This window comes from Gigantopelta aegis, chromosome 15 (genome assembly GCF_016097555.1).
Source record: "Gigantopelta aegis isolate Gae_Host chromosome 15, Gae_host_genome, whole genome shotgun sequence".
Taxonomy (NCBI): Eukaryota; Metazoa; Mollusca; class Gastropoda; order Neomphalida; family Peltospiridae; genus Gigantopelta; species Gigantopelta aegis.
Window position 1 is genome coordinate 8706709 of NC_054713.1, and position 60958 is coordinate 8767666.

General features: G+C 39.0%; 2 protein-coding genes across 2 annotated transcripts; one reads left to right on the top strand and one right to left on the bottom strand.

The window, feature by feature from the left end:
• The first annotated feature begins 10065 nt into the window (after window positions 1–10065).
• Window positions 10066–17498, top strand: LOC121390407 (m7GpppX diphosphatase-like). Its single transcript, XM_041522211.1, has 4 exons — window positions 10066–10425; window positions 14185–14330; window positions 15938–16162; window positions 17215–17498. The coding sequence occupies exons 1-4, from the start codon at window positions 10089–10091 to the stop codon at window positions 17482–17484; spliced, it is 978 nt and encodes a 325-aa protein (XP_041378145.1). The 5' UTR covers window positions 10066–10088; the 3' UTR covers window positions 17485–17498.
• A 2573-nt stretch (window positions 17499–20071) lies between these two features.
• On the bottom strand, window positions 20072–60655 carry LOC121390321 (neurogenic locus notch homolog protein 1-like). Its single transcript, XM_041522107.1, has 19 exons — window positions 60549–60655; window positions 59648–59708; window positions 57377–57529; window positions 56860–56950; window positions 56103–56248; window positions 54118–54215; window positions 53154–53184; window positions 53085–53121; window positions 51534–51632; window positions 36713–36753; window positions 34879–35031; window positions 32287–32377; window positions 26681–26779; window positions 26005–26130; window positions 25063–25161; window positions 23660–23917; window positions 22720–22830; window positions 21149–21262; window positions 20072–20173 (listed from the first exon to the last, which is right to left on the bottom strand). Coding segments are annotated over exons 1-19 (1917 nt in total). The 3' UTR covers window positions 20072–20171.
• Between the last annotated feature and the right edge of the window lie 303 nt (window positions 60656–60958).

Below are 60958 nucleotides of genomic sequence, written 5' to 3' on the forward strand. Positions count from 1 at the left end.
CTTCAACGTCTATTGACTGTCAATCTATGGGTTTTCTTGACGGGATGCAACCCATCTCGTCCCTACAAGCTGTGCACCCTAAAGGCCTTAACGAGGCCACTCACGTGGATATATAGATCGGACTTTAAACTTTTAGACCTTCGTTCAAAATTTTATGTCGAAATTACTTCTTTTTTAAAAAAATATTATTAAATAGTCCGATCCTCTCTTCTTTCTCTTATTTATTTTTTGACTGTCCTTCTAAAATGCTCCAAATTTTATAAATATTCGACCGAGCAGTCAATTCTTTTCTTTTTTTTTTTGGGGGGGGGGGGGGGGGGGCTTGTAACTTCTTCTTTTTTTATTATTAACTTTTTTACTAATTGCTATTTTCAAAATTCTGCCCATTTTCAACTCTACCCCCCCCATGTTATCTAATTTCTTTTTGACCACCCGATCTAATCTAGCGACCAAATTTAATGAGTAGAATTTTCTTTATTAATTATATTAGAGATGCGCAACAAAATTTTAAAGGCCTATTATTTAATTTTTTAATGTAAATTTCAAAATTGTCCGCTTAATTTTTTTTCTCTCCCGGGACAAGCCCCTGGCTATCCAGAGACAGACCCCGGGACGGACATGCTTGAAACTCTAGTGGTATATGAGCATGTAAAAATTATTCGCACTCGCACACTTGCTTCAACAATTATTATTATAGGCACCAATCGTGACGTTACAAACAAGCGGGATGTCATATCTCTGATAATATGTTTAATGGCGTCACTCGACGCTTTTCTAATTTCTAGTGCCGCCGTCACGAGAAACCCTCATGATATTAATTTAGTCAAAAAAAAAAAAAAAAAAAAAAAAATGAATCTCGACTAATTCGAGATTTAAACGAGAGTTCTTACGAACTCGTCAGCAAATAAATTAATTATCGCCTTTCTGCAAGCATGTCTCGATAAGTACCATATCCATTGATGAACACTTTAGTTTTCCTATTATCAATATTATTACAATAAAGCTGGCATCAAGAAGCACTTCTTGGTGTTTGCTCTACGTCTTCACCGACGTGTTGCCTAAAGCAACTACTCCATTCAAGTGCTAAAGAAAAATCATGAACTAGTGCTTGATACAAACCATTGTTATTGGCAATTGACTCGATCGTTGGAACGCTACGGGTAATCTACTTCTAAAGAGTAGGGATGAAATGATACGGTCAACATCGTATTGGAATACATTGTCATACAGTAAACACGTATTGCAATATGTATAGTGTTTTTGCTAGGCTGTTTTAGCATGGCGCGGCGCCATGCCTCCATAGTCTAGCACCTTCTTACCCCATTCGTGTCTCGTCCCCTGCCATGCTGCCATGAAATTAAACAAAATTAAAGTTTATTTTGTTTAACCACACCACTAGATCACATTGAGTATTAATCGTCAGCTATTGGATGTCAAACATTTGGTATTTTTTTTACATATAGTCTTAGAGAAAAACCCAGCTATATTTTTGCCATTAATATCAAGATACTTTTTATGTGCACCATCCTACAGACAGAAAAGCATATACCATGGCCTTTGACCAGTTGTAGTACACTGGTTGGAACGAGAGAAAAAAAACATTCAGTTGAATGGATCCACCGTCAGGAGCCATGCTGCCCTGAGATTTAAATAAAATTAAAGTTTGATTGCACCACTAGAGCACATTGATTTATTAATTATCTGCTATTGGATGTCAAACATTTGGTATTTTTTTACATATAGTCTTAGAGAGGAAAACTGCTACATTTTCCCATTAATATCAAGGGATCTTTTTTATGCATCTTCCCACATACAGGATAGCACATCCCACGGCATTTGATGTACGTGGTGCACTGTCTGAAACGAGATATAGGCAAATGGTTCCACTGACGGGGATCAATCCCAGATCGACCGTACATCAAGCGAGCACTTTACCACTGGGCTACATCCCGCCCCTTGATATTATTTAATATTTATGTTTCGTTTTCAAATGAAAACAGAAGGAATAAATATTTTAATGAACATTGTTTCTAAGTTACAGTTGACATGCTAAATCATTACTCCATATTTTTCTTCATAAAATGAGTATGTTTACTATTTGTGAATTCAACGCCGCCCTCTGTGCCGTTTTTGCCCGAATCTGCATAACAACATTTACTCATATTAGCATTACTGAAACGGCTATATAGTATACGGTTGCAAACAAACGCTACGCATTTTTACAAGGATTGCAGCTAATACTATGGAAATACATGGTGAAAATATTTCAGGCAAGCTCATTTTGCCCGAATATGTCTTTAAAAAAACAACAAAAAAACACAAATATATATATATATATATTTTTTTTTTAAATCCCGAATTTCAAGATTTGCTCCAGCCCAGACTCCTCTCTCTCTTCCCCGTACCATACGCTTATATGCGTAAGGACACAGCACCGACGTCTCTCCCGTTAACCGCTAACGATTAATCCATGTTCCGGAGACGGCAGACCAGATAGCCGAGTTGTGTGGCCTGGACAGCCCACGTGAATAATCTTCAGGGCTCCGTATTACGAAGCGACCTTAGCGCTAAGATTACCTTAAGTACGATTCATTCATTTCAACGTGTTTCCTGCTTATATCTAATAAAATTTCACAAGCAGACTACACGCGGACTACAAGCACGCTGTCCTGGGCACACACATCGAAGCTATCTTGGCTGTCTGTCCAGGACAGTGGGTTTGTGGTTAGTTGTTAGTGATTAGTGAGAGAGAAGAGGGTGTAGCGGTTTTACACCTACCCATTGAGTCGTTAAAATTCGCTCTGGTTGGAAGCCGGTACCGGGCTGCGAACCCAGTATCTACCAGTCTTACGTCCGATGGCGTAACCACGTCACCACCGAGGCCGGTAGGTAGCTGTAGTGCTAAGATCGATTCGTAATACGGGGCCCAACGTTGGAAACAGGAAGGAAGGAAATGTTTTGTTTAACGACGCACTCAACACATTTTAATTACGGTTATATGGTGTCAGACATATGGTTAAGGACCATACAGACATTGAAGGAGGAAACCCGCTGTCGCCACTTCATGGGCTACTCTTTTCGATTGGCAGCAAGGAATATTTTATATGTACCATCCCATAGACAGGATAGCACATACCACGGCCTTTGATATACCAGTCGTGGTGCAATGGCTGGAGAAGTTGGAAACAGTGCCCCATGCCCCCCCCCCCCCCCCCCCCCCCCACACACACACACCTTGTTTCCGACGCCTATGACACTCTATAATATGATATACCACCATTTTATTTAAAGTCCTAATCTCGTCGACTACAATTTTTTTTGTCGATGAGATTGTAGAATTGGGAAGACGCAACTAAACCTTTAAATTCGAATTTGGGGGTCTGTCGCTCAGAGTCCATTTTAATCAAACAGATTGAGCAGATAAATAAAAAATTCACGGTCACAACTGGAATGTATAACGGTCTGTTAATTTTCGTCTGGATTCTGTATATTTGTCGCAAACTTTACGGGGCAGAAAAATCTAAAACGTTCTGTTTATCGGCCATTGATTCGTCGACTGGTATTTAAGCCCGGAATGGATCGTCAAAAAGCCTGCTACGTAGCCGCCACAACACTCATGGGAAAGCGCAGCTTCCACAAACACCAGTGCCGCGTCGTTTGCCGCGAGAAATAAACTTTTCCCGCCTTTTATTACCGTCCTGAAAATATCAGCTGATGAAGGGTAAATAAAGTGAAGCAATCTCTTAATTTCTGACTAAAATTGCGCTCCAATAAACCCCAAGTTAAGTCCTAAGTGCACCAATGGTCTACTGTACCTTAGATCGAAGTGATTAGTTTGTTGACTATAGTATGGACGATGGAATAGGAGAAGAAACAAGCAAAAGCGGAAACAAGAAAAGTCTTAAGTGCACCAATTGCCTATTGTAGTTTAGATCGAAGTGGTTCGTTTGTTGGCTGGTATGAACAGTGAAATTGGAGAGGAAACCAGCAACGGTGGACCATAAGCACGTTTTTAAAGGAGGAACTAAGGGCAAAGAGCTACATTGAACAATTCTTCAAAACACGTTTGTTTTGTTTAACGACACCACTAAAGCACATTGATTTATTAATCATTGGCTATTGGATGTCCAACATATGGTCATAGAGAGGAAACCCGCTACATTTTTCCATTAGTAGTAAGACATATTTTATATACACCATCCCACAGACAAGATAGCACATACCACGGCCTTTGATATACCAGTCGTGGTGCCTGGCTGGAACGAGAAGTAGCCCAATGGGCCCACCGACGGGGATCGAAACTAAACCGACCAAGCATCAGGCGTACGCTTCACAGGGGCGTAGCGTGATCTGGACCGGGGGGGGGGGGGGGGGGTCGAATATGAAACAAGTGAATCTTTTTCTATTTCGTTTTTGCACAACCAGAAGAAACCTGTATGTTTTAGTTCTGAAAGCGGACCATTTGCTTCAGCGGGCGAGGGGGGGGGGGGGGGGGAGGGTCGTCCGACCTCCCCAGCCTACGCCCCTGCTGCTTCACCACTGGGTTTACGTCCCGCCACAACTCTTAAAAAGGGCACGTTAATAAAAGTGTGACATTCGTGAAATACAAAATTGTAAACATACTGTTAAAAAAAGTGGTTTGTTAAATGGGTGTGGGTGGATGCCGATCATGTAAGCCGTGTGTGAACAAGCTTTCATTTATTTATTTGACGTCGGCAATAAAGGGGGCACGCGCCGTCAGCGCCACCTATAAGTGTGCCCTGATCCCATACACTAGATCCGGCCTCGATGGAAGGTCTTACTACAGAGCTGTAGTGAATAATGCGGGGCCGCTGTTCGTGGAAAGTGAATGTGAGTAAAATATCTATCCCGGATAGCCTCGCAGAATAGAATGGCTAGATGGAAGGATGAAATAATGAAGGAATTAATAAATTAATCGAGGAGTGAACGGGTGAAAGAAGTGTGAATGAGTGAGTGAGTGACAAAACGAATGAAAGAAAGAAAGAAATATTTTATTTAATGGCGCAATCAACACATTTTTATTTACGGTTATGTGGCGTCAGACATATGATTAAGGACCACACAGATATTGAAAGAGGAAACCCGCTGTTGCCACTTCATGGGCTACTCTTTTCGATTTACAGCAAGGGATCTTTCATATGCACCACCCCACAGACAGGATAGTAAATACCACGGCCTTTGTTATGCCAGTCATGGTGCACTGGCTGGAATGAGAAATACCCCAATGGGCCCACTGACTGGAATCGATCCCAGACCGACCGCGCATCGAGCGAGCGCTTTAACACTGGGCTACGTCCAGCTCTGAATGAATGACTGAATAGTTAAAGAAACCTCAGCTCATCAGAACATATATCAACTAATGGGTGGCTGGAAAAAGAAAGAAGTGCTGTATTGAAAGATGCATTCAACACATTTTAGTTACGATTATATGGCGTCAGACATATGGCTAAGAACAGCTAAAATAATTAGAGAGGAAACCCGCTGCCTCCACTGCATGGACTACTCATTTCGATTATTATTATTATTTGTTTGGTTGGTTGGTTAGGTGTTTTTTTTTTTTTTTTTTTTTTTTTGGGGGGGGGGGGTGTTTGTTTGTTTGTTTGTTTGTTTGTTGTTGTTGTTTTTTTGTTTTTTACAATATAGCCGATGACTACTAAATGAATGTACTCTAGTTGTGTCTAGGGTCTTCACGAGTACTCGAGTTTTGGGACACGGGCTGAGTCTAGCAACGCACGGGTACTCGAGTCAACACTCTCACAGGACTCGCGTACCCGTGCAAGGAAGAGCACGCTCATTTAATTATATTTTGTACGTCATTTTGCCATATTATGCTTGCCGCCGATTACATTTTAGAGCTATGAGACATGGAGGGAAAAGAAAAGCCGAATGCCACAGTGTGGAACGCAGTATAATATGGGCCAGTGTATCAATGGCATGATTTGACAGCCATGTTCAGCACTGGAATTAAGATGCATAATGCTATTTTACTTTATTCCTTAGTCTCGTTATTATCTAGGGTCGGGTACTCGGGTCCGGGTCGAGTTTGACCCTTAGGTACTCGAGTCCAATATTTTAGACTCGTGGGGGCCCTAGTTGTGTCGTTAAATAAAACAAACTTTTAACTTTACTTTGTCACGGTTGCTTACACAACAATAGTTGGTGTATAGGTGTATTATCATAGTGTCAGATATCACATTTGGTTATTTTTATATCTATTTAAAACACGTGTACATTGCATAAATTATAATGTATCTTATACTAGTATATAATTTGTGTAAACTTACTTATGCGCTTTTGATCTCTTCCGGATGTGCTACTGCCAACCTGGATTCATATGTTTACATTTTTATTTATGAATATAAATGTATTGTATTACTTACTTCACTTTTTGACCAATGGGCACAAGGCATGGCATACGCTATGCCTCTTTCTGGTGTGGTTTTACTTTCAATAAAATTAAGAACTCCTATGATAATTTCGATTAAAACCCCCATCAAAAACATTTTAACATTAAGTACATAAACTCTGGTGACTTTGGTACCAAAGTAACAGTATATTTCACGCCTGTTTGTTTTTACAAAATGTCATTTTACATGGGTGGATTTTGGTAACCGCAACGAATGTCTTTCGTTTTTTCAATCAGTGCGTCACGACTGCTATATCAAATACTATATTGTGTGTCGGGAAGTATATATTAATTCATAAAAGGAGACAAAAAGAGAGACATTGGGAGGGGAGGGGGGGGGGGGGGGGGATAGCCTATGAGTAATAAATCAATGTGCTCTAGTGGTGTCGTTATACAATATTTTAGTTTGAAATCTTTATTCAAATATTTTTATATATGTATATTAACCAGAGAGAGAGAGAGAGAGAGAGAGAGAGAGAGAGAGAGAGAGAGAGAGAGAGAGAGAAGAGAGAGAGAGAGAGAGAGAGAGAGAGAGAGAGAGAGAGAGAGAGAGAGAGAGAGAGAGCAGAGAGAGAGAGAGAGAGAGAGAGAGAGCAAGAGAGCGAAAGAGCGATGAGGGAGGGAGAGAGCCGTGTAGAGAGCCATCCCTCGTCATTCGAAGCTATATGCACGGCCGCCGTATATATAGCTTTATAGGTGTTACGTAACACATATAGCGACCTCCACTGCGGTTGTATTTACGGAATTCATCTCTGTACACGATATTTTGCACGATGTGTATACTGTAGTCGACTGGACCTAAGCATAAAAATACTCTTACAAAATGCGGCATCGGAAAAACACAAATTAGGCAGTACATGTCAAAAAAGGAGAAGCGGTCAGAACGATGAGAAACTGTTAAAACAGTATTACATATTATATTATGATAAATTGCAAACGTGTTGTTGATTAACTTAGCAAAGAGACAGTAAATTATGTTTGTCAGATGACGATAAACGAAAACACGGAGAACATGATTACGATGAACAATTGAATAAATGTGACATGTAATATTTATGACAGGAAATGTTTAGTTTAAGCGTCAAGCATGGTCGAAACTCTTGCAGGACTTTATTCTTGTCTGTGTCTGTGTCTATATCCGTCTGCCTGTACCCCCACCCCTCTTAAAACGGAAACGCAGCAGGGCGAAAAATGAGAGAGAGAGACAGAGAGGAGAGAGAGAGAGCGAGAGAGAGAGAGAGCGAGGAGAGAGAGAGAAAGAAGAGAAGAGCTCGATCTCGCGATAGCGATCGAGATAGATAGCTATCATCGAGAGCGATAGAGAGATCTATCTCTCATCTGAGGTGTGTGTCTGGGTAGAGTGACGGCTGCCGGTCAAAACCAACCCAAACGGAAGATCGCGTCGAGATACTCCATAAAGAAAGCCTGAAATCGAGCGACCCTTCATCTCTCGAGAACTCATCTCCCATAAGCGCTATGCCCTCTCTCTCCAAGACGAGAGAGAGAGAGAGAGAGAGAGCCTCCCCCATTCTTTCACCGCTTAACTCAAATTAACCCTCTCCCCCTCTCTCACCAAGATCCCATTCCTTATCATACTCTCTCCCCTACCTCCCTCGTTGTATCCCTCGTGTAGAGAGATAGAGATGAGAGAAATAGCGCGAGAGAAAGAGATACATCACTACCCGAAGATCTATTATATCTAGATCATTCTATATATCTCTCTCTCTCTTCTCTCTCTCTGCTCTCTCTCTCTCTTTCTCTCTTCTCGCTTTCTTTTTGATATCGATTTTTATTTGAATAAAATTAAGAACTCCTATGATAATTTTGATCCTAAAACCCCCATCAAAAACATTGTTAACTCTAAGTCCATTAAAACTCTGGTGACTTTTGTACCACGTTTTCGTAACATTTTCACGCCTTGTTTGTTTTCAACAAAATGTCATTTTACATGGGCGGACCTCTTTTGGTAATCGCAACGAATGTCTTTCTTTCATCAGTGCGTCACGGCTGCTACATCAAATACTATCCTTGTGTGTTGGGAGTACATATTAATCATAAAAGGAGACAAAAAGAGAGGACGTTGGGAGGGGATGGGGAGGGGGAAGGGAGAGAGAGAGAGAGAGAGAGTCGATAGAGAGGAGAGAGAGATGAGAGAAGAGGAGAGAGATAGAGAAGAGACTATTTTACCTCTCTTTCTTTTTTTCTTTTTCTTTGTCTCTTTTCCTTTTTCTATCCCTCGTCATTCGAAGCTCTATCCACCAGCCGTTCTGTCTCTATAGCTCTTTCTTTTTCTCATGTTTTTTCTCCCTACATTTTAGAGCGACCTCCCATTAACGGTTGTAATTTACGGAATAACACAATATTTTGGCACGCTTGTGATGGCTGTAGTCGACTGGACCTAAGCATAAAAATACTATTACGAAATGCGGCATCGGAAAAGGAGAAGCGGTCAGAACGATGAGAAACTGTTTAAACAGTCTTACGTATTATATTATTATAGATTGCAAACGTGTTGTTGATTAACTTAGCAAAGAGACAGTCAATAATGTTTGTCAGATGACGATAAACGAAAACACGGAGAATATGATTACGATGAACAATTCCAATAAATTGCACATGTTAATTTTATAACAGTAAATGTTTAATTTAAGAGCGTCAAGCATGGACAAAACTCGTGCAGACTTTTTGTTTCTGTGTGCTATAGCCGTATGCCTGCACCCCAACCGGCACCACCTTCATCTCTCTCTCTCTCTCTCTCTCCTCTCTCACGGCTCGGTCTCTCTCTCCATCGCTCCTCAGCGGCTTAGACTCCTCGCACCTCGGCCACGCCCTTCGCCTGGCTCAGCGGAGTACAAGTCCTCAGGTAATCTCGAATCCTCGCAAGGCATTTGCGCATGCCGAGAGTATTAGCAGGAGATCTCTCTCTCTCTACTCTCGTGCATCGTCCTCTTGTGTCCTCCTCCCGTCCGTCTTAGCTGCGAGGCGTTCCCCCAGTCTCCCGTCTCCTCTCACAAACACCGACCTCATTCTGAGACTCTTCCCTCGGTCCTCGAGATCCTCCTCCGAGGAGAGCTCCTATCTCAGTGTCAAGTTCTCTATCCTCTCGTCCTCTCCTCTCTCGTCTCCTCTCTCTCTCTCTCTCTCTCCAATTCTCGATCCCACTCGATTGCGCAACTGCATTAATATTACTCTTGGAGTCTTTCTTGTTATTTATACTTTTAAATTGCAACACGTTAGCTAATAGGAAAACACTAATATATAATTCTTATATAAAATATACAAAAATTAATGTTTCGCGCAACGAAGATGGGAGAAAATAATAATTTGAGATAGGGGAGACAATCCAAGTTATAATGTTATGTATCCATGAGTTATCTAAATGTTGCCGCTCATAACATAGAAATAGAGGGCCGAATTTACGAAGCTTGTTGTTGTTGTGGGGCGGGGTGTGTGTGTGTGGGTGGGGGGGGGGTATTAATTTTATTATTATTATTATTATTATTAAACACTCATGCGTCTAAGCATTAAAAATACATACAGGTTCATGCATGTAAGACGGACACACGCTTTGTAAATTTGGCCCATACTGGTGTCGTTTATTCGAGCACACTCCGAAGCAACAGTCAAAGGAGGGATTTTCTAAAACAGAAGAAAAACAAAGATGTCAGCGCCCATAGACACGATGTGTGAAAATAATGAAACTTTGACAGGTAAGAAACGGCGATTGGAAAGTGGTGTCCCGTCAGATACTGGTACAGACGAGACATTTTCAGGATTTTCAGTGGACAAAATCCTCCGAGAGGATACGCGACACAAAGTTATCACGTTGCAGGGGAAATTCGAGGGAAGTGAAGACAAAGCCGTTTTGCTTCTTGAAAAACGACCGTTTGATAGGGACAGCGTTAACAAACTGTTGTCGACGGTCACGAGAACGAAACAGACGTTGAAGAATGATATTTACAGCACGTTCGATACAGTTCCAGATCCGGCATTTGCAGGTGGGATTTTTTGTTGTAGAATTGTTTTATTCCCTTACCCCCAAACCCCCCCCCCCCCCCCCCCCCCCCCCCCCCCCCCCCCCCAGTTCGGCATGAGTTCGACCCGTACCTCCCTTTCAGTGGTTAGGGCATTTTTAGGGATAGGGTTAGGGTTAGTCTTTAGAGCCTTTGATATAGAGTGGTACAGGTTGAACTTTTTCTACTATTTCATCAAGATAAACGTCTCCGGCACAACATTTATTATTGTGATGTTTATTGCTGTGCCATCAGAGGTCCAATAAATGTCAAAATGGAAAAAAACGGACCGTAGATGTTTACCTTGGTGAATTAACCCCCCTCCCCCCATACACACACACACACAATCAGTCAATTCATACCATACTGCCAGGTTATTTTGTACTATAATGCCTGGTAGTTTCAATTTTGCAGCTCTAGATAAAGATAATTACATCATCGAAAATATGATCAATATGAAAACAGACCGCAACCATGTTTTCGCCAAAAGATAAGTAAAACTTTAACAAGTATATAATATCAGAGTAAAATGTCTAAATAGAACTTTATAAAATGTTTCTTGGTACATCTTATAAAACACTTTATTTAAAAGGAAAGTAAAAATTTATAAGAAAACATTACAATCATACCAACAATTAAAAAAAAAGAAGAGAAAGGTCGCTCACATGATTAACATCTAGATTGGGTGGGATCTCTATCAGCCTTTTATACACAGCACATAAACACATTGTCGAAAAAAAGTAGAAAAACAGTTACTATCGGCGAATCCCGAACACCCTGATATATTAATACAAAAATTCCCGAATGTACAAGTTTGCGATGTTAATATTGTTATGACTATGAGGCACTTTTTTTTCCCTTTTACATGGAAAATACTAAGTACTTTTTTTTTTTAAATTTGGTTTGTTCCAAATAAAATGTGTCATTAATGCATGAATTAAAAAGCAGAGGAAAATAATTTTCAAACCTGGTATTTCTGCTTATCATATATTTTATAACAGCATACATCAATGAATTTAAATACTGTTTTGAGTTTCATAAGTAGGAACATTGCCTCTCAAGCTTTGAATTTTAGTAAAGTTTTTACATCAGATTATTAGGGGCCATCCATAATTTTCAACATTTTCACAAGTGTACAAAGAATACACTTTTGACCACCCCCTCCCCCCTCCTAAAAGTGTACATCCCCAAATGAAAAAAGTTGATCGACATTTTTCATTTTCAAAAAAGTGTACGCTGGCCCCTTAAAGGTAGGGTCAACTCAAATAAGAGCCTTATGTGTTGGAAAGATGCATACCCGGACCACCAACACATACTGATACTTTAGCAAATGAAAAATGTGTAATTTTAGAGTTAATAAAAAAACCATGATTATTCCTGCTAACTGGGGGCAGCCATTTTTTTTCTTTTTTGTGACGTCCAGTGGAATAGCTTGGGGCGAAGTGACGTCAGCTCCTGACCATCTCCTGTACATGTACAGTGTAAACAAAAGCAGTAATTTTCAACAAGGCGCTTCTCTTTGATAACAGCATAAATGACTTAATAATATAATAAACTATTAAACTAAATATATTTCAAGTTGCATTAATGGAACAAAATGGGGTTATAGTATTTTTCTCTGTTAAATAATCCAAAGGAAAAATGTACACTATTAGGCCTATTGATATGCTACATTGGAGCAAAAACGACAACCCACGATACCCAAGTGATAATTTTCTTTTCTTTGGGACTACGTAATTGGTCAGTTCTGTGGTTTTAGATGGAAAAGTCTACTTAATCAATAGTTTTACAGAACTATTTACAGTAATAAACCATGTCTAGACAGCGTCAATTAATTGGCTCGTCTGGTTACCAGTCAAATACACACCTGCCAATCAAGAATCACAGGTAGAAGCAACTAACAGCATAGACCAATTAACTAAGAAAACACTCCGTGTATCATTTCAGTATGTAGGTTAATGCATGGACAAAACATTGTTAATTATTTTGACTTGTTGTGTAGCCACTTTGACAATGATATTTTATTTTGTATTGAAAAATAATATATATATAGTGCTGGATATACTTACTGCTAGCTTACTGAGATGTGTATTATTACAGAACATTGCAATGTATGACTATTTATCATCCCGCAAAAACCAGGTAGATTGTGTTTCTCTAGTTCTAAGGCTCATTCCTGACATTACATGTTAAGTATTACGTAACCACCAGCTCGCCAGAGGGCGTACTCACTGAGATGGTACAAAATGGCTGCACCCGTTATATATAATAGCTGTCACATTTAACTGTTTTATTAAATAACTATACGATTATACTTGTTGATATTAAGCAATAATGTGCATTGTATACCGTTGAATATGCATACCAGGCCAAATGCCTTAATTGTCCCTTCCTTTAACCCCCTCCCCCTGCGTACGGTTTGTACGCTCGTGAAAATGTTGAAAATTATGGATGGCCCCTTACTATATTAATTAGCATAAAAATTTACTTTCTGATGTAATACTCAACAGGCAATTACAGATACTAATACTATTAATTATTACTAGTCACCCAGATATAAATTGTTTCTCTTATAAACTTGTACACTTCATGCTTTTCAAAGTTCATTACTATTTGTACCAATGGGTAAACCGTTTATACACACACACTTACATTTAGATCAGGGCTTCTAGATTATGGTAGCCCCACTCCCATGGCTAGTGATATTCAATGTTGGGCTAGTAAATAACTACTATTGCCATGCCATACAGGGCTTCTAGATTATGGTAGCCCCACTCCCATGGCTAGTGATATTCAATGTTGGGCTAGTAAATAACTACTATTGCCATGCCAGACAGGGCTTCTAGATTATGGTAGCCCCACTCCCATGGCTAGTGATATTCAATGTTGGGCTAGTAAATAACTACTATTGCCATGCCCGGCGGCTAGTGAAATTGTTTTTGTCAAATGTTGCAGTTAAGTTTATTTTGTAAATATGAATATCCTGCCCTCACCCCACCCCTCCAATGTTAGTGTTTTAAGCTCTACATCTCCCTCTTTAGGTGACATCTGATTATTATTATTATTTAGTAAAATTGTATTAACTAAAGGTAAAGTAGGGCTAGTGAACTTTTAATTGTGGCTAGTACATTTTAAAAATCACTGATCCCATGGCTAGTGGATTTTATAAAAATTCTAGAAGCCCTGATTTAGACATATTAGACATGCACACACATGTATAGACACATTCATGTATACACTATATCGGTATATAAACATGGCTCCTAATTTTGCTATTTGGCATCTAAAAAAAGAGAAGTAGGTGCCATCTGGCTCCTGGACAGAGAAGTTAACGTAGAGAGCTGATGTATGTTCAGACATGGGGTGGGATCAATGTTTCTTATTAAATCAAGCCTATACATGTAGCTCTGTGTAGTAAATTTGGCTAAATTATCTATAAAACATAATTTTTTTATAGAAACATATTTTCTTAAATAATATCAATTATTACATAAGAATAATTTCTCTATGTTAAAAAAACAATTTGGTAATTATTTAAAAAATTAAATAAATATTTTTTCTGAAGAACATAGATACATGTAAAGTCTGCATGCAAAAATCCAAAACATAAAAAAGTTAAGGTTTGTTTTGTTCAACGACACAAATTGGCAAAGCTAGACATTATTATTAATTATTTCCATTAATCTCTTTTATTATAAATTATAGGAACCACTAAATTTGATAATTTTTATTATTCTCTTCTAGGATTCAAGACAACGATGATTTATCCAGCAACCGAGAAACACATTATGAAGTATTCTGACCAAGAGGTGTGGGTGGTCCGAGAGACACCTGAACTCTACAACAGTGTAACGCTGCCGTCCATTGAAGCAAGCAACTTCAGCATTCAGGTAAACACGAATATAAGACACGTTTCTATACAGGCGTTATGTGAGCTATGACATTTAAAAGGACATTCCTGAGTTTGCTTCATTGTAAGATGTTTCCAATTTCTACGATTAAACTTACATATTAAATATATTTTCTTCTTTAGAATATCAGTGTCTATATTATTCTGGTCCAATTAATATTTGTAAGAAGCCCAAACTGCATTTTGTCTTCAAATAATTTCGTATGTACGAAAATGTGTTTTTTTAGGAAATAAAATGAAATTTAACCTAGTACAAATATTAGAACGTTCAGAAACACGTTTAATATACACCCACTAATATTTTAAGCAGAAAAATATATTTGATATGTAATTACAGTCGTCAAAAAATTCTTTTGAGTTGATAACATCTTAAAAATTGCAGCAAACTCAGGAATGTTCCTTTAAAGTTGCAGACCATAGTATCAGCCCATGAAAATTAAAACTGAATTTAGAAATATACAAACCTGCAACACATTTGGATTTAAGGTTAAAACCGAAAAACTATAGTCTGTGATGTTTAAATTTATCCATGTTTCACAGAGTTGTTTCCCTTGAACTTAGGAGACTTGTATGCAGGCAGGGGGTCGGGGGTGGCGGGGGGGATTCTAGCCCCCCCCCTCCTCCAATAATTCTGAATCAAAAATATTACTGGTAGTAAATCTTAAGCCAGAGATGAATTTTTCTTGTAGAATGAATGAATGAATGTTTAACGACACCCCAGCACGAAAAATACATCAGCTATTGGGTGTCAAACTATGCCGGTAATGCAAACAAATAAAGTGATGATCAACATTAGTATAAAAATTCAAGATTTAAATAAAAACAGTGTAAAGAACTGTGCAAAAATACAAATATCAAAGATAGATACTAACTTTTACTCCAAATTTCAATTGTATCTCAAAGAAAACAAGGGGATTTGTGCTGTATTGGCCATTCTCACAGAGAATGTTACACCCCCGCACCACAGTGAGGTTACAGCACGCGCAGGAGTTTTCTTGTAGAATGCAGGAAATTGCGTTTCAGGAAATCTGGTTTTCAAAAGTTTATGTGGGAGCATACCCCCAAAACCCCACTAGAAACTTTGCTTTGCTCCCCTTGATCGGTCAGCCCCCACCCTGCCTCCAATGTCTACTTGCTTCCACCGTGCCTGGTATTGCCTGGTAGGGGACATGTATTGCTTTAGGGGTACTCTCAGAATGCTTGTTAAATCGACTTCTGCATCTGTTAGGAGCAGGACGTAGTCCAGTGGTAAAGCACTTGCTTGAGGCACGGTCGGTTTGGGATCGATCCCCGTCGGTGGGCCCATTGGGCTATTTCTCGCTCCAGCTAGTGCACCATGACTGGTACATCAAAGGCCGTGGTATGTTCTGTCCTGTCTATGGGGTGGTGCATATAAAAGATCCCTTGCTGCTAATCGAAAAGAGTAGGCCATGAAGTGGCGACAGCGGGTTCCCTCCCTCAATATTTGTGTGGTCCTTAACCATGTGTCCGACGCCATATAACCGTAAATAAAATGTGTTGAGTGTGTTGTTAAATAAAATATTTTCCTTTTTAACTGTATCTGTTCTTCTGTCTGTGATGTTGTAGTGGGTGTACAACATCCTGGAGAAGAAGACTGAAGCTGACCGGATTGTGTTTGAGGATTCCGACCCGGAGAACGGGTTTCTCCTCCTTCCCGACATGAAGTGGGACCGGAAGGATCTCGACAGCCTGTATCTGGTTGCCATAGCGAACAGACGCAGAATGAAATCTCTCCGAGACCTGGACGAGTCGAGTCTTCCTCTACTGAGGAACATCTTGAAGAAAGGAAAGGTGAGTGTGACAGAGCGCTAGATCATTATAACTTCTTTTCTTTCTTTTTTCCTTTTCTTTGCTTTTCATTACAGGTACGTGAGAGCTATGCGGAAACACGTAAATGCGCTTTTCCATTTAGTGTAAAACCCCAAAACAAAAAAACTAAAGTAGTATTTGGCGATCGCAAGTAGTATTCACACGTAGTACATTCCCCTTGGCTGGATTTCGTCAGCTTCATTGCGATTGGCCAATTTTGTCCAATTCAGGATATGCTATTTGAAAGACTTTGTTCGACATGGGAAGAAAGAAGGTGAAGAGTAAGCTTTTTAGTTCCAGCCCCTCTCACATCCCTGTGATTATTTTTAGAATAACAAATAATAGTGGTCCTGGAAATTACCATTTTTTATGGTCCTGAGGAAAGAAGGAAGAAAATGTTTTATTTAACAACACACTCAAAAGATTTTAATTACGGTTATATTGCGTCGGACATATGGTGAAGGACCACACAGATATTGAGAGAGGAAGGAAGGAAGGAAATGTTTTATTTAACGACGCACTCGACACATTTCATTTATGGTTATATGGTCAGACATATGGTTAAGGACCACACAAATATTGAGAGAGGAAGGAAGAAAATGTTTTATTTAATGACACACTCAAGACATTTTATTCATGGCTATATGGCGTCGGACATATGGTGAAGGACCACACAGATATTGAGAGAGGAAGCCCACTGTCGCCACTTCATGGACTACTCATATTGATTAGCGGCAAGGGATCTTTTATATGCACCATCCCACAGACAGAATAGTACATACCACAGCCTTTGTTAAACCAGTTGTGGATCGAGAAATAGCCCAATGGGCCCACCAACGGCAATCGATCCTAGAACCACGGTTGAATTTGTGGTTTTGTCCAACTACTTTTACACTACATTACAAAATGTTGGTTACACCAAGAAATGTAGAACAAATTGTCTTGCTTATCTATGCCAACATCATGTCTTCAGCGCTAGTTTGTGTTCTGAATATGATATATTATTATTAAATTTTATTATTTATTTATTTCAGTTGGCCATAAAGGATAAGTACGGTATTCCAGAGAGTAAGCTACGGATCTACGTACACTACCAGCCTTCGTACTATCACTTCCACGTTCACTTCACGCACGTCAAGCTCGACCCCCCGGGATCGGGCGTGTTACACGCCCACCTACTGGACGACATCATTGATAACATTGAACACGATGGCCAGTGTTACAAGAAAAAGACTATGTGTTTCACTGTGAGGGAGAATGATGACTTGAAAAAACATTACGCAGAAGCTGGCTACTTTAAATAAATAGGTTAAATAGATTGACTTGAGCTGTTGTTTCCGACTAACATGAAGGAAGGGAATGTTTTATTTAACGATGCAATCAACACATTTTATTTATGGTTATATGGCATCAGACATATGGTTACGGACCACACATATATTGAGAGAGGAAACCCGCTGTCGGGACGTCAATGGGCTACTCTTTTCAATTAGCAGCAAGGGATCTTTTATATGCACCATCCGACAGACATGGTAGTACATACCATGGCCTTTGATATACCAGTCGTGGTGCACTGGCTGGAACGAGAAATAGCGAGCGAGCGAGCGCTTTACCACTGGGCGACGACCTGTCCCTTGCTGTTAATTAGACAGAGTGGCCCACTGCGTCTTACTTACATCTAGTCAGGGAGTTGTTAAACTCGCTATAGGTGGAAGCCATTACCGGGAGATAAACCCAGTAGCTACTAGTCTTAAATCTCATGGGGCAGGACAGTACGTACTACAGTCTTTGTTACAGCAGATGTGGAGCACTGGCTAGAACGAGAAATGGTCTAATGCTGACACGGCGGAAACGTATACATTATGGGGGCTAACAGATCGAGGTCGCAAAGCAAAGTTTCTAGGTGGCTCGGGGGTATGTTCTCCCGTAAAACAGAAAACTTTAATCTCTGTCATAAGATTTACTACCAATAATATTTTTGATTCAGCATTACAGACGGGAATATAGCTTCCCCCCCCCCCCCCCCCCCCCCCCCCCCCCCGTCCCAACCTGCTCTACCTTGCCTGTAATGGGCCCACCGGAAGGGATCGATCCTAGACCGACTGCGCATTGAGCAATCGCTTTACCGCCCATCCAGAAGGAAATGCACTTCCTTAATTTCCCTTTCTTCTTCAAGAGATTTTTTCCAGTATTTTAAGGTTTCTTTTCAACTTTTACTATGTTAACTTGTCCAACCGAGAGTGGGATGTTGCTCAGTGGTAAGCCTATTGCTTGATGCGCGGACGGTCTGAGATCAGTCGCCGTCAGTGGGCCCAATGGGCTATTTCTTGTTCCAGCCAATGCATCACGACTGGTATATCAATGATATGTGTTGCTAATGGAAAAAAACCCGTAACATAAAATTTTGCATCATGCAACATTTAAAATGTTAAAAGCAGGACTTCTAGATTATTATAGCCCCACTCCCATGGCTAGTGATATTCAATGTTGGGCTAGTAGATAACTACTATTGCCATGCCCGACGGCTAGTAAATGTTTTGGGTCAAATGTTGCAGTCACGTCTATTTTGTAAATATGAATATCCTGCCCACACCCCAACCCCCCCCAATGTTAGTGTTTTAAAGCGCTACCTCCCTCTTTAGGTAACATATTTGATTATTACTAGTATTTAGTAAAATTGTATTAACTTTTAAGTCTAGAAGCCCTGAAAAGATAATTTTTAAGATCGGTTGGTTCTACCTACCGTATGTGGTGATTGTAAAAATCCATAAACGATTGCCAATGAACAGGGTCGTAGCTAGTATGTGTGGGGGGAGGGTGGGGCGGGGTTGGGACAGTCCTCCCCACAAAAAAGAGAAGTAAAAAATCCGGTAAAAATAATAGAAACGTAACTCCTTCTTAACCATTTGAAGAGTTTTAAGTATGCTCATTGTTTCAACAATTCATCAGGCCCCCACTCTCACCTAAACCTCACACACAAATCCTAGCTACAGCCCTGGTGAATATGTTGTAATTGTTCTTATAGTTTAAATGATGTAATTTTTAAGATCGTTTGGGCGCTACCTATATGGTGACTGTTAAAGGGACATACCCTAGTTTTTAAACACTAAGGCATATTTTTTACTATTAGAGCCGTTTTTGATAACTGAAATCATACTTTACTTGGATTGTATTGCTTATGTTATCCATTTCCATACATTCGAAGTGTTTTTGGTCATCCTGGTGTTTTTAATATCACAAAATGCAATTCTCATATTTTTAAAAACGCACGTGCGTCTAAGAAGTAACAGTTATGGAGTCGAGTGTTAGTCTATTTTTAGATGGTATTTCACCATTTCAAAGTCACAGACTCGTGTTTCACTCAATTGTAACTTTATCCAAATGTGTTACAGGTTTGTAGATTAACTAAAGACAGTGTGCATTTTCACTGGCTGAAACTAGGGTCTGTCCCTTTAAAATCCATAATCAATTGCCATTGAATAGTAAGTGTTCCTACAGTTTAAATGATGGAAGTGATATAAATATGTGGATGTTTGTGCTTGTATACATCTACGCATAAAATTCATTTAAAAAAGCTTCTGATACGGAGTAGGTATTAAAGATAAAATTAGCGATTTGTAAAATCTATCCTACCAATCCACAAAACTAATAGCTGCTTTGCTACCCATTTCAGATGTACAAAACAAAATGCTTGAAGGGTTGTGCTCACTAATGCTCGAAACCGTAGTGGTATATGAGCATGTTAAACTATATCCGCTTCGCTCCGCTCTACTAACTAGCAAACAAATAAAACAAGTATATACTAAATATGATCTAAAAGTGACAAATGCACTTTATCATATAAACAGTTAATTTGAACCACAAAAACCCCCCATGAAAAACCAACACATCTGAATTGTTAATTTTATATGATTTTAATACAATGGTGAAATTGAGTCATCTGTCCAGTGATGAGGTCTGCTGACATGATGTCATCAGGAGAAAAGGTTGTTTCTGCAAAGAATGAAATTATAGTTAAAGCTATAATAAGAAAAAGGACTTTTCATACAAATGTTATTCACGATGATTGTCGTTTAAGACACATGTTGGCCATAATCTAGAATGTATTCATGTATCAAACACCCAAACAACTAAAGCATCGATTTTATATTTTAAAACTGGATTTTCTCTTCTCTTGTTTTTTGTTTGTTTGTTTTGTTTTTTCACCTTTAAGTTCAGCGAATGGACCCCATTCTGCATTTTTAAAAATCGTTTTTAGCAAAAAAAATTTGCTTTAAAAATATTATAATAGTCATAAAATGTACTAGTCCATTACAAAACCAAACCATTTAAAATTATGCCCAGAAATATATGAAAAAAAAGTGTTTTAGGGCCAGCTGTGTGTCAGGAGAAAAATAATTAATTATTAAACTTCAAAAATCGCAAAACAATGTGTGCTTTTTGTTACCAAAATACCATTTATTAGTATTACGTGAAATTATTTCGCCAAATAAAATAAAATTCGCCAATTGTTTCTACAATTGGCTAATTTGGCGAATATGAGAGATAGCCCTTGGTTTTGAGGGTGGTGTGTGTGTGTCTGGCTGTGTGTCAATTTGTGTGTGTGTATCTGTCACATTGTGTGTGTGTCCGTTCATGTGTGTGTGTTTGTAAACGGTCGCCTTTTTGTCTATCTGGAAGAGGCCTACAAACACACATACATTGTACGCATACATGCACACACACACACACAGAGAGAGAGAGAGAGAGAGAGAGAGAGAGAGAGAGAGAGAGGAGAGAGAGAGAAAGAGACGAGGAGAGAGAGAGAGAGAGAGAGAGAGAGAGAGAGAGAGAGAGAGAGAGAGACAGAGACAGACACACGCAATCACACACACACACACACACACATTCCAGATATCGCTCCCACAGGCCTGGAAATAAAAATAAAAATACAACATTGTTTACTCAGTATATACGTGTGTTACTTACACTTGTCGCAGTGTCCACATTTCATAGGACAAACTCTATTAAATGAAGGGTATCTGTCGCAGTTGACACTGGAATATATGCTGCAGATTTCCGGTTGTCTGTAGTCGCATCCAACTGAAACAACAAACAGAACAGTGTAAATATACTGTTTCACAACAAGTAACAACAGACAAAACATTGTACATATACTGTTCACAACAAGTAGGGCATATCTAGCGTATTAGACAAGAATACCACATATTCTCGGTCCTCGTATGAGGTGAGCATAGGCGTACGGGCTCCTATTTTTGTAAGGGGGAGGGGGAAGGCTGATTTTTGCCCCAATTAAACAAAAGTGCCCGAATCTAGGCCAAATTTCACAAAACATCGTAAGCCTAGTTTTGCACGTAAATGTAAATCTACGACTAAACCACAATTCGTATTACTATTGTAGTACATCACGTACGAAAAAAACATATTTTAGTAAACAAAATAAAATTTAACCTAATACAAATATTAGAACGATCAGAAACACGTTTAATATACAGCCACTAATATTTTATGCAGAAAATATATTTGATATGTAATTACAATCGTTAAAAAAATCTCTGTTAGTCGATAGCATCTTATAAATTGCAGCAAACTCAGGAATGTCCCTTTAAAGTTGTAATGAGATGAGAAAAAAACCCCAAACAAACAAAAAATAAATCAGAAAATGGCTCCAATAAGGTGGTTCGATCCTATGACACCTGCACCTCGGTTGAGAGCTCTACTGACTGATCTAATTCCCGATCATGAAAGTATTATAGAGAGGTAGGGATTTAAAAACCAAAAAACAACATCAGGATGGAAAAAAATATAAGAGAATGGGTCCAATGACAGGGTTCTTTGAATTTCAGTTTTTGTTTTGATTTTTAGTTCTTTGAAAGACATTGAACTGAAATAAAAGTCATTAATTCTTTTTTTAATTCTCACAAATCATAGCCAAAGCAAAGATGATATTTTTTACAGCTGCATGCAATTGATATTTTCCAGTTACAAGGTTTAATCTGCCATGATGCATATGAAAAAAAGCTCAATTTGTTTGCCATGGACAGCAACGTAAACGGACTGATTTGGTATTTTTATCGCATTCTATTGTCTTTGACCGCTGTGAAAAAGTCTTTGTAAATGGCAGGTAAAAGTGTTTGAAAGTCTTTGAACTTGTTTGGTCTTTACGGCTATGAACCCTGATTGAGGTGTTTCGATCCTATGACAAATTTACCTCTAGCGAGCGCCAGAGTCGGTTTAAGGATCCGGGGCCTGTAGCACAAATAACAGCAAGGCCACTTTCCCTGGATATATGGTTTGCAACCCCCTCGAGGAGAGGGGGGAAATTACCCGGGAAAAATAAATATACACATCACCGCGGGGCCCCCTGAAGCGCGGGGTCCGTAGCACGTGCTACATGTGCTACTAGGATAAACCGGCTTTAGCGAGCGCTCTACCGACTGAGCTAAATGTCGACCATGAAAAGTATTATCGAGAGGTAAAGATTATTAATAATAATAATTGTTTAACGCCCCCAGATAGATGTTGTAAATATATTCTACCTGGACAGGCTCCGCTGATGTGAGGGCAGTTGTAGGCGTTCACGTAAATCCTGTATCCTGGGAAGACGTCGGCAGCGATACACACCAGACTCTCTCCCTTGAAACAGTCGACTAAAAAGAAAACATAACAATCACAGGGGCGGATGCAAGGAGGTGTGTGTGTGTGTGGGGGGGGGGGGGGGGGTCATGAATGGTGTGCGACTTTTAAAAACGGCACCTACAATATTTCAAAATATATTAATAATATAATTATGGCAGATATTTGAAAATATAATCCACAAACATTCAGGTGACAATTTGTTTTACATTTCACTTCCATTAAAAACAAAACAAACAGCCAAACAACCCGCTGATTAGGAGGACTGGACGCCCCAGCACCCATCTCTTGAAACAACAAATGTGTCTGGGTCTTCATTGGCTAAGGGCCATAATCATGTTGATATAGTTTCTGCTCCCTTATGGTGGATATTGGATTGGATTGGATAACACATTAACGTGCCTATATCCAATTAAGGTTCAAGCATGTCTCTCCCGGGCACAATCTCTGACTTAGCCAGTGACTGGGTCTGAGACAGAAGGGTGGGTGGGGTGTGAATTAGAAATGGACAGAATTTTGCAATATCAATTGGTGAAAAAGATATATATATATAGTGTTGGCTCTCGCCAAATCTTTCGTCCATGAAAATTATTATTTTCCATTAGTAACCAGAAATCTGTTATATGCACCATCCCACATACATGATAGCACATACCACGACCTTTAATATACCAGTCGTGGTGCATTGGCTGGAACGAGAAATAGCGCACTGGGCCCTCCGACGGGGATCGACGCTAGACCTACCGCGCATCTGGCAAGCGTTTTACAACTGTGATACGTCCCCCGTCACTTCCCCTGCCCCCCCCCCCCCCCCCCCCCTTACGTCACTTGGTAAAAACGTACCGCCCGGGCGTGGAGTAGCTCGTGTAGTCGTGGTGTCTGGCTCTTCGGGTTCCGTGGTGTCTACTTGATCGGGTTCAGTTGTATCTGGAACATCGGGTTCAGTGGTGTCTACTTGATCGGGTTCAGTTGTGTCTGGCACATCGGGTTCCGTGGTGTCTACTTGATCAGGTTCAGTTGTGTCTGTGTCTTCAGTGGTTGTAGGTTGTGTAGTTTTTTCTTTGGTAGTCGGAGGCGCAGGTGTGGTAGGGTCCGGGTTGTCTGGGTTTTTTGTATGAAGACATTTACATTTATACACATACATAATTATTATACATCTATCTGTTTGTCTGTCTAGCCTTCTGTCAGCTTGTCGATTTATTGATCTACCGAATTATCCATTCGTTCGTTATCCATCCATCCATGAAATATTGTCTGTTTGTTTATCTATCTATCTATCTATCTATCTATCTATCTATCTATATATGTGTGCGTCTGTCTGTGTGTCTGCATGTATGTATGTATGTATGTATGTATGTATGTATGTATGTATATAAGTATGTGTGTGTATGTATGTGTGTGTTGTATAATGGTATATAATATATATATATATATATATATAATATATAATGTCTGTCATATCTGAATCCTGTCTAATCTGTTTATCTGTCTGTCTTTCTCTCTATTTGTGTCTCTGTATGTCTGTTGTTCTGTCTGTCTGTCTGTCTCTCTGTATATAATAATAATAATATAATAACAATAATAATAATAATATAATAATAATAATAATAATAATAATAATAATAATAATAATAATAATATAATAATAATAATAATAATAATAATGTTTGGTGGATTACAAATTTATGAACTCCATTATCTGCTATTTGGCAATATTTGGTGGATTGTAAATGTATGAACCCTATTACCTGATGTTTGGCAATATTTGGTGGATTACAAATGCATGAACCCTATTACACGATATTTGGCAATATTTGGTGGATTACAAATGTATTAACCATATTATCTGATGTGTTGTAATATTTGGTAGATTACAAATGCACGAACTCTATTACCTGATGTTTGGCAATATTTGGTGGATTAAAAATGTATGAACCCTATTACACGATGTTTGGCAACATTTGGTGGATGACAAATGCATGAACCCTATTACCTGATGTTTGGCAATATTTGGTGAATTACAAATACATGCACCCTATTACACGATGTTTGGCAATATGTGGTGGATTACAAATGCATGAACTCTATTACCTGATGTTTGGCAATATTTGGTGGATTACAAATGTATGAACCCTATTACCTGAAGTTTGGCAATATTTGGTGGATTACAAAATGTATGAACCCTATTGTATGATGTTTGGTGATATTTGGTGTATTATAAATGTATGAACCTTAGTAATAATTACCTGATGTTTCGCAACGCTTGCCAGTGAAGCCAGGTGGACAGAGACAGGTGCAAGGCACCGAGTTAACAGATCCTCCGTTCTCGCACTTTATGGAACACGCTGAAAGGACAGAAATATTAATTTTCGAGATCGAGAATGAGAGAGATAGAGAGAGAGAGAGAGAGAGAGAGAGAGAGAGAGAGAGAGAGAGAGAGAGAGAGAGAGAGAGAGAGAGAGTGTGTGAGAGAGAGAGAGACAGAGACAGACAGACAGATATACCACCAGACAGACAGACAGACAGACAGGCAAAGAGATAGACCAACAGACAGACAGAGACATGGAGAGAGAGAGAGAGAGAGAGAGAGAGAGAGAGAGAGAGAGAGAGAGAGAGAGAGAGAGAGAAGGAGAGACAGAGACAGAGACAGAGAAAGAGACAGAGAAAGAGACAGAGAAAGATAGATAGAGATTCAGAGAGAGAGACACACACACACACACAGAGAGAGAGAGAGAGAGAGATTCAGAGAAAGAGAAATAGAGATTCAGAGAGAGAGAGAGAGAGAGAGAGAGAGAGAGAGATGTAATGTAGCATAACATATTTGTTTGTTTTTTGTTTAACGACACCCTAGAGCACATTGATATGTTAAATTAAGTTAATTTAACAGTCTGTTAACCATTGGCTATTGGATGTCAAGCATTTTTGGTCATTTAGACATAGACAAGAAACTCGCTACATTTTTCAGTTAGAAGCAAGGTATCTTTTACATGCACCATCTCACAAACATGACAGCACATACCACAGCCTTTGATATACAAGTTGTGATGCACTGGCAGGAACGAGAAATAGCACAATGGGACAACCCGACGGGAATCAATCCTAGACCGACCGCGCATAAGACATGCGTTTTACCACTGGGCTACGTCCCCCACCCCCATAACCTAAAATAAGACAATAAAATGACCTACAGTCCGGACAGAGTCCACAGAAGAACGGACAGTATTCTGGAGCCCAGTTGCTGTATTTTGTACAAGAGTCGGCGTTCTCGGCGTCTGTGCAGGAGGGATGATCTGTTTTGGTTGCAGGGCATACCTCTGGAAAGAAAAAAGAAAGAAAATAATATATGTGTGTGTAGGTCTCTCTGTCTGTCTGTCTGTCTCTGTCTGTCTGTCTGTCTCTGTCTCTGTCACTCTCTCTCTCTCTCTCTCTCTCTCTCTCTCTCTCTCTCTCTCTCTCTCTCTCTCTCTCTCTCTCTCTCTCTCTCAATATGTCTGTGTGTGCGCGTGTGTGTGTGCACGTGTTTGTGTGCGTACATCCATCCATCGTGAAACAGACAGACAAGGTCAGAAATGGGAGGGATACAGAAAGATACAGACAGAGAGAGAGAGAGAGAGAGAGAGAGAGAGAGAGAGAGAGAGAGAGAGACAGAGACAGAGACAGAGGTAGAGGCAGACAGAGACAGAGGTAGAGGCAGACAGACAGACATGCAGAGAGAGAGAGAGAGAGAGAGAGAGAGAGAGAGAGAGAGAGAGAGAGAGAGAGAGAGAGAGAGAGAGAGAGAGAGAAAGAAAGACGGATTCAAACAAATGCACTGCTATTAACTGTTATAAGTCTCTAAAATATTGATAAAAAGAAGAAACCCACTTGTTTCGCACTGATCCCCTGTGTAGAGTGGCCAGCATGTACACGAGCAGGTCGAGAGGTCGAATGTGCCGCCATTAAAGCACACCTTTCCCTGGCAGTCTACAAAAAAACCCCAAACAAACAATATTTTATCATTGGCAGCATTCAACTCATTGCGTTTTTCTTCTTAATAATAATAATAATAAAAAATAAATAAATAAATAATATATATATATATATATATATGTATATGTGTGTGTGTGTGTGTGTGCGTGCGTGTGTGTGTGTGTGTGTGTATGTGTGTGTGTGTGTGTGTGTGTGTGAAAACAGATGAAGTCAAAAGGTGTAGAAATATTTTTAATAAGTTGAGTATACTAAGGAAAACAGACTAACAGGTATCACTATCTAAAATGATCATTGATTTTGTTTGTTTTGTTTAACGACACCACTAGAGAACAATATCAATATCTGTGTGGTCCTTAACCATATGCCCTACGCCATATAACCGTAAATATAATGTGTTGACTGCGTCGTTAAATAAAATAGTTCCTACCTTCATCTCAAAATATATGTGTGGTCCTTAACCATATGTCCGACGCCATATAACCGTAAATAAAACGTGTTGAGTGCGTCGTTAAATAAAACATTTCCTTCCTGTTTATCACTGACCAAGACATTGAAAGCACTGTCTGCGTGGGGCGATTCATCCGTTTCGCCGTGCGGTAATTTTAGGGGAATCCCAAAAGGCTGTATAAACGCATACTTTGCCGTCAAATGGATTCACTCAAAACGTATTGTAAACGCAACCGCAAACGGAGTCGTAAACGGAGCCGCAAACGCAACCGGACCAAAGGAATCTCAGCTTGTGGTAAGCAAATGAAATCTACGTACATGTCACTTGAGGTTCATATAGACTGGATGCGGCTCGTGCGTGCGGTCCTGCTGTTGCGTCTGACACTTGGGTACATACAACATATACGATTATTTCACTGCGGCTGGCCGCATGCGTTTTGCAGACGCACGCATCGCACGCAGTCTAGACGCTCTCATTAAATCTAATGTATTTTGGTTTTTAGCCAGACCGCACGAACGCGTCGAACCGAAAAAAATGTGAGCCTCAAAACAGCAATCGAGATGGGGTGGGTAAGGAAGGAAGGAAATGTTTTATTTAACGACGCACTCAACACACTTTATTTACGGTTATACGGCGTCAGACATATGGTTAAGGACCACACAGATATTGAGAGAGTAAACTCGTTGTCGCCACTTCATGGGCTACTCTTTTCGATTAGCAGCAAGGGATCTTTTATATGCACCATCCCACAGACAGGATAGTACACACCACGGCCTTTGTTACACCAGTTGTGGAGCACTGGCTGGGACAAGAAATAACCCAATGGGCCCACCGACGGGGACCGACCGCGCATCAAGCGAACGTTTTACCACTGGGCGACATCTCGACCCTGGGGTGGGTAAAGGTTGGGGCACTATAACAGAGGGACTTCTCCAGACATACCAGAATTACCGTTTAAATGAAAAGAAGGAAGAAGAGGAATTTGTTTTGTTTAACAACTCTTAGACTATAAACCCGCTACATTTTTCTATTAGTAGCAAGAGAGCACACATCACGGCTTTTGACCAGTTGTGGTGTACTGGCTGGAACGAGAAAAAAGACCAATCAGTTGAATGGATCCGCCGAGGTAGTTCGATCCTGCGACGCATGCACCTCAAGCCAGCATTTATCTGTTGAGCTAAATCCCCCCCTCCCTCCCCCCCCCCCGAAAAAAAGGGGAAAAAACAAGAAGAAAGGAATATTTTATATATCGACGCACACAATACACTTTAATTTCTGTTATAATACGGCGTTGAACAGATGGTTTTAAAACCACATACATATGTGAGCTTGGTGGTCTAGTGGATAAGCTGCTGGACAATCAAGCTGACGACAGTGGTTCAAATCCCGTCAAAGCTGGCTCACACGTTCATTCATCTTTCTCATCTATCACCCTCTGCCTATCATTCTTATTATCTTAATATTAAACAAAATTCCGATTTCTCCCACGATTTCATTCTGTTTCGACCCTTTCTGTCAGTTTCCTGCGACTCTGTCTTCTGAGCTGTCCACAGCACCTATCTGTCTCAACTTCCTCAACGGGTGCAGTCTCTGTGTATTTCGCTGCACCCACCTGGCATCCTCGTCCTCTGCCGCTAATAAAGCTGGTCTGACCCACGGCACTAACTAAAGACCACATAGATAAATGAGACAGGTAACTCGCTACCGCCATAAAATGGGTTACTTTTTACGATTAGCATACTCACATATGCGTCGTATATTTGTGGGTTTTCTTTGGGTGGGTGGGTTGGTGGGTATTTCTTGTGTTTTTTTGTTTTGTTTTTCTATTTTCTTTTCTTTGTTGTTTTTGTTCCTGAGACGAGCCTTTCTATAAGACGAAACGAATGAAAATGGTTTACCACATAAGTTGTTTTTCTTTGATGTGCACGTCTTGCAAGTCGACCCCGTGCAATAGGGCTTTTTCTGCTGACTTGGCGTCTGTCTGTATAAAATAAAATATTAAAGTGCATATATATATTTATTTATTTATTTATTTATTTATTTACCACGATTACGAGAGGTTTTTAATTTTCTTTTCTTTTTTAGCGTGGAAGGATGGATGTATGTATGGATGTACATGTATGTATGGATGGATGGATGGATGCATGGATGCACGGACGGACAGACGGACGGACGGAAGGAAGGAAGGAAGGAAGGAAGGACGGACGGGCAGATGTCTGTGTGTGTGTGTGTGTGTGTGTGTATAGCCAGTACACCACGACTGGTATATCAAATACCGTGGTATGTGTTAACATGCCTGTGGGATGGTGCACATAAAAGATCCCTTGCCACTGATGTAAAATATAGCGGTTTTCTCTCTAAGACTATATGTTAAAATTACCAAATGTTTGATATTCAATAGTCAGTGATTAATAAATCAATGTGCTCTAGTGGTGTCGCTAAACAAAACAAATTTTATGAGCTCACAAATCTATTTAGACATAATTAATTCATCCACATTTCCATCCATCCACCACATCTATTATTCTCTCACGACTTACCCTGTTGCATAATTGCAGGCATAAAGCGTCCCATAACTCAGTTTGCCAGTGCAGTCTACCTTTGCGCACCCTACTCTAGCAGCTGTTGCCAAGACAACCTGAGATGGTAAAATGTTAATTAATTATCTGCTACCAATCTGCCTCTATCTGTCTGTCTCTCTGTCTGTCTCTCTCTCTCTCTCTCTCTCTCTCTCTCTCATCATATATATATATATATATATATATATATATATATATATATATATATATATATATATATATATATATATATATATACACACACACATACATACATACATACATACATACATACATACATACATACATACATACATACACACACATACATACAGAATGAGAGACACAGTCGAAGGAGAGACACAGAGATACAGACATGTAGAGAGAGACACACAGAGAGACATGTAGAGAGACACACATAGACATGTAGAGAGACACAGAGACATGTAGAAACTCACAGATAGACACGAGGAGAGACAGAAGGACATGCAGAGAGTCACAGAGACATGTAGAGATATATGTAGAGAGACATATTATTAAAGCGACTGTCCTGGGTTGCTTGACTTTAATAAACACGGGACAGAGGATATTAAAGCGACTGTCCTGGGTTGCTTGACTTTAATAAACACGGGACAGAGAATATATTAAAGCGACTGTCCTGGGTTGCTTGACTTTAATAAACACGGGACAGAGAATATTAAAGCGACTGTCCTGGGTTGCTTGACTTTAATAAACACGGGACAGAGGATATTAAAGCGACTGTCCTGGGTTGCTTGACTTTAATAAACACGGGACAGAGATATTAAAGCGACTGTCCTGGGTTGCTTGACTTTAATAAACACGGGACAGAGGATATTAAAGCGACTGTCCTGGGTTGCTTGACTTTAATAAACACGGGACAGAGGATATTAAAGCGACTGTCCTGGGTTGCTTGACTTTAATAAACACGGGACAGAGGATATTAAAGCGACTGTCCTGGGTTGCTTGACTTTAATAAACACGGGACAGAGGATATTAAAGCGACTGTCCTGGGTTGCTTGACTTTAATAAACACGGGACAGAGGATATTAAAGCGACTGTCCTGGGTTGCTTGACTTTAATAAACACGGGACAGAGGATATTAAAGCGACTGTCCTGGGTTGCTTGACTTTAATAAACACGGGACAGAGGATATTAAAGCGACTGTCCTGGGTTGCTTGACTTTAATAAACACGGGACAGAGGATATTAAAGCGACTGTCCTGGGTTGCTTGACTTTAATAAACACGGGACAGAGGATATTAAAGCGACTGTCCTGGGTTGCTTGACTTTAATGATATTAAAGCGACTGTCCTGGGTTGCTTGACTTTAATAAACACGGGACAGAGGATATTAAAGCGACTGTCCTGGGTTGCTTGACTTTAATAAACACGGGACAGAGGATATTAAAGCGACTGTCCTGGGTTGCTTGACTTTAATAAACACGGGACAGAGAATATTAAAGCGACTGTTGCTTGACTGGGTTGCTTGACTTTAATAAACACGGGACAGAGAATATTAAAGCGACTGTCCTGGGTTGCTTGACTTTAATAAACACGGGACAGAGGATATTAAAGCGACTGTCCTGGGTTGCTTGACTTTAATAAACACGGGACAGAGAATATTAAAGCGACTGTCCTGGGTTGCTTGACTTTAATAAACACGGGACAGAGAATATTAAAGCGACTGTCCTGGGTTGCTTGACTTTAATAAACACGGGACAGAGAATATTAAAGCGACTGTCCTGGGTTGCTTGACTTTAATAAACACGGGACAGAGGATATTAAAGCGACTGTCCTGGGTTGCTTGACTTTAATAAACACGGGACAGAGGATATTAAAGCGACTGTCCTGGGTTGCTTGACTTTAATAAACACGGGACAGAGAATATTAAAGCGACTGTCCTGGGTTGCTTGACTTTAATAAACACGGGACAGCGAGCTTGATATTAAAGCGACTGTCCTGGGTTGCTTGACTTTAATAAACACGGGACAGAGGATATTAAAGCGACTGTCCTGGGTTGCTTGACTTTAATAAACACGGGACAGAGGATATTAAAGCGACTGTCCTGGGTTGCTTGACTTTAATAAACACGGGACAGACAATATTAAAGCGACTGTAAAACCACCCTCTGTAAACCGGAATTTCCTCAAAGCCGTACGTTTTTTCACAGTCCCTTTTAATAATCAATACTAAACTTAACCTCTCTAAGCAGGATACCTCATAATACCGGACAATTAACTTGGTCACGAGGGTGTCCGGTTTAGAGTAGTTTCACTGTATGTGCTATATTAAACTATATTTATTTACTAATTATAATAATGGTCGTTGAACAAATAACACATATTGCTACCAATAAGAGCTCGAATTAAAAAAAAAAAATTTACTCCATAAACTCGAGCTTTAAACCGGAACTCTCCGAATTAGTGCAATGCAACCTTGAATTTCTTGGTTATAACTGGTTGGTTATCAAACTTACTATTAGCTCTGCGAGCGGAGTTCGCATCATGACCCTGTTGGCATTGTGCACCCCATTTGGCGGCAATTGCGGCAAGTTCATCATCCCAGTGCTGAAGTAAGTAAGTAAATAAGTAAATAAATAAATGAATGAATGAATGAATGAATGAATGAATGAATGAATGAATGAATGAATGAATGAATGAATGAATGAATGAATGAATGAATGAATGAATGAATAAATAAATAAATAAATATAATGTAATCATAATTTTCGTCCATACCTGTTAAATTTTGTTTGTTTTGCTTAACAACACCACTAGATCACATTGATCTATTAATCCACGGCTATTGGATGTCAAACAATTGGTAATTTTGACATATAGTCTTAGTGAGGAAACACACTACATTTTTCCATTAGTAGCAAGGCATCTTTTATATGCACCATCCCACAGACATGATAGCACCTACCACGACCTTTGATATGCCAGTCGAGGTCCACTGGGAAATAGCCCAATGGGCCCACCGATGGGGATCGATCCCAGACCGACCGCGCATCAAACGAGCGCTTTACCACTGGGCTACGACCCGCCCTTCCATAACGTCGTGTAATATATATATTTTTAGTATGTGTTAAACAGCAATCTTCCAGTTGTAGGATATCGATTTGATGACATCTGATTTGCAGCTCCATGGTTTTGACCAGATTGCCACAGCCATACCATCTAATGAAATAAACACGATCGAAATTGATTACTGTACGTTTTAAAAGTTAATACAAAACTGATTATTCTGTGACGTATAATCTGAACAAGAAAACAGTTTTCCGTAATCAAAACAATATCTCTGCACATAACAGAGTGAAAAGAAAATTTGGGCGAAACCGTGATTGTTTCTACGAATCACAATCAGAAGCCACGTTTATAGGAGGACTGCCACTTCCCAGGATATCCTTTACAGGACGCCACATTCTTTTTGGGCGGCCTACTGAATCCCTTCGGTGGCTCATTCAGCTATTTCTGGTTCCACCCAGTGCACCACGACTGGTATATTAAAGGCCTTGGTATGTACTATCCTGTCTGTGGGGTGGTACATATAAAATATCCCTTGATACTAAAGGAAAAATGTAGCGAGTTTCCTCTCTAAGACTACATGTCGAAATTACCATATGTTCGACATCCAATAGCCTATGATTAATAAATCAATGTGCTCTAGTGGTTCCATTAAACAAAACAAACTTTAAATGTTTTAGCATATTTAAGATATTACTTATAATATTTACTCCAGATGTTCAAAGATAAAACTTATTTCATGATATTTAAATCTATTACAAATAACATTCATGCAGTGATTTCTAACACACACACACACACACACACACACACACACACACACACACACACACACACATATATATATACATGTGTGTATATATATATATATATACATGTGTGTATATATATATATATATATATATATATATATATATATATATATATATATATATATATATATATATACATACATACATACATACATACATACATACATACATACATACATACATACATACATACATACATACATACATACATATAGAACCCAGATAATATACTAGTCACATGAAGTTAAGGGCCGCACGAATACTGAGTCTGAGATGGGTAGCCCATAGCCGTGTCAGTGGTATGGAAACGCCCTTGTAACTAATGGATGACGGGGTGGCTCACTTGCAGGCATCTCGCTACTTGTCTCGTGTATATGCTATCATTCAGACATGTCAGGGCTCGACCACAGTCCAGAATGTTCAGTTTACGTTTTAGTGGCATGGTTGTCCGTAGCCAGATTACAAAGAAATGTATACCCTCCCAACCCTAATCAAACATGGAAAGTGTTAAAGGGACATTCCTCAGTTTGCTGCAATTTTTTTAGATGTTATCGACTAACAAAGACTTTTTGACGACTGTAATTACATATCAAATATATTTCTCTGCATAACATATTAGTGGCTGTATAGTAAACGTTTTCTGATCGTTCTCATATTTGTACTACATTAAATCTCATTTTATTTCCTAAAAAAGACAAAAAACATTTTCGTACGTACGAAATTATTTGAAGACAAAATCCAGTTTGGGCTTCTTACAAATATTAAGACGACCAGGAACACATTTAATATATATATATACACTGATATTCTAAACAAGAAAATATATTTAACATGTAAGTTTATTCGTAGAAATATTTTATTAGTCGGAAACATCTTACAATGCAGCAAACTCAGGAATGTCCTTTAACATGAAAAACGAGTACCCTACTTAGTCAGAAAAAAAAGTTTTAAAAAGTCAAATAATCTAGGATTTTTGTATGCATTTATCATACGCTATCTACCGGCAAACAAACAAGCTGGGAGTAAAAGGCTCATGTACATGCAATCTTGAATGTTTTATTAAAGTCTGTAAATTACTTTTCATTACCTATCACCGCCCCTGATTTTATTAAGAAAACAAATTTATTTTGAGAAAGTAAGGTAAACTTTTATTCTGGCCCTTAACTTGTTGTGACTAGTAAAATTAAAAACAAACGCAAATAAACAACAAACAAACACAAAACATTTTACCAGTATCTGCATGTCGCTTGCTGGAGGGCTGACGCCAGCCCGAAGTTCGTTGTGTATGTCCAATATGGCCTTTTTGTCGGCAGCCGATAACGGCACATTCGTCCCCTTGTCCGTCAGACACATGGAGTGAGATGAGGGGTAGTCAGAACATTTCTGAATTAACAACGAAAACACAGGTCATTATTTTGATGTCTGCCATTTTTAATATTGACATCTAACACATCACACCTTAAATTAAGCACAGCAATCCTATATGTTGTACAAAATATACTATCTAGATAGGCTTAATAATAGTAGTCAGTTTTGAACTTGTAATAGTTTCTTAAGCGTGCAAAACATTTTGCCTAAATTGATGTCTAAGTTTAATGCCTTATTTGGCCTAAGCTGATTTCTGTGTTTAATGCTTTATGGTGATACAGCTGATACATCTTCAGAATCCCAAAAGATACAAAAATCCAAGTTCTTGTAACAAAACTTGAACATACATATACATTGTTCAGTGTTTATACTTAGTCATAGTATTGGCATTTTCTCTAAGTATTCTATACATTTTGTAGATAATAGAATCCTTGTTATTAATTATTTTAACCAATACATCAATATTCTCTGTTTACATATAACAAAGATAGATAACCTTCCAAGCTCTAATAAAATAGCGTTATTTTGGGTTCTTATCTTGGCACTGAGGATGATTTTACAAGATTTTATTTTTATTTTTTCTAAGTCGCAAATATTACCTATTGCGCTCACCTCTGAACCATACAATAAAATTAGTACAACATTTCTATCAAATATATATAAGTTTGTACTAATATTCATAGACACAGTCGAAAATAATGAGTATACACACTTTAACGCCTGTTCTGACAAAGTTTTGCATGCTAATTTAAAATTACCAGTGTAACTAAATGTACTACCTAACTGATAAACAATATTCAACACTATAAGTTTGTAACGCCAACATTGATACATTGGTAGATTTATGACTTTTAACTACACATAATTTTGTTTTGTTCACTTCGAGGCCCCACGTATCACAGTAAATTGCCAATTTATTTAATACTAAGTGCAAACCATCTTCCGATTTAGAAAATCAAATCGTATCGTCTGCATAGAAATATCCTCTAATAATCTAATTGGATCAACAATATCAGAAAATTCAGACTGCATATCATTAGCACACATAATAAATAATATAGGTGATAAAGGTTCACCCTGCTTAACTCCTAGTGACACGTAAAAAGAAGTCTGAAATATTAGAAAATAGTCTACAATTTCGTACTTGGGTAAGGGCTATACATTGACTCTAGCATCGTTACACATTTATTTCCTACCTCATATTTTAATAACTGAGAACATAAAAAAGTATAATATATAGTATCAAAAGCTTTTCTAAAAAATCGATGAAAGCACAAAATATGTTTTGTTTTTCGCTTAGAATCTTTGAAATTAATGCGTATAGGATAAACATAAAATCAATAGTACCACACCCATCCCTGAAACCAAACTGAATTTATTTGTGTCTTCACACCAATATTTAATTTGTTTCTTAATACTAAAGAAAACACCTTTGCAAAGGAACTCATAATAGTTATGCCTTTGTAGTTATTAACATCATATGGGTCTCCCTTTTTTTTGGTATTGGAAAAGTACTCCACAAGACCAACTTTCGGGATAAACCCCAGAATAAAAATTAACACTGAAGAGTCGTAGTAAAGAGGAGTTAACACATATGTACAATCAGTAAATATTTCCGATTTTATCCATAATAATAATCAACAACAACAATGAAATAAATTAAATGTAATATACTGGTAATTGTGGGTATACTTACATATGCCCTTCTGTGTCGTACTAGGGCACTTTTACTCTCAACTGAAAAGAACAAAAAGTTATGTTTAAAGGGACATACCCAAGTTTTTAAACACTAAGACATATTTTTCACTGTTGGATAACCGAAATCATACTTTACTTAGATTGTATTGTTTAAATTGTCCATCTCCGTACATGCGAAAGTGTTTTTAGTGATCCTGGTGTTTTGAATATCACAAAATATATTTCTCATATCTTAAAAAACGCACGTGCGTCTGAGAAGTAACAGTTATGGAGTTGAGTTTTAGTCTATTTTTAGAGGGTATTTCACCATTTGAAAATCATAGACTCATGTTTCACTCAATTGTAACTTTATAAAAATGTCTCTTTAAACGTGGATGCATATGCTTATACGATGTGGATGTTTGCGGAGCAATTTGCCATGACTAGTAAGCATTTTTTTTTTTACTTTTAAGGGCGGAGGGAGGGGAGTCAGGCTCCAGTCTGGATAACAACATTTATTCATACTTCAATTATTCCCAAACAACTATATAGGGTTGCAAACGAATCTCTCATCATATTTTACATGGATTACAACTAATATTGAGAATAGAGTGATGGAAATACATGGTGAAATGGTTTCAGGCCAGCTCCTTTTGCCCGAATATCTCTTTCGATTTTGCCCGAAAGTGAAGATATGCTCCAGCACTGGGGGTCGGGTAGGGGACAGTTGAATCTACCCGACCCCTCGTCTCGTACGCTTAAGTATAAGGAAGCCCCAATATATACATTCTTACGAGATAACTATCAAACCAACTTACCTATTCCATGAGAGAGACACGCAATCAAAGTCACGGCAAGAACCCACGAGGAATTCATCGTGTCCAGTATACAGTTTATAATGGACTCTTGGCCCACAACTTGCTATTGTTGTCCGTTTTATACTCTTCATGACGTTCAACAGGTGCCTCCCAAAGAAGGAATACTATCTTGTAAATACCAGGCACCTGTTTCACAAGATCTTCAGGTATTGTCCATGACACATTAGGTAAACAGTAAGTATTGAAAGTTTTTAGTTAACCTTTTATCTGAACGACTTGAACTGCGCGTGGACGGGAGTAGCAACACGTTTTCTTCGATCGCTGAAATATCATTCTAAAAACAATACGATAAGTCGAGTTCATAAAGGTGACTCATTACAAATATGGTCATCGGAAATGTTCGGTTATTGTTCTGTTTTGTAAACTTTTTTTTAAAAACACTTCGATGCTGTATCCACCGGGTTTACTAAGTGTATAATCACCGACATCGGTTGTGCAGTTGTTTCGTCATCAAACGTAAATGTACTGGGTTCGCATCCCGGTACTGGCTTCTAACAAGAGCAAGTTATTGTTCTGTTTTGTACACATTTGTGTTTACACTTCGACGTTGTAGCTGCCGGCTTTACTAAGTGTGTAATCACCGACATCGGTTGGGCAATTGCTACGTCATCGAACTTAAAACTGGTAGGTACTGGGTTCGCATCCCGGTACTGGCTTCCGACAAGAGCAAATTATTGTTCTGTTTTGTACACATTTTTATTTACACTTCGATGTTGTGTCTTCCGGGTTTATTAAATGTATAACCACCGACATCGGTTGGGCAATTGCTACGTCATCGAACTTAAAACTGGTAGGTACTGGGTTCGCATCCCGGTACTGGCTTCCGACAAGAGCAAATTATTGTTCTGTTTTGTACACATTTTTATTTACACTTCGATGTTGTGTCTTCCGGGTTTATTAAATGTATAACCACCGACATCGGTTGGGCAATTGCTACGTCATCGAACTTAAAGCTGGTAGGTACTGGGTTCGCATCCCGTTACCAGCTCTCACCAAGAACAAATGTGAATAGTTTTATGGTCAGATGTTCAGACCACTACACCGACTTCTCTCTCACTAACAATTAATGAATAACCATTAACACCTTGTCCTCGACGGACGGACCAGACAGCTGAGGTGTCTGTCCCAGACAGCGTGCTTAAGCATTAATTGCATTATAGGCACGAAAATAAAGCGACATGAGGTAAAAAAAATAGTTTTTTTTAAATATACACATGGGACGAAAAGTAACAGGGGTAGGACGTAGCCCGGTGGCAAAGCGCTCGCTTGATGCGCGGTAGGTTTGGGATCGATCCCCGTCGGTGGGCCCATTGGACTATTTCTCGTTACAGCCAGTGCACCGCGACTGGCATACCAAAGGCCGTGGTATGTGCTAACCTGTCTGTGGGATGGTGCGTATAAAAGATCCCTTGCTACTAATGGAATGCGAGCTTTCCTCTTTAAGACAATATATCATAATTACCAAATTTTTCACATCCAATAACCGATGATTAATAAAGCATAGTGCTCTAGTGGTGTTGTTAAACAAGCAAACCATTGTTCACGGTCTAATTTTTGTCCGGGTTCACTTTTCGTTTTGGCATTAAAATGACGATATCTCACACTGAAATATGTTCCGCATGATTTCAAAATAAACGAAGAATATTCTTTGTTGGTCTGACTTCATCAGAAATAGTTTACCAAATATATTTCATTTTATGTGGGCAACAAAATTAAATGGACATTCCTGAGTTTGCTGCAAATTTTAAGATGTTATCGACTAACTGAGACTTTTTATCGCTTGTAATTACATATCAAATATATTTTTCTGCATAAAATATTAGTGGCTGCATATTAAACTTGTTTCTGATATTTGTATTAGGTTAAATTTCATTTTATTTCCTAAATTTCTTACAAATATTAACACAACCAGAAACACATTGAATATACAGACACTGATATTATAAACCAGAAAATATATTTAATATGTAAGTTTAATCGTAGATATATTTTATTAATCGGAAACATCTTACAATGCAGCAAACTCGGGAATGTCCCTTTAACGCAAACATATAAAATGTTTCGTTTTTTCGCCCGTCTAAGGATTTATTTTAGTTGTGAAGTACAGTGAAACCTCTCAAAACCGGACCCTCTGTAAACCGGAATTCCCTCAAAACCGGACATTTTCTATGGTCCTTTTTAAAAAATAATTAAAGAACTTAACCTCTCTAAACTGGATACCTCTTCAAACCGGACATTTTACTTGGTCCCGAGGGTGTCTGGTTAAGAGGGGTTTCACTGTACTTGTGTATTCCTGTATTATACTGCAAAATGCAATATGTAGGGCAAACCACCCAACCATTCAGTACCCGACTCAGTAATCATAGTAATTATTCTGTATAATAAACAATCTAAAGCACCCCATGTGGCCCCTCATTTCAATATAGCAGGACATGATTATAATTGCACTGTGTTACAAAAGATTACTAATCTTGATAAAACTAAATTGAACATTGCCGAATCACTCTGGATGCACCGCTTGAACACAATGTGGCCTGACGGACTTAATGAGTAAGACCCAAGCAGTCATTGACTCTTCTGTTGTTACTTCCCCCCAGTCGGCTTATCCTGTGATTTTTTAAGTCTTTTAACTTGACATTTTCACTTGAACTGTTTTTATTCACCTGTTTTTAATGCTGAACTCCTGGTTTTATGTTTAGTTTGCTCCTGAGGATGTCAGCATTTAGCTGACGAAACTTTGAGCTTTTTAACTGTAGATTTTTAATTGTGGTTTTTAGACAGAGACTTTATTTTATCATGTATTATATTTTGAAAATGATGGCGCCACACTACAAGGACGTTTGTTGAAATGGACTAAACCAGTACATTATTATAGTCCCAATTTATGTCCCAAATATTGCTTTTATTACATACACTGTAGAAAAACTTATTGTTGAATAATTTCTGTTTGCAGGTTTCGTTTCTTTGCTCATAATATTTCTGTACTCCTACTCACTGATGAAGGAAGGAAATGTTTTATTTAACGACGCACTCAACACATTTTGTTTACGGTTATATGGCGTCAGGCATATGGTTAAGTATCACACAGATATTGAGAGAGGAAACCCGCTGTCGCCACTTCATGGACTACTCTTTTCGATTAGCAGCTAGGGATCTTTTGTATGCACCATCCCACAGACAGAATAGTACATACCACGGCCTTTGATATACCAGTCGTGGTGCACTGGCTGAAACGAGAAATAACCCAATGGGCCCTACTCATTGATATTATTGCTCTAAACAAAGAATTAACTACCCAAATCACTCAATAATATTTAATTGTGATTCCTTCTAGTTCCAAGCGGCGCACGAAGACGTAACTCTCTAGATTTGTTATACTTATTTGAGGGTGACCTAGTTTTGAAACGTCTACTAATTCACAGTAACCTTTAATTTTGTTACAGAATTGTTCAAATAAAGGATAAAAGACCGCACTTTAAGGTTAATAAAGCTGTTTTATGATTAATGTCAGGACGAGTAGTAATAATAGCGTTTCTTGTACACCCGTTGGTGAAAACACCATGCGTTATTTTTCATAACACATAGTTGTTTACACACGTACGTGCCTTAACAATTTCAAGACATACGACTGGCTGCTCCTAGGTGATGACCAGGGGCCTAATTCACTAAACTCTCGCAACTTTGCGATCTCGCAGTGCACTGCTAAAAGACTTGCAAAGAGGATGCTTTGTTGTCTAGCAGAGCCTAAGAGACCTTTGTGAATTAGGCCCCTGGTCCCCGTTCCACGAAACGATCTTAGCCCTAAGATTACTCACACATAAGCTGATCTTAGGGCTACGATCGCTTCGTGGAACGGGGCCCTGGTCACCATTGCCATACTTCTAATAAAAAACCCAGCACGGTGGAAATCGATTAAACTGTGACGTATAGTTAATCTGGCAATCATGACATTGTATCTGTGACGCGTATTAAGTTGAAGCTACAAGTGTAAAGGGTTGTAAATATCTTTTAGTCAATAAAGATGTAAACATTTTCTTAAAAACTGTTTTTTGGGGGATATGTAAGAAATAGAATAGTACATTCGTGTTTAAAAACGTATCAAACTCGCTTTCGCTCGTTAGATACATTTTAAAACAACTCGTGAGATAAATGGTATCTAACGGCCACTCATGTATTATTCTCTATATATGCTTAGCCGGACGGATGGTGAACAACGTAGGATACATAAAATGCAGTGGTATGTGCTGTCCTTTCTATTGAGATTTTTTTTTTTATCTTCAATAGATGGGAGCGGGAGGATTTAGCTCAGTCGGTTGAGTGCTCGCTTGAGGTGTTTGCGTCGCAGGATCGACCCACCTCGATGGATCCATTCAACTTATTCGATTTTTTGTCTCGTTCCAAACAGTGCACCACAACGGGTAAAAGACCGCGTGGTATGTGCGTTCCTGTCTTTGGGAAAGTGCATATAAAAGATCCTATGCTGCATTAGAAAAAATGTATCGAATTTCCTCTGATGACTGTCAGAATTACCAAATGTTTGACATCCAATGGCCGATAATTAATTAAACAATGTGCTCTAGTGGTGTCGTTAAACAAAACAAACAAATAAAATCAAGGGATGAAGATAAAAATATGACATTGTTGCTAGGCATTTAGAAAATACTCATAAAAGATCCATTGCTATTACTGGAAAAAATGTAGCGGGTTTCCTCTCTAGGACTATGTCACAATTTCCAAATGTTTGACATCTAATAACCAATGTTTAATAAATCAATGTAATATGATTCACTTTTTTAAACATTTCAAACGTATTATTTTCATTGATTTAAAGGGGCTGCCCTGAGATTTCTGCCGTTGTAAGAAAGGAAGGAAATGTTTTATTTAACAACGCACTCAACACAGTTTATTTACGGTTATATGCCGTCAGACATATGGTTAAAGACCACACAGATATATAGTGTAAAAAGAACGCGTAGGACCCCGGTTCCCAGGAAAAGTAGTCATTCCAAAGTAATTAGTTACTTACTTTGTTTATTTGTATTTTTTTTTTTTTTTTTATGTGTTTTTTGTTTGTTGTTTGTTGTTGTTGTTTGTTGTTTTTGTTTTGGGGTGGGGTTTTTTTTTTTTTTTTGGGGGGGGGGGGGGGGGGGGGGGGGGGTATGTTTATGTTCTGTTTTGTCTTGTTACTACAACTTGTTTTCCTACGGAACTTAACTTTTTGTTTACTTGTATTCCTAGGATATAGAGGGGCGGGACGTAGCCCAGTGGTAAAGCGCTTACTTGATGCGCGGTCGGGTTGGGATCGATCCCCGTCGGTGGGCCTGTTGGGCTACATTTCGTTCCAGCCAGTGCACCATGACTAGTGTATCAAAGGCCGTGGTATGTGCTCTCCTGTCTGGTGGGTGGTTCATATAAAAGATCTGGGATATCAAAGGCCGTGGTATGTGCTCTCCTGTCTGGTGGGTGGTTCATATAAAAGATCTGGGATATCAAAGGCCGTGGTATGTGCTCTCCTGTCTGGTGGGTGGTTCATATAAAACATCTGGGATATCAAAGGTCGTGGTATGTGGTCTCCTGTCTGATGGGTGGTTCATATAAAAGATCTGGGATATCAAAGGCCGTGGTATGTGGTCTCCTGTCTGGTGGGTGGTTCATATAAAAGATCTGGGATATCAAAGGCCGTGGTATGTGCTCTCCTGTCTGGTGGGTGGTTCATATAAAAGATTCCTTGCTACTAATGGAAACATGTAGCAGGTTTCCTCAGATGACTACGAGTCAAAATTACCAAATGTTTGACATTCAATAGCCGATGATTGATAAATCAATGTGCTCTAGTGGTGTCGTTAAACTAAACAAACTTTTACTTTTGTTTGACACCCAATAGCCGATCTTTATTTATCGTCGTTATACAGTCATTCAGTCATTTCATTTATCTCTTTTCAATCGATTTAATTTTTTCCATATCTTGACGTTCCTCTTACCTTTCAACTTGTTTTGCTGTACATTTTCACACCTCTGTCCTTGTCTCTACAACGGCGACAGATGTTTCATTAAAAAACAAAATGTTTCCAATTTATCCTACTATTTCAATCTGTTTCGACCCTTTCTGTCAGTTTCCTCCGACTCTGTCTTCTAAGCTGTCCACACCATCACCTACCTGTCTCAACTTCCTCCACGGGTGCAGTCTCTGTGTGTACTTCCCTGCAGCCACCTGGCATCCTCGTTCTCTGCCGCTAATAAATCTGGTCTGAACCACGGCACTAACTAATGACCGCCGGTAGTATGGGAGCATAGTAGATGGTTACAAGTGCTTCTTAACAATGTCAGAAGTAGCTATTGAACACTTCCCGATGTGGTCCGACTAACCCCACAGCTAAAAGCTACTGGGACATGGCATGACAAGAGACAAGCACCTGTCGCGGTTGGAGAGACAAGGACTGGGTTGTGGAGGTGAACAGCGAAAGACGTTGAAAGATAGGAGAAGCTTCCAGATCGGGAAGAAATGAGATGGAAGTCAAAGGAGAGAAAGGAAAGAGGGCAGTGGGATATATATATATATATATATATATATATATATATATATATACTGTAAACCGTGAAAAAAATGCGTGCGTATAAATTTCGCGTCATTCGCGTCCAACCTTATGTCGCGAAATTAATACGCACGCACTATTTTCCAGTTTGAAGTGTGCTTAAAGTAATTTGTTTTATTTTGAAATATTTTATTGAGACTAAAATTCACAGATTCACTCAACAGACCGAGCTCTCCTTGGTGGCGACTAATCGTTAATTGTTTTATGTAACTTCAATCGATGTCGACTAATCGTTTATTGTTTTATCTACCAAAAGGTGTTAACAGTTAACAACTGAAGCTGTGAGTTGTGATTCTAATACAGTGAGGTGGGTAGGGCCTAATCCCCGCTATAGACTCTGAACCAGGCACAATTGCTTGATGTAGGATAATAGAATATTGATTTACAGACAGTAACTTTATAACAATTACAGTGAGCTGTCTTTATCCACTTATGTCACAAGTCAAATGTATTTTGTAAATTATTATTATTATTTTTTGTATTGAGCTACATTGTCACTGTTCACTTTGTCAGTATGTTTTATGTAGCTGAGGCAATGTAGCATTAGAAGTCAGAAATAGCTTGGTGTATAATTATTGACAGCCTTGTGCGTTACTATTAATGCAATAGAACAATAGAGCTGTAGCTTGGCTTGTAGTTGTTGAGAATGACTGTAGAGTGTGGGTATGAAATACTGTGTGGTGCATGCTTTGGGAGCTTGGGTTGTGAGTAGTTTTGGTGAATAAAAGCAGTGTGGTGTAGTGTACTGGTCACTGATAACACATTCTTTTGGTAGAGACGTTTGGAAAAATATATTGGAACGAGATATGTGGGTGTACATTAAAAGCTGGTATAAGAGCGTGAGTAGAATCATGTGTATATGTTTTACATTAAGCTTAAATGTTAAAGCTTGTAAAATATGTGGTATGAGATAAATGTTGGTTTGTGGATCTTTATGTATTTAAACATTGTATGCATATTATGAGTTTGTGTAAACAAGAAAGGAATGGATTATTAATTGGATGTATTAATAACTGAACTAGTTTATGAGCGTGTAATGTATGTATGTATGTGAACTAGTACCGGGTATGTGGTTAAATATGGATGTGGTATAATGTGGTGATTTCAATAATCTTTTGTTGTAGTTTTTATGCTACGTGAGATGTGCCCCAGGTGCGGTGGAAGTTATAACAAGAGGTGCGTCACGGGGTCAGGGCTGTCTTTCGTGATGTTGAGGGGTCTCTTAGTTCGTAAGAGATGATGCAATGGAAAACTGGATGGAGAGCTGAGAGGTGGTGAATTCGGTGTTTGGTGTATCTAAGTAGATACTAGGTGCTCCGTGGACGGAGAACTGGTTACTTGTGTAATAACATGACTTTGCAACTTGTGTGATTCATTGATAGTTTGTTGGTGGACTATTATGCAATGATTGTGTTAAATATGAAATCGATGGGTGGTATGAAAGGGTATGGTGTGTTATATTTGTGAATATTTATGAGATTATTGTAAATTAAAATTATTGTTTATATCCTGAATTATGTTGTTCTTCATAGTTGCTAGTACATATATATATATATATATATATAGATATATATATATATATATATATAGTTTTAAATTTGTTTTTGTTTAATGACACCACTAGAGGTCATTAATTTATTAATCATCGGCTATTGGATGTAAAACATTTGGTAATATTTACATATAGTCTGAGAGAGGAAACCTGCTACATTTTTTTCACACAAGCAGCAAAGAATATTTCATATACATTTTCCCACATTGTGACACAGGACAGAACATACCACGATTTGTGATATACCAGTCGTATAGCACCGGCTGGAAGGGGAAAGGTACTCTCACAATCTTTCATATTCAGATATTGAGAACAAAAGTTAAGTTTGTTTTGTTCAACGATACCACTAGAGCACACTGATTAATTAATCATCGACTATTAGATGTCAAACATTTCGTAATATAGTAAGTAGCAAGGGATCTTATGTATGCACCACCCAACACACAGGATAGCGAATACCACGGCTTTTAATGTAATAGTCGGTGTGCACTGGCTAAAATGAGAAATAACCCAATGGGCCCAAGGATGAGAATCGATCCCAGACCGACCGCGCCTCAAGCGAGCGCTTAACCACTGGGCTACGCCTCATTCCACCCCAACCCCCGGCTATTTGATGACAAACACTTTAACCCGCTACCTTTTGTTTCCGGGTTAATATTACATCACCACTACAGAAAACAATTTGTAACTTATTTTGTTTATATTTTCTCCATACTGCACTCGGTGCAGTTTATGAGAATAAAATTCTTGTCTTGTCTTGTTAGTAACAATGGATATTTTACATACCCTTTCAAACAGACAGGGCAGAAAAACCACGATGTTTTTATATACCAGTCGTATAGCACTGGTTGGAACGGGAAAGGTACTGTCACAATGTTAGATATTCAGACATTGATAATGATAGCAAAATGTTAATAGAGGAGAAGAAACACGAATGATTAGAGAGGAACCCGCTATATTTCTTCTTAATTAGCAGCAAGGAATATTTTATGCACTTCCCTACCTGTAGGACAGCACATACCAGCTTTTGATATACCATGTGTGATGCACTGGTTTTAACTGAAAAACAAAACCCATTGATCCTTCGACCCAATCACGTCAGGCGAGCGCTCTACTGACTGAGCTGGATCCCCCACCCCGCCCGACCCCACCCACCCCACCACCCACTTTGCCGCCACGAGGACTTCTAGTTCTTATCAATAAGCTTCTATATAAACATTTGTTTTTATATAAACATATAAAATATACTATTGTGTATATAATATTATTTTTACACACCCGTTGTTGAGAACACCATTCGTTATTTTTGATAACACATAACCTGTTTACACACGTACGTGTATTAACAATTTCAAGCCATACGACTGGCTGTTCCTAGGTGACGACCAGGTCACCAATGCCATACATTAAATGAAAAAACAGCATGATGTTAAAATGTGCTCAAAACCTGGGTTTGTTTTAGGATATGTAAGAAATAGAATAAGACATTCGTGTCCGTTAGATACCATGTATCTTACAACTCGTTGTTTAAAAACGTATAAAACACGCTTTCGCTCGTTAGATACATTTTAAAACTACTCGATATAAGATAAATGGTATCAGTGGCGGATCCAGAAAATCGATTTGGGTGTGTGTGTGTGTGGGGGGGGGGGGGGGCAATGCCATGAGGCGGAATGCCAAGGAACTTTGGGGGAGGCTTGAAAGGGGTCGTAAAAAAATGAAAATTAATATATAATAAAATTATAACTGTCGCAAAATGTAGGGACCGCCCCCGTTCCCTGGATCCGCCTCTGGGTATCTAACGGCCACTCATGTAGTATTCTCTATATACTATGACGTTTTGCATACACACAGGACATAACATTTTCAGGATCTAAGGTGTAGCAGTCGTAGGATACAGATTACGAGGGGCAACCTCTGCAATAGCACACGGCAATCAGCAATTCCGTGGAGTATTTTGTTTTCTAATTACATGTATATTTGACCCCTCCCCCCCCCCCCCCCCCCCCCCCCACCCACACTTTTGTTTTCCGTAGACATTTGTAGACATTTTCTCACATGCATGTGTTAGATAAGGAACATGGCGGGACGTAGCCAAGTGGTAAAGCACTCGCTTCATATACGGTCGTCTGGGATCGATACCCGTCGGTGGGCCCATTGGGCTATTGCCCATTGCAGCCAGTGCACCACGGCTGGTATATGAAATTCTGTGGCATGTGCTATCATGTCTGTATGATGGAGAGTATAAAAAAACCCCACCTTGTTACTAACGGACAAATGTAGCGGGTTTCCACTCTAAGACAAGTGGCGACAACGGGTTTGCTCTCTCAATGGTCCTTGATGGTCCAACGACATATAACCTTAAATAAAATGTGTTGAGTGCGTCGTTAAATAACACATTTCCTGTCTCACACGACTTCTGCAACTGTCCATTTGTTAATCTAAGCGCTCTCACAACTCGATTCACTTTCGTATGAAAGGCTAGGATCAGACTACCAATCACCAGAATAAAGTTGGCCAACTTTCTGCTGTCAAGACTGTCCAGTTGCTAGTCTGAGCGCTCTTACAACTCGATTCCCGTCGTATACCGACCAGTTGTTTATCTGAGGGCACCTGTCGTAAGTCGGGAAATTACAGCGCAACCGTAGAGTTGGCCAACTTCGTCGTGCCAGTTGACAGTCTGCACCTAGCATTAAGTACCAGCCTGCTTTTCCCAATGTAAACATAATATACATTTATTTATTTCAACTTATTTTCGCGCTTATATCTAATCAAGGTTCAGGCACGCTATCCTGGGTACACACCTCAGCTATCTGGACTGTCTGTCTAGGGCAATGGAATGTTAGTGGTTAGTGGTTAGTGACAGAGAAGAGGGTGTTGTGGCCTTAAACCTACCTGATTGAGTCGTTAAAACTCGCTCTGGGTGGGAGCCGGTACCGGGCTGCGAACCCTGTATCTACCAGCCTTATGTTGGTGGTTTAGTGAGAGAGACAAGAGGGTGTTGTGGCCTTACACCTACCTAACCGAGTCGTTAAAACTCGCTCTGGGTGGGAGCCGGTGCCGGGATGCGAACCCTGTATCTACCAGCCTTATGTTGGTGGTTAGTGAGAGAGACAAGAGGGTGTAGTGGCCTTAAACCTACCTAATTGAGTCGTTAAAACTCGCTCTGGGTGGGAGCCGGTACCGGGATGCGAACCCTGTACCTACCAGCCTTATGTTGGTGGTTAGTGAGAGAGACAAGAGGGTGTAGTGGCCTTACACCTACCTAATTGAGTCGTTAAAACTCGCTCTGGGTGGGAGCCGGTACCGGGATGCGAACCCTGTACCTACCAGCCTTATGTTGGTGGTTAGTGAGAGAGACAAGAGGGTGTTGTGGCCTTACACCTACCCATTGAGTCGTTAAAACTCGCTCTGGGTGGGAGCCGGTACCGGGATGCGACCCTGTACCTACCAGCCTTACGTTTTGGTTTAGTGAGAGAGACAAGAGGGGTTTGTGGAACTACACCTAACATTGAGTCGTTAAAACTCGCTCTAAATGGGAGCCGGTACCGGGATGCGTAAACCCTGTACCTACCAACCTTATGTTGGTGGTTAGTGAGAGAGACAAGAGGGTGTTGTGGCCTTACACCTACCCATTGAGTCGTTAAAACTCGCTCTGGGTGGGAGCCGGTACCGGGATGCGAACCCTGTACCTACTAGCCTTATGTTGGTGGTTAGTGAGAGAGACAAGAGGGTGTTGTGGCCTTACACCTACCCATTGAGTCGTTAAAACTCGCTCTGTGTGGGAGCCGGTACCGGGATGCGAACCCTGTACCTACTAGCCTTATGTCCGATAGCTTTACCACGACACCACCGAGGCTGGTCATATTATATAAGCAAATGAGATACTCGACAAAATCAGGTAATTAAATTCATTTTATTTCAGTTCGGTCTGTCTTCAGTAACATAGTCAGTTACAGTTTTGTTCAGTTCTGTGTAAGGTTTGTTCATGCTAAAAAAGAAAAAAAGAAAAGATAAAACGGTACATATATAGGATATATATTTTGCAAGGTCAATAATAAATATGTAAATACATTCAAAAAATTTAGTAATAGTAATGATATCATTACGGGAAGAAGACAGTTATGAAAATGTTTTTTTCATGTACATCTTTATATAAATATATAAAAGAAAGTTTTTAGACGTTTCTCTACCTTAATTAGTAAATTGTGTGTTGAGGTCCCAATTTTCAATTATAATTTTTTATTCCAATAAAGTTGATTTTGTGTTTTTTTTAACCACACCACTAGAGCATATTGATATTTTAATTTTCGGCTACTGGATGTCACGTAATCATGGTCATTTTGACAGTCTTTTGCAGGAAATCTGCTACATTTTTCTATTTTCATGCTTTTTAAAGTTTGTTGAGTTTAACGACACTACTAGAGGGCATTGATTTATCAATCATCGGCTATTGAATGTCAAACATTTGGCAATTTTGACTCGTAGTCATCTGAGGAAATCCCGCTACATGTTTCTATTAGTAGCAAGGGATCTTTTATATTCACCATCCCACAGACAGAATAGCACATACCACGGCCTTTGATATAAAAGTCGTGGTGCACTGGCTGTAACGAGAAGTAACTCAATGGGCCCACCGACGGGGATCGATCCCAAACCAACAACGCATCAAGCGAACGCTCTACCACTGGGCTACGTTCCGACCTTATTCAAATAAAACACCACCGCCAACAGTTTATTTGTTTAATTAACATGTTTCGCTATTTTTTCTTTTTGGCAATAACATTATCTTATACTATTATATATCTGGCAACAGATTTTCAAAACTCTCTTGGCGCCATGCTATTGTCATAGTTGAACAATTACAGCTATTTTCAAATGTACTTTATATATTTTTGGCGTTCATATACGATTCAATTAATTGTTATGGTGTCACCTGGTCGATTATGCAATAACTTAGACTTTAGCTACTTAGGAGCTAGCAATCAGACCAATTAGTGTGAAACTAAATCGCTACAGATTTCTAATTGATGCCCCCAGCTGATACCCGGCCTGCCAACGAACATACCTGTTAATTGTCATGTCAGCAGTTATCATGTTACAAAATAATGGGTAGGTGCCGACTAACTAATTCACAAGGAGGTCTTAGCCTAGGTGTGTTGCGTAGGGCAACCCTGTTAGCGGGAGATGAATTCCCAAGGAATCATTTGAGTCGGATCCTATAAGAATAGACCCAAGGCCAGACCCTAGTTTTGAAACACCAAGGTGTATTTTTCACTATTTGACAATTAAAATGAGACATTACTTAGATTTTATTGTTTAGACTATCCATTTCTGGTCATCCGTATATCATAAAATGAATTTTTCATATTTTTAAAAACGCACGTACGTCTGAGAAGTAACGGTTATGAAGAGGAGCTCGTGTCTACTTTTAAGGATATTTTCCCCCATTCAAAGTCACAGACTCTTGTTTCACTCTATTGTAACTTGCCAGTGCACCACGACTGGTATATCAAAGTCCGTGGTATATGTGCTATCCTGTCTGTGGGATGGTGCATATAAAAGATCCCTTGCTACTAATGGAAAAAATGTAGCCTCAGAGACTATATGTCAAAATGACCAAATGTTTGACATCCAAGAGCCGATGATTAATAAATCAATGTGCTCTAGTGGTGTCGTTAAACAAAACAAACGTATTCTTGTTATATTGTGACTTTATCCAATTGTCTTACAGTTGTGTATATTAACCAAACGTAGTGTGGAAACTAGGGTTTGCGACATTAATATGTTTGGAAAAGATGAAAGGGAGAAACGTACTTATTTCACACTGATTTCCTCCAAACAGCGACCAGCACTTGCAGGAACAGGTAGAGATGTCGAAAGTTCCTCCATTGAGACACAACATTCCTCGGCAGTCTGGAAACAGAAAATAAACAAATGAGATATAATTACAGGTATGTATACAGGTTACAAAGTAGTTTTATTATTATTCTGATCGGAAGGAAGGAAGGAAGGAAATGTTTTATTTAACGACGCACTCAACACATTTTATTTTTGATTATATGGCGTCGGACATGTGGATAAGGACCACACAGATATTGAGAGAGGAAACCCGTTGTTACCACTTCATGGGCTACTCTTTTCGATTAGTAGCAAAGTATATTTTATATGCACCATCCCACAGACAGGATAGTACATACCACGGTCTTTGTTATACCAGTTGTGGAGCACTGGCTGGAACGACAAATAGACCAAATGGGCCCGCCGACGGGAATTGAGCCTAGATCGATCGCGCATCAAGCGAGCGCTGTATCACTGAGTTACGTCCCGGCTTTATTCTGATCGGCACACATTTACAAGTGTTTGGCGTCTATTTCACGAAGAAAATTACATCGTTAAGAAAATGGAGCATTTTAAGGACCAAATAAAATAAAATATGTGTATTTCTAAATAAACGTTTATGCAAACTGCTAATGATGTTCTGAAAACAATATAGTTTTGTTAGGAAATTAATTGATCATTTTGTTTAATATTTGCTTGTTTGTTGTAGTTGTTGTTGGGTGTGTTGTACGTGGTAACTGTGGCTTATGATGTTCGGTGAAATTTTAAAAACAATACGGGGGGGGCAAGTTTTGTTGTTAGGAAATTAATTGATGGTGCAAGTTTGTTTGTTTTTTTGTTTCTTTATTTGCTTTGTTTGTGTGTGTGTTGTTGTTGTGGTGTGTGTGTGTGTGTGTGGGTGGTGTGGGGGGGGTGGGGTGTGGGTTTGGTTGTGGTGTTTTGGATTTGTTGTTGTTTCTTCTTTGTATTGTTTTGGGGTCGGGTATTTTATATATATTTTATTTTTAGTTTCTTCCTGTCTTTCGTGCATTTCTTACAAAAAAAATATGGCTGCTTCTGCTGCGTTGGGGTCTGTAATAACAAACACAAAGTCAGTGGCGGGGGGGAGCTTTGAGGTTTATTTCTAGGTTTTGGTTTTGTTCGTTTGGGTTTTTTGATATTTTGTTTATTGAAACTGGTTTCTATTTGTTTGTTTGTTTCTTTAGCCTTTGCTTTATTTTTGCTTTGCGTGAAGTTTTGTTGTACCTTTGCCTGTGGGGGTGTGTTTGTGTGCATGTGGTTTGTGTGTTTGTGTGTGTGTGTGTGTGTGTTGCCACTTGTGTGTGTGTGTGTGTGTGTGTGTGTGTGTGTCAATTTTTTGTTTGAGTTGTAAAGCAATGTCGGGGCGTTCGGGATTAAACTGAGAGTTGTTTGTGTTTTTTCTGGTGGGGGTGTATTGTTTTGGGGTGGGGCGGGTATTTAAAGGAAAAAAAAAAAAAAATTTTTAATATATATATATATAAAATAAAAATGAAAATGATAGTTTACCACAGAGATTTCCTGTCTTTGACGTGCACGTCTTACAAGAAGACATGTAGCAACATATTTGTCGGCACAATATGGCTGCTTCTGCTGCGTTGGCGTCTGTCTGTAATAACAAACACCAAAGTTTAGTGGCGTAGCAGTGGAAAGATGAGCTTTGAGTAACTGAATATGCTTTATTTCTAGGTGTGGTCTGTGGTGGGTGCGTAGCCTATTAGTAAGGGTGGAGGTGGGTGTTGATCGCAAACGATTTTTGTCCGTTGCACCTAGCGGAGATATTTCTGAGTATCCATTTTATGCTATTTTAACTGAAATTTAAAAGAAACATTTAGAAAATGTAAATTAGTTTTCATATTCCTTGTGGTATGCACAATCAGTCTGTGTAATTTCACCTCTCTGGTTATAATACTTTCATCAGAATCAAGCATAACCGGTGTAATGTGTGAACTATATCAGGCCTCAGCACAATTAATTTCGCTATATGTTTCGCCTTAGTGGCTATAATATTTTTATTAATATCACAGGCCCGTACCTTTGCCGCATGGGGGACACATACCCTGAAAAGGACACCCCTGTTGTACGCATATTGGAAGACACACCCTCTAAACCTGGCCGGAGTACACCCATTTTACACAAAAAGCACTACTTTTGCATGGGCCGGAATTACCACAAACAAGTCTTCAATGTCAACAAGTTACACATGTTTACAAACTACATGCTATCCCCTGTCACTTCAGTCAAACAGTTGCCACTTCATAGCTGTCTGCCATGAAATAATCACAGTCAAACAGCAGACTACTTGCGCGGTGAAACTTCCGGATTTTGGACAACCAAATGGGAAGATAACTGTAATCTGAGGCCATATACACACACACGAGCAGGCATGAATACTGGCGCGCATGCGCAAACGCGCACAAACACGTACGCGTACTCATGTACGTGAAGACACACGCCATCAGTTTCAGTTTGTTTATTTCTTTCTACTATACATCTTTTTCTTCCCTTTCACTCTTTCATACACGCACACGTATGTACTTACCCTGTTGCATAATTGCAGGCGTACACCATTTGATATTTCATTTTACCACTGCAGTCAACCTTTGCGCATCCAACTCTGGCAGCCGTTGCCAAGACAACCTGAAAAATTAAATGTTTTGAGATAGCTGTCAGAATAAAATAGACCAGAACACGGGCCTATTTTTCATTTTTTTTAACTCTCGTAACTTTCCGATCTCGCAGAGCAAAGTTAAAGTTTGTTTTGTTTAACGACACCACTACGGCACACTGATTAATTAATCATCGGCTATTGGATGTCAAACATTTGGTAATTCTGACCCGTAGTCATCAGAGGAAACCCGCTACATTTTTCTAATGCAGTAAGGGATCTTTTATATGCATCACACAGACAGGATAGCACATACCACGGCCTTCGACCAATTGTGGTGCACTAGTTGGAATCAGAAAAAAAAAATCAGATGAATGAATCCATCGAAGTTAATCGTGTTACTGGCAGTCATTTCGACATTATGGGCATTCAATCCCCAATTGCATATCTGAATTTTATACAGGCAGATCTACGGTAGATGTAAATCAAATCGCAGACGTCAGTCTCAATACGAAACAACTGGATGCTAAGTTTAGTGAATCTACAAATAAAATCATAATTACCAAAACCGGCCTCGGTGGTGTCGTGGTTAGACCATCAGACACAAGGCTGGTAGGTACAGGGTTCGAAGCGCAGTGCCGGCTCCCACCCAGAGTGAGTTTTAACGATTCAGTGGGTAGGTGAAAGATCACTACACCCTGTTTTCTCTCATTAATCACTAACAACTAACAACTGACTCACTGTCCTGGACAGACAGCCCAGATAGATGAGGTGTGTGCCCAGGACAGCGTGTTTGAACTTAATTGGATATAAGCAAGAAAATAAGTTGAAATGAAATGACTAATTACCAAATGTTTGACATCGAATTGCCGATGGTTAATAAAATCAATGTGCTCTGGCGGTGTCGTTAAACAAAACAAACGGGTTTTTTTCCTGATATTGTGAATGAGGGGTTTTGGTTGAGGGGTCAGTATATGTATTATTCCCGTAGGCTTATTTGTTTTCATCAGTATATTTTAGACGTAACCACTACAAAAGCGGCGGCGTGACGAAGCCCAGTGGTAAAGCGCTCCCTTGATGCGCAGTCGGTTTGGGATCGATCCCCGTTGGGGCCCATTGGGTCTATTTCTCGTTCCAACCAGTGCACAACGATCGGTATTTCAAAGGCCGTGATATATGCTATCCTGTCTGTGGGATGGTGTATATAAAAGATCCCTTTCTGCATTAGGACAAAACAATGTAGCTGGTTTCCTCTGATGACTACGTCTCAGAATTACCAAATATTTGACATCCAATATCCGATAATTAATTAATCAATGTGCTCAGGTGGTGTCGTTAAACAAAACAAACTTCTTCGGTTGTATTACAAAACGGCGTACCTGAGAGTCTTTTGGGGTGGGATGGGGTGGGGCGGGGCATCCTACTGGAAAAAGTGGCGCTTAAGCGTAGGCAGTTGTAGCCGTCGGGAGTGTCAGGGTAGGTCCGGGGGGTTGCCCTGTTCCCCTTACCCGCTCCTGGCGTGTCACACCGTGGTTCCCAATAGGCCCGGTGTCCCTCCCTTTCTCCCAACCACTAAATAACTTCCTGTGGCGTTGGCCTAACCTTCTACCTTAACCTCCTTACCTCCCCAAGGGCTAAGGATAAATGTAAATTTTATGTTTATTTTCTTTTTGGGTACCCGCTCTTAAATTAAGTGCCAAAAATGTTATTAATTTATTTTTATTTTTATTTTTATATTATTATTAATTTCGAATTGCGCAAACAAAATACTTAAATTCCCCTATTATATTTTGGTTTAAAACTCAAAATTGTCCCATAAATGTTCTGTCCCGGAGCCGGCCTCTGTCCTCCAGAGATAGACATGCTTGAAACCTCTGTGGTGTAGGGACATGTTAAAAGATTAAAGTCAAGTCAAGTACCTGAGAGTAGTGACCAATGGCCTCGCCGGTCTGAGAACCGCTCCCGTATTGAAAGTGATTGACCTCCGAATACCAGGCATCTATGGCTCTCATAAAACTCGTCTGTCCAAACGCCATGTTCTGTCCAATACTGACGCCAGGAAAACCTATTTAAATATATAAACCAGATATGATATGATACAATACAATACAATACAATACAATACAATACAATACAATACAATACAATACAATACAATAGATTGAGGATTCGTCACGAGTGTTTTCTAATGTGGAAAATATTATCCGAATCTATGCTAATCGGTATATACATACATACATATACATATACATACACATACACATACACATACATATACACATACACATACACATACACATACACACACATACATACATACATACATATATATATATATATATAGAGAGAGAGAGAGAGAGAGAGAGAGAGAGAGAGAGAGAGAGAGAGAGAGAGAGAGAGAGAGAGAGAGAGAGAGAGAGAGAGAGAGAGAGAGAGAGAGAGAGAGAGAGAGAGAGAGAGAGAGAGAAGGGTGAGGGAGAGGGAAGGGGGAGCATGGGATATTTTATAGCCATTTTCATATCAATAGGACAATGCATACTACAGTCAGGGGGTACATGTCGGGGCGGGGAACAGATGCGTTCACTGGGGGCGACCCATCACACCTGAGCCGAGCGCCTTGCCCCTAAATACGTTCCGCCTTGTTGGGATTAGGAACTCATTCAGAAGCAAGCTTACCGTTTGCTGCCCGATTGTTGTTCTCGTCGTGGCCCATGGTGCACTGTGCAGCCCATTTTGCGGCAATGGCGGCCAGTTCATTATCCCAATACTGAAACAAATCAATCAATGCATCAATCAACCAATCAACCAATCAATCATTCAGTCAGTCAGTCAGTCAGTCAAGGAGTCAGTCAGTCAGTCAGTTAGACAGTCAGCCAATCGATCAATCGATCAATACAATAATTAGATAATTAGATTATTTTGTTATACAGATGTTTACCACCAGCTATATTTAGCCCTTATTTGATTACAAACGTTTAAAGTTATTACATTAAAAATAATAGTAAAACATAAATAAATAAATAATTTTTTTAAAGTTATTACATTAAAACTAATATTAATAAAGTAAATAAATAAATGTAATAAATGTAATAAATAAATAAATATAATAAATAAACAAATGTAATAAATAAATGTAATAAATAAATAAATGTAATAAATAAATAAAATAAATAAATATATACATAAATATTACCAGTTTTTGCATATCTTTTGCTGGAGGGTTGACACCGGCTCTGAGCTGGTTGTGTTTGTTCACTATGGTTTCCTTGTCGTAGCTCGACAACGGCAGAATCTTGCCCCTGTCTGTCAGGCACATTGAGTGAGCCGAGTGATAGTCGGAACATTTCTGAATAGAATAGAATAGAATAGAATAGAATAGAATAGAATAGAATAGAATATATGTTTAATGACACACCAGCAAACACAAAATACATCAGCTATTATGTGTCAAACTATGGTAAATGTAAATAAATATTAAATGATGAACCACATCAATATAAAAAATCAACAGTTAAATTAAAACACAGTGTAAAGAACTGTGCAAAAAATACAAATATCACAGATAGGTAATATTAAAATTTAGAATAAATGTCAGTATCTCGAAACAGTTGTAATAAAAGTCAGTATCTCGAAACAGTTGTAATAAAAGTTCTGGATGGATTCGAAATGATTCCATCACATTTCGTTGTCCAAATATATCTTTTCTAGTGAACATTTCTGAATTAACAACAACCAAGTTCAAGTTCTTTATTGCTTTAAGTTATACAACTTATAAGCTTTATAAGAAAATCAGCAATTTATAATAAATACATAGTTTTAATATTGGATAATGGTGGAGAGAGCAGTAGTCGAAAATACATTCATGCATGAAAAAGCAATACATGGTATGAAAATAATTACGTGGATAGGGCCTAGTAATGAGATATTAAATATAAACACCTCACGTGCGCAAGGAAATTAAAGACAAATATACATATAACTAAACACAAATAAATAGGTAACGGTAAAATATAAAAACTAACTATAATAAAATAATAAATAGATATTTATACATTAAACAAATAAATAATAAGAAAAAACACTCGACTGACAAGTGATAAAGCATTGATATATCACAGTGTGGTTTATTAAAACAGTTGGCTCAATAATACAGGTCAGCTTACAGTTTAAAAACATAAAATCTGTCTACTCACGATTACTAAGACTATTTCTAGTGAAAATCAACATCTCGACATCTCCCAATTTTTACGAATGTGATATAGAGGACCTAGACAAGGTGATTCTCTTTCTCCCTATTTATTTTTATGATTATTTTAATTAAAGATATAACAGACAATACTTATAATTAAATTTGATACATACTTACTAATAATAACACTAAAAGTCCATATTTTACTTTGAATAATTTTTTGGGTTAAAAACAATAACGCTCAATAAAACAAATTTCCAATATTAAATGACGTCATCAGAAATGACGTTACATGAGTAATTTTTACATTCATCGAGAAATGAACAAACTTCCGTTGCTACGGCTGGACCAATGGGATGACGTTATATTGAATGAATGTAACGGAAATTTAATTATTTGTTATTACTTTATGAAAAATATAAGTGTCCTACAGTTAAAGGAAATAAATATCGATTGCAAATGAGCCAGCTGCTAATTTATATATAAAGTGGCTACAACATTTAGTCTTTGGCTAAATAAAATATTCCTTAATTTAACCAAATTTAAATAATATTGTTGAAGAAAATACTCTATATATCTGAAAATTGGCTGAAGCAAAATTTATCCTGCACAGAAAGAAGAGAGTATTAAAGAGTGACGCCTCAAGACAGGTGGCTGCATATACAGATCTGTTTTTATTACATAATACAATGCGGTACGAATGTAAAATAGCTACTCACAAAATAATCCCGTATCAGTTCTGTGCTGTCAACTGAAATAAAACAATTTACGTGAAAAAAATACAATGAATACAAATACTACGGTTAAGGTCGGGGGCTGTCAAATACCATGCGAATTTCAAACCCTGCCAATTGACACTTTGTTTTTTTTCAATGTTATGTGGTTTGTATCAAGCGAACTAGTGTTAAATCTGCGCAATTATTTCCTACAAAACTGATTATATTAGTTTGGTTTTACATTTTCTTTCGGTTTTGTCATGGATGCTATGGTATTTCACGGGGGGGGGGGGGGGGGGGGGGGGCATTGAGTTTGAGTACGTTTACAACTGCAATACGTGCAGAAAAAAAAAAAAAAATACTAACGAGAGTCCAATCTGTTATTAAACTCAGGAATGTCCCTTTAAAATAATCTGAACGACAAATCCTTAATACATGTTCAGGGTCGTATCTCTGCACAATGCAGTCAAATGGGCATTTGGCAAAATAGTGGTTGATTCCATAAATCTCTGTCTAGTGCCTCGTCTATAGGACAGCCACTCCCGATGAGCTTCTTTACTGGAGAGTTCATCGTTTTAGCACCGCCAGACAGAGAAGACTGCCACTCCCAAACTAATTTACTAAATCAAAATTAGCACCAGTCAGAGCTCACTGGGATAAGTACAGCTGTGATAGCATGCACTCATGAATCACTCTATTAAAGAGTGTTGATATCAGGTGTTCGTGAAAGGTGAGCATACCCTGCCCCACCGGTGGCACCCGTCGTGACTACTGCCACCACAGCTGACAAATCTGTCACTTCATGTAATACGTTGAACAGAAATACTAAATGGGCAAGAGTTTCACCAAAGTATAGATGGAATAGCACCAGCATCATTTTGGTCTGCGTCATAAGCCTCCAAATTTCTACCATAAAACTGTTTCAATGCCTCCAGGAGTTCCTGATGGAATAACTTCTGTGCCAGAATGATAATTATGGTGTTGTTGCAAATGTGCATACAATGAGCATTCCCTAAGGTACCAAACGCTGGAGCAGAAGGTATATTGCTCGATATATAGATTGCATTTCATTTCAACTTATTTCCGTGCAAGCACGCTGTCCTGGGAACACACCTCAGCTATCTGGGCTGTTTGTCTAGGCCAGTGGGTCAGTTGTTAGTTGTTAGCGGTTAGTGAGAGAGAAGAGAGTGTAGCGGTCTTACACCTACTCATTGAGTCGTTAAAACTCGCTCTGGGTGGGAGCCGGTACCGGGCTCCGAATCCTGTACCTACCAGCCTTATGTTAGTGGTTAGTGAGTGAGAAGCGGGTGTAGTGCTCTTACACCTACCCACTGTGTCGTTAAAACTCGCTCTGGGTGGGAGCCGGTACCGGGCTGCGAACCCTGTACCTACCAGCCTTTATGTCCAAATGTCTTAACGACATTCAGAGATAAAACAAAATAGTTTTCGAGACTACTTACCTGTCCCTTGACAGAGACATGCAGTCAGAATTAAGGCGAGGACACACTTCATCTTCTTGACTGGACTCTAACTTACACTTGGCACACAACGAACAAGCCCTGTCCATTTTATACTCTTCTTGGTGTCAAACAAGTGCCATCTGAACAAAAGTTAATTCTGGGTAAATAGCAAGCATCTGTTCCACATGTCGTTCGGGTATAGTTCTAGGCATGTTAGGTAAATATTGTAGTAAAAAAAAAAATAATAATAATAAAAAAACTTGTAGTAAGCACCAGGTTCGTAAAGTGCTTGGTAGGAAAAGACATAAGGGGTAAATGGTGTAGTAAGTAGCGGGTCCGCAAAGTTCATGATATTGAAATATACTTTTTTTTTGGGGGGGGGGGGGGGGGGGGGGTTCAAGGGACCAAGA

Coding starts and splice junctions, on each gene's coding strand:
- LOC121390407 (XM_041522211.1), top strand. CDS start 10,089: ATGTCAGCGCCCATAGACACGATGTGTGAAAATAATGAAACTTTGACA. Junction 10,426..14,184: donor TCCAGATCCGGCATTTGCAG/GTGGGATTTTTT, acceptor ATTCTCTTCTAG/GATTCAAGACAACGATGATT. Junction 16,163..17,214: donor ACATCTTGAAGAAAGGAAAG/GTGAGTGTGACA, acceptor TATTTATTTCAG/TTGGCCATAAAGGATAAGTA.
- LOC121390321 (XM_041522107.1), bottom strand. CDS start 60,655: ATGGACAGGGCTTGTTCGTTGTGTGCCAAGTGTAAGTTAGAGTCCAGT. Junction 22,831..23,659: donor AGCTACTCCACGCCCGGGCG/GTACGTTTTTAC, acceptor TTTTCTTTTTAG/TCGACTGTTTCAAGGGAGAG. Junction 21,263..22,719: donor CATCAGCGGAGCCTGTCCAG/GTAGAATATATT, acceptor TTGTTGTTTCAG/TTGGATGCGACTACAGACAA.